General features: G+C 35.2%; 5 protein-coding genes and 1 non-coding gene across 12 annotated transcripts; 3 read left to right on the top strand and 3 right to left on the bottom strand.

Moving 5' to 3' along the window:
• Positions 1-29,378: 29,378 nt before the first annotated feature.
• LOC128921544 (probable cationic amino acid transporter) lies at positions 29,379-30,527 on the bottom strand. Its single transcript, XM_054229487.1, has one exon. The coding sequence runs from the start codon at positions 30,525-30,527 to the stop codon at positions 29,379-29,381; it is 1,149 nt and encodes a 382-aa protein (XP_054085462.1).
• Positions 30,528-30,758: 231 nt separating this feature from the next.
• Positions 30,759-31,923, bottom strand: LOC105210583 (cationic amino acid transporter 4). Its single transcript, XM_011181631.3, has 2 exons — positions 31,412-31,923; positions 30,759-31,267 (listed from the first exon to the last, which is right to left on the bottom strand). The coding sequence occupies exons 1-2, from the start codon at positions 31,551-31,553 to the stop codon at positions 30,759-30,761; spliced, it is 651 nt and encodes a 216-aa protein (XP_011179933.2). The 5' UTR covers positions 31,554-31,923.
• A 629-nt stretch (positions 31,924-32,552) lies between these two features.
• On the bottom strand, positions 32,553-36,698 carry LOC105220202 (lipoyl synthase, mitochondrial). The gene is made up of 6 exons (XM_011196659.3): positions 36,584-36,698; positions 34,328-34,465; positions 33,890-34,264; positions 33,518-33,674; positions 33,402-33,459; positions 32,553-33,334 (listed from the first exon to the last, which is right to left on the bottom strand). The coding sequence occupies exons 2-6, from the start codon at positions 34,364-34,366 to the stop codon at positions 32,791-32,793; spliced, it is 1,173 nt and encodes a 390-aa protein (XP_011194961.1). The 5' UTR covers positions 34,367-34,465; positions 36,584-36,698; the 3' UTR covers positions 32,553-32,790.
• Positions 36,699-37,503: 805 nt separating this feature from the next.
• Positions 37,504-37,575, top strand: Trnaw-cca (transfer RNA tryptophan (anticodon CCA)). The gene has a single exon. It is a non-coding gene; the product is annotated as a tRNA-Trp (tRNA).
• A 308-nt stretch (positions 37,576-37,883) lies between these two features.
• Positions 37,884-63,556, top strand: LOC105219898 (uncharacterized). 7 transcript variants are annotated; one of them, XR_003752439.2, is made up of 6 exons: positions 37,884-38,041; positions 40,231-41,817; positions 47,969-51,712; positions 51,806-51,953; positions 53,534-54,299; positions 57,137-58,261. XR_003752439.2 is itself a non-coding variant. In XM_029041199.2 (5 exons), the coding sequence occupies exons 2-5, from the start codon at positions 41,208-41,210 to the stop codon at positions 63,504-63,506; spliced, it is 4,656 nt and encodes a 1,551-aa protein (XP_028897032.2). In that variant the 5' UTR covers positions 37,884-38,041; positions 40,231-41,207; the 3' UTR covers positions 63,507-63,556. The 7 variants fall into 7 exon arrangements, 5 of the variants coding, with proteins under 5 accessions (XP_028897032.2, XP_011194579.2, XP_028897119.2 ...); XR_003752438.2 differs by having other exon boundaries at positions 53,534-54,344; XM_029041199.2 differs by lacking the exons at positions 53,534-54,299; positions 57,137-58,261 and adding an exon at positions 63,353-63,556.
• Positions 63,557-69,183: 5,627 nt separating this feature from the next.
• LOC105219667 (uncharacterized) lies at positions 69,184-71,332 on the top strand. Its single transcript, XM_011195993.3, has 4 exons — positions 69,184-69,369; positions 69,435-69,570; positions 69,640-69,793; positions 69,858-71,332. Exons 1-4 carry the CDS (start codon positions 69,367-69,369, stop codon positions 70,348-70,350), a joined length of 786 nt encoding a protein of 261 aa, XP_011194295.1. The 5' UTR covers positions 69,184-69,366; the 3' UTR covers positions 70,351-71,332.
• The last annotated feature ends 757 nt before the right edge of the window (positions 71,333-72,089 follow it).

Here is a 72,089-nt window from a genome sequence, read left to right as displayed (position 1 = left end):
AACATGACCTAGCCAGAGTAGCCGCTGAACTATGTCAATGTCGTCGTATAACTCGTACAGCCAAACCAATATTCTGAGGACCATAAATCTTGCGCAAAATTTTTCTCTCGAAAACTCCTAGTGTCGTCTCATCTGATGTTGACATCATCCACGCTTCTGCACCATAAATAATGACGTGAAAAATGAGCGACTTGTAGAGTTTGATTTTTGTTCGTCGAGAGAGGACTTTACTTTTCAATTGCCTACTCAGTCCAAAGTAGCACCTGTTGGCAAGAGTAATTCTGCGCTGGATTTCGAGGCTGACATTGTTCCCAGGTATACGAAATTATCCACGGCTTCGAAGTTATGACTATCAGCAGTGTCATGGGAGCCAAGACGCGAATGCGCTGACTGTTTGTTTGATGACAGAAGATATTTCGTCAAAGTAAGCAATAATACAGCTAAACAATTCATCGCACCTCAGGGCATGTAAATCAATATATTAAAAGATTTAAAAAATATTTACAATTTGACTTTTGGAGAATTTTGGAGAATTTTTTTTTTTTTGAAAATTCCCGTTATTTTTTGAACACACTTCGTATGTCTAATAATATTATAAATGTGTCTATTTCTAGCCTAGTTCCCATATAACGAAAATATCTATGTATCTAAAAATAAATATCTGTCCTTTCTAAAAATAAATTAACGAGATTTCTTAAAAAAATTACGCGAACAAATTTCGAATTTCGAAATATTTTATAAGTAATTTCAACAATTTTCGAAATTATTTATTTATTGCTCGGTTCCACCTGCCTTAATCCTGCCTTTTATTTATTTTATATCATTCAAAAAAATTTTAGCTACAATAAGTCTTCAAACACCCTAAAAAATTTTCGCATACATCATATTTCACATTTGTCTGTTGCTCCACGCAAATCCTATTAGCTCTGGGCGCAGAGTACAATGCAGAAAATTGCAGAAACGCACCCGCATTACGCAAAAATCCTTTCGAGATACAAAAATTTTCCTTTACAAAACTCAACTTGCTTGCGTTTCCAGAGCGTGAGAAAATCCGTAGCCAGCTAGAAAAATTGTAACAATTTTCGAAATATACATTACAATAACCAAAAATATACATATCCTTACATGCGGAATGCATACAAACACACAAGCCAACGCCAGCATTCAATCAACGTCAGCAATAACAAGCGAATACTTATGCATATGTGCCATTTCAAAACTATGTAACTCTAAGCATTTCCCATGGATTCTAAACATATGTAAAAATTTCGTAAAGAAAATTGAGGAAAAAAAACATTGCAGCAGATTGCATATCAAATTTTATATGATGAACGACTGCTTTGGTTGCGGCATCTGCTGCAACAACAACACAAAATGCCAGCATCCGAAGCACACACATTTTTATATGGTTGCATGCACCACCACCACCACAAATGCCGCCACTGCACTTCGAGTTGCACCTTAACATCCTGACAACAATGGTTAAATACCTTCCTTTCCTGCGGCCCACGTACAGCCACGATCACCATTCACACACATGTGTATCCCGCTCAAAGCAGTGCCTCTAATGCATCATTGTGTTATTGTTGTTATTGTTGTCTGTGGTACTTGGCGTAACAAATGTGCATATGGTGTAACCGAATCACATGTGTATAAACACCTTTGTCGAGGATCAGGATATAAAGTAGTGCGTTCTGCGTACATTTCTCTACATTTCTGCGTGTGTATGTGTATGTGTGAGTGTTTGTATGTATGTTCCATTGACATCTGCATTTTAATAGGAGTAGTTATGTCTTTGCTTGTATAAAATATTCGGCAGATACGCGTTTTATTGTCGATTTCAATGATGCTCAACCATTCAATGCAGCCTCTTTAACTATGCAAACGCTCGCAAACATTTGCAGCAGAGATTAGAAAAAATTGGATTTCCTTTGAAATCATATTTTGAATGCACGTATTTACAACAACACACTGACATGACACGCTTAAGTGGAGTGGGAAAGTCGGGGAAAAAACATCATTAAAATATTAAAGGAAACAATAAGTAATGAGCGAAAAGGAAATTGTTTTTGTGTCAGGCACGTCCTGCAGATGATTTGATAACTTGCATGCCCATAGATATGTATGTATGTATATATGTATACAATAGTGTTGTTGCTTTGTTAATTTCATCTGTAATCAAAAAGAAAATCTGAGTTACAATATATAAGTACATATGTATGTATTTCTTAAATGAGATAATTGTACATCAAAGTGGCGAAAAAGAGTTCCTGGACTCTGAGCTTCTAGCCCCTATATAATACATAACTTCTAGTATATAATTTTATTCTAAATTATTTTTTTTTATTACCAGAAATCGATTTTCAAAAAGATTTTCAACAAATCGGAGAAGTTTACGCCCATCCTGACCGACTTTTAGCGACCCTACGATAATTAATCGAAGCAATCTGAAAGTAATCGGACTTATATTCGAATATGGACTGTCTGTTCCAATCATGTTGAATCGACTATTAAGGATTGAAGAACTCTGATTTCGTTTTTAGGGCGATTGAAATCTGAAATAATGGGGAAGATATTTCACCAGAACATTTTTGAATACAAAATTAAGTTTTTGGCCTTCAATTTACCTTTTTTATTGGCACAACAGACCAATGAGTCATTGATCTAAATGGCCTTTAGTATTTTCAGCGAATTTCTTTCGAAAACCTCAATTGATTTATAGAGTGATCTCTGGAACATATATTTGAATCAAGAACGTGTAGAAGCCAAAGGAACAGTATCTAATGAATATTTTTTGAATTTTGTTTCTGTTTCTTTGGCAAGCAAAATTTTTGCGACTATTACTCAATTTTCGTTTTGCAAGTCCTTTGTTAGAAGTCTGTTTTTTATACTTTTCAACTCGAGATACATCCTGTCAAATAAGACCCGGAAATTCTAATTTTCAATTTTCAACTCTTTCTTCAATATTTTTATCCATTTAATTTGAGAATGTCCGGGTACTTATATGATATAGTGAAAATATTATGGACCTCCAAAATAACATTATCAATGTAACATTTTTGGCAATAGTCTTTTCTTGTAGTGAGTTCAGGCTGGAAACGAGCCGGGGCTTCGTTGTCCTCTTGCGTTTTGCGCTGAATCAATAGACCTCTCGCGAGTTCGTTAAACGATGGTAACAACCAGAACCCACTCGGTTTCGAGATCCTTTTGGACCATATCGTAATACAAGAGGTCGACTGAACTACCTGCTCTTGAAAAGGTTTACCTTGTCGCAATAGTGGGAGTACTCATTGAACACCACGGTATAGGTATAAATGTGATGAAGTTAGGAATTCAATCAGACGCAAACTCCCAGAGCTGTTTGGAGGAATGCAAGGTGGAAACACCAAGTTTTTTCCTCCTCTAATATCCGGCATTCGCAAGACCGAGAACATCTCGATACCAATACCTTTGGTGAACTAGCTGGAGTTGACATCCATGATAGCTTCAAAGCGCTTCTCCGATATATAAGTGTCATCTTTGCGTTCAATACTTCGAAGTCTTTCTGGCATCGCAATGGTCAGTCGACTTTATTGTCCAACTGTGGGTCAACTTCTGAACCTAACCTAACCTAGTATAAATAGGTAGTTCAAAGAGTTTATTTCAATATAAAACAAATTTTTTCATTTCCCTAAATTAATTTTCTGATTGCTAGCGTAATGTTCTTTCTATTTCGATCTCTTTACTAATACTTATGTATACACATATCAGAAATAGTAGAGCGGGTATCTTCCATACATTATGTTGTAGGTTCATATGTATGCCAGAACATCCATGAATGTATCACTAAGATACCCATATTTTAAGAAAAAAATAAGAAATTAAATCATCAGCTCTTCAAGGAGAAAAAGGATAAGATGCTCCATCAAAAGCAAATGATTTTACAGAATACAGATAAATTTCTCAAATATTTATTTATGTGAGACTAAGCGAGCCCCAATCTCGTTTATAAAATATCACAAATACAAACATTTCTCTAATTTATTTGCTTTCTAACGACCAGAATATGACATCCTCCAACTCTTTAGCTATAGACATGTGTAAATATACTGATGTAGATATGTATGAATGTATACAGAGTACAGTACTCAAGAGTCCTATAAATTAACAACTTGTTGCAACTGTACCCACGCTCATTGCCTTCAAACAAGCATCCTTTCGCCTTTGATCTTCAAGCAATATTTAAACAAATCTTAATACTCGAATTTTCACACAATCAATCGTACCACAAACACATGCATACATACACAGACATCTGAAATTCCCACTGGAATACGTGTATACAAATAATCAGTAAACCACAGCATAGCAAAATAGTAGAGACAGACAGTTTTCAAATCGATAAAATTGTCACAGTAACGGCGGCTTGTGGACTTTTATCTCATTACTTGGCGAAAATTAAAGCAATAGAGAGCACAAAACCCAATTGAAAGTAGCCGAGCAACCAGAAAATAAATAAACAATACAACAAAACATAGCCACAGCCACAGCGGCAATGGCAATGACATGGAAATGCCTATGGGAAAGGGAAAATGTACGCTTGCGAGCATGTCTAGCTGTGTGTGTATGTGTGTGTGTGTGTCTAGCGTGTTTCACGCATCACAGATTCCTTCACTTTGATGCTGATTGCTGTCGCTGCTGATTCTAAGCAATGTTGCTGGCGATCAAAGCGATTGTGTACTCCACTGCTCTGTATTGTTGCTGAGTAAAGATTTGGTTGCTAGCTGCCTTCCTCTGCAAGCACTAGCCTATGCGTGTATGTGTGTGTTTGAGCGGCGCGCTTAGTGGTGGAATTTTTGATTTATGCCGTTGCAAATAGACGACGCGATAGCCAACGCGCAGCACAGCACAGCAACGTGGAAATAGCGTGGCCCTGACCATGAGGACGCGCGGCGCACGCGATCCAATTTCATCGGAGAGCGAGTGAGCGGGGGTGCGAGAGCGGCTTCACAACAAGCAAGAGAGTCGAAGAGTGCTGAACCTGCATAAAAAATGCAGAAAAAACGTTGACCGATAATTTCAAACTGAAAGATACAAATTTAGGCGCATAGCAACACGCTGTGGCAACAAGGCAACATGCGAGTGAAGCAATGTTGCTGGCGACATGTTGATATGAGGAATTCCCTTGCTGAGTAACATACAAACGCGCAGTGGAATGTGGCGCAGCGAAGAAGGAAGGGTTAGAGTATGTGCAAAGTACGAAATTTGAACGCTTGTGTGTTCCTCTTTTGGTCGCTTTATACGCGCGAATATCTCCATATGTGCACACATGCATATGTATGTATGTATTTATAGAAAATTCATGTCTGTCCACATGGCAGATTCATTTAATGGGCAGTGAACTTCACAGCCATTTCAGCAAACAATGATGGGCCACTGCATTGGTATTTCCTTTATAGCTTAAACGATAATCATCACCATAATAATGATCATGAGGAACACATTGATGGTGGTGTTGCTGGCTGTGTGCTTTGTAGTTGTTATTGCCAAACGGGTTGTGCGTCGGTCGGTTTTGCATTCACATGCCAACACATCGAGCAGCTTTAAAAGCAATGAAATTAAAAATACGCACAGGCATACATACATCTGTTCTTAAGGTGATTCCAAAGGATGCAGGCTGCCACTGTAGATATACGAACATACAGCCTCTTATTTGTACTTCATTTAAGCGTAATGTGAAATAAAGTGGTTGTTTTTATGTTCTTTTAGTAGAAAATTTCCTAAAGTTGTTTTGCATCTTTTTTTTTCATCTCAACTTTTGCTGCCAATTCGCTTTGCTTTTATTGTTATTGCTCATAGATGCTGTGGCAGTGAAGTTGTGAAATTTTCGTACAGTTACGTCCGATAAGCGGATAACCAGGGCTGTGACGCATTTTCGAAGCATGTGCGTTAACATTTTTTTGATTTCGAAGTAGTACATCCACAGCTGGAAGAACTAAAACTCGAGCTTGTAAGATGAAGGGTCACAGCCCAGCTTAGGAGTGTAATATGGAGGTCACTTAAATTTATGAAGAAATCTCTGTAGACGTAATACTAATTTTGAAATATTTTAGCTACATATATTTCTGATGATTTGAGAATGTCAAGTAAAAATAGTGGAAATCCCAATATAACATGTAAATTTTCTAAATCTTTATCGAAGGTCTGCCATTTATTGGTTTACAAATATCTCCATTCCGCTTTTTTTCTCTTTATTCAATGCTTTATAAATGCGCTGTTTCGTTCGATAATCTGTTTCCATCTAGACGGCAACTACATAATACCCCCTCGTAGAAGCCCACCTCCTTATTTGCGAAGAACTCTTACAGCCACTTTTCACAAGCCTCTTTTGAGTTCAACTTTACACCACCAAGGGCGTTCGTCATGGACAGGAACATGTGGTAATCACTTGGCGCTATGTCCGGGCTATATGGTGGATGCGATAAAACCTCCCATGGCGTTGTCCTGGTGGAACACTACACCCTTCCTATTGGCCAATTCTGTACGCTTCTGGTCGCTCGCCTGATTCAAGCGGTGCAGTTGTTCGCAGTAGATGGTAGAATTAAGCGTCTGGATATATGGGAGCAGCTCAAAGTGGAGGATTCCCTTCCAATCCCACCAAACACACAGCAAAACTTTCCTGGCCGTCAATCCCGACTTGGCCACTGTTTGAGACGATTCACCGGACTTCGACACAACCGTTTTCGTTGATATTGTCGTCTGTGACCCATTTTTCGTCGCCAGTCACATTCCGCTTTTAAAATGGGTCGAGTTCGTTCCGTGTCAGCAGCATATCACAGGCGTTGATTCGGTCCAGAAGGTTTTTTTTTGCCTCAAATCATGCGGCACCCAATCATCAAGCTTTTTTGTATATCCAGCCTTCTGCGGATGGTTTAAAATGGTTTGGTGATTAACTCCCATCTCCTGAGCGATGTCACGAGATGCCACATGCCGGTCTACTTCGATGTTTTCCATGATTTGAGCGGTATTCGTCGTCGTCACAGGTCTTCCGCCGGCTGGCTTATCCGTGGTGTCGTTTTCATCCGCTCTAAATCGTCGAAACGATTCCTCCGCAGTTTCCAAGTGATAGAGTACTATCCCCCAAAACACCCATAATCTCACGGAACGTTTCTCTGGCGGATTTGCATTTAACGAAGGAAAACTTTAAAATAGCGCGAATTTCGGCGTTAGTGAACTCCATGTTTACACGTCTATAACTGTTGAACGCAATATCCAAACTAATCATGCATAGCGTCGTTTTGTAGGTTATGTCAAGACCTTTCAAATATGTATAGTATTGCCAGATACGAGCTCTGTAGCGCTTAATACATAGTCGAAATGGAGATATTTGACAGCCAATACTTTGGCGAACTATGGTCAAGTTCTTCAAGATCTGCGAAAGTCCGCTTGATATGTTTTAAATCTTAGAAGGACAGATGCTTCATAGACATACATATCTATCTACATACCGTTGAACTTCCATAACTCGAAGTTCACGATAACTCGAACTTTTGAATTGGCAATAGAAGTAAAATTTCATACAAATTATCTTCCCTAACTTGGAAGTCTTTCAACTCGAAATTTTTTGCTCAATTATGTCGTTTCGGCTTAGGGAAGTTCAAATGTATATATTTGCTTGAACAATATCAACAACATAGCACCAGGCTTCTGAGCAATATGTTTATGTAGAAATATTTTTATCTCAAGAAATAACTATGCCACAGAAAAATATTCAAAAGTTCCAAATTTTTTTTCTAAATTTGGTATTTCCAATAATGGTCACACTTACCGGAAGCTTAGTATACTTACAGGAAATATGCTTTGATAAACATGTCGTATGAACACCAATATACATATGTATGTCTATAAGTATGTCGACATATCCACAGCTTCACAATGGTCAAACCAACAACAAAGTGTACCAAATTTTAATTATGAGAACATAGACTTCAAACTACCGAGAATCGATTGTATGCGTAATAAACATAAAACACCCTCGGGAAATTTGAATAATATCAAGGGGACCATTTATATATACAATTGTATGTCTCGCATTGTTTAGCCGCTGATATAAATCAGCAAAACAGCTTCCGCTGATATCACAACAACAAAAATAAAGAAAAAAGGTGCAACCAGCTAACAGTATCAATAAGTGAACAATACAAACATACATATATATAGTAGATTTTTTTAACCACCAACAACTAAGCAAGCAGCCAAGTTATACCGACCGCATGCCATTGCACTGAAAAGTCCATGAAACGGAACGCGTGGCAGTTTGTTGGCTGCCACCAATAAAATCAACAACACGGCCATGGTCATTGGCTAGCACCGCTTCAGCGGTCACCCATGGGAAGTTAATAATGACTGTATGAGAGAGCTCGCACAGTTGGCTGCGATTTTCATTTTCATTTCATGGATGAGCGCCCCCAGCAAATAACACACGGCAACAGGAGCGCTGAGCAAAAACCAAACCAAGCACAACAATAATAATGCATTAGAGTAAGTGCCCCTAATTACTTTAGACGGCACGCTGTCACGCGTGTGAAAAATCAAATGCGAAAAAAACGAAATTCCTAAGCACACAATCAACCGCAAAAAACGCGTCTGCCAATAACGAAGAACACTTCATATGCATACAAAACATATTAATATTGGCTGCTCTTAAGTACGCGCTCGGTTAATCATATTTGAAATCGCAATGCAGTTGCCACAAATGCGCTGGCGTTGAAATTTTATAGATTTTGCTTCCGTTGGCAATTAATGGAAAGGAAAATCGTAGATCGAACGCGCTGTGCCGTTAATGCGCTGCTTCCGGTTGTTCGATTGCCAATTGACTTTTACTCCTCATTTTCGTCGTGCTCTCGTTTTCCTTAATTGTTGTAGGCAAGAAATTTTCTCAATTTCCACATTATCGTCTAAATGTTGGCATGAAATTTATGTGTCCTGCCGTCAAATGTTCACTCAACTTCAACCCCCACTTGTGCGACCAGTCTTCACTACACGACTTCTTATCAGTTGCAATTAGTTGAAAGAATTTAGTTGTTTTGGAATAATTTTTTGTGCTCTACATTCCTTTAGTTTTTTTTTGTACTCCATGGAATTCACTGCTTCTGATTCGTGCATCATTTGGTAGCAGATATGAAGACATGTGAATATACAAATATTTATATATTTATGGCTCCTCAGGGAGCTTCTTAGTTCAACTACAGTTCATATGTTGTCTTATGTGTCACTTGTTGTTATAAACCGTTAGTTTTACTGATTTATGAAAGCTGGATAATCTACTATATAACAAGCCTTCGCTAACTGACACTGCAAGACAAGACGCAAGACCCTAACAAGCATCAGTCCATAAAATCTGCTTACAAACGATATCTCGAATGCCCACTATGATTAACGGTACTTTCAGACACAGGTGCCAGTAACATATTCTTCGATATTTGTCCTCTTGAGACAATATTCGTCGTTACAAATTTCTCATGAGATCCTCTGTCACCTAACGGCGTTTTCCTTACCAATACCGAGCCGCATTCTAGGGAGCTTTAAGCATTATTGAAAATTGATTAATTTAAAAATATTTAATCTGATATCTGCCCAACTCTCTCTTAGAACAATCGACTCCTAGAATTCTTTATGAAAATTTAACGTTATTAGTTCTACGACAGCAAAGCGACAACACTAGCATTGAAATCGATGACAGTACGCTCTGGGCTAGTTAAGCAGTGTCTTAGATCCTTATCAATAGCTTCTAGCTATTTTGCTATCCGACTCTTGTGGCTACCCAGTTACCGCGGAATCGTTGCTAACTGTGAAGAGGACAAGCTTGAAAGAGAGGGTACTCTAGCAACATTGACGTCGTAATGGGTTGGTTGTCCATGGTTCACCTGCGCAAGAGCGCTGGACATGAGCTTGTCAAGCGCTGGCCAACAACCAGCACCAGTGCAGTGGCGAGGTCCTTGAGGCCCGCTGTTGAGCGTAAAAGGTCCTTTTAACTGCTTTCTATTGGCAAGATCCATCTTAACGCGCTCATTGGTGTGCTTACTGGACATTTGCCAATGGGTACCCATGCGTTGAGACTTGGAACCGTGGCAGATGCAAGTTGCCAAAGCTGTATGGAGGTAGGCGAGTTGATATCATCTAAGCATTTCCGCCACCACTGTCCAGCTTTTGCCAGACTACTTGAAACACCTCGGAAGGCCTATTTTCGGCGCTCCTAGCGAATTGGCTAGAATCGACATTAGCCGACTAAAGACAATCGTAACAGATTCCAAGCGTTTTGCTGAATCTTTGATCCATCGGGAGTTTACTGGTATCACAATGGACAGCGCTCTAAACTGTCTAAGTGTGATATTCTGTATTTGCAAAGATCTTCCTACGAACATAACCTAACCTAGTGGCGTTCTGGAACTTTTTTTTATTCTGGACATTTTAAAATATTTTTTTTTTTTGTAAATAGATTCTTGATAGTCACAAAGAGGCAGACTAGATCAAGTCACTAAAATAACGTGGTTTTCAATTTCACCTCTCCACCTGGTATCAAGATTTAAATACACAATTATTGATTGTCAAACACTCAGCTATTGTAGCTGAAGTATCTACAGTGTTTGTATATATATCTATCACTTTATTTATATTTTAGAAATTCTATTTTAAAATCATAAAACCGGAAATTAACCGTTATCGATCATTAGCGATCTTTCGAACAAAGTTGAAAATTGAAACAATTTCAAGAACTCATTGATACAGCCTTTTAGATAGGAACACAAAAGGTGTTTGAGTCGTATCGAGTGAAAGATATTTGAGTACACATTGCTACCGAAGAAAGCGATTATGCGTGTTATCAGCGCACGCGTTCCTGTGCGCTCAATTGTCTGCTTCCGTAGTGCCAAGTCAAACAATCAATCTTTGACAAACCGGTCACAAACGTGTTAACGCCACTGCAAATAAAGAAACGTGTGTACTCCTATATTATACCTTGCAAAAGAAAATATGGCACAGCAAATACAGTAGCAAAATCGTTGGGTTAGATAAAAATAAATCAATAGAGAAATATGCAGAAGTAGCGGCAAAGGATTGGTCAATAATAGCGGACACAGGGAAGCAGCTGTCCAGCGGATTATCATATACAGAATTATTGTTTGCGCTTTCTATATTTACATTTATCAAACGCTACACGGCTACTGGCAGTTGGTTTTGTTTGCCGAAAAGGTGCTACTGAGCATTGTGTCCGTGGCTATTACACAAATGGCAACGCGACGCGATTGCGGCTGCAATCCTTTTAGGGACACTTTTATATATTATACTGTCAATATATGTATATAACTACTTTTCTATAAAATCTTACCAATGACTTCTCCACATGTATTAGATCACAGTGACGCGTCCATAAGCTGAAAAGGAGCAATTTCACTTTTACGCTGGCGTGTAGAACTATCAATGAAACTATTGGTATTCTGAAATCCTAAATACTCATGCATAATGAAAAATCAGCTGGTCTGCCTTTATACACGATGACAATCGAAAAGCCAATATCCCCACGCCACTAATACACAGCATTTCCTTTTTTCTCACCAAATTACAGGCATCCAGTTGAGTTTGCTTTATTACACTTTTTGATTCATTGAATATTCATGCTGCTTTCTCCTGCAGCATGGCGGCATTGAAATTCAGTTAAATCCACCAAAAATTACGCCGCCTGCTTGATAGCGGAAGATCGAAACTACCCTTTTATCCCTTATGGTCCCTAATGACCAGCGCAATGCGGATTCCTGTGAACAGGAAACTTCTATTGATTCTAAAAGTGATTGATTAAATTTACCACCATCATCGTGTCTATTCTAATGCAAGCGATGTTGTGGACACTTTTTTCTATTTACATAAAGATAAATTGTTTCTTTATAGCAAAAGTGACTCAACTCAAGATTTGTGAAAGTGAAGCAAAAGCGAATATTTTAACTCAAATAATTCAGTATTCGGAAAAAATGAAATAAAATAGTAAAAGAAGCACAAAATATATCGTTATGACATTTTGGTTACAAGAAAAAGTAAAAAAAGCACAAAATATATCGTTATGACATTTTGGGTTACAAAAAAAATTTCAAAAATTCTATATTCTCGCATAATTTTAAAATTTTTGGCTTTTTGAGTTATGTCACTCTTCTTGTAAACAAGCGATATGCCTTTTTATACACCACACGTTTTGTAGACACATTGGAGCATCCTGTATTACGCACGCGGTCTGTCTGTGTAATCTAAACAGTATAAATATTTATTTATCATCTAAAAATAGTAGAGAAGAGCTGACGTCAAGCAGGAAGCATATTATCGTTGTATTTCTCATTCATTTCACTTTTTATTTGCTACACTTTTCTCCACAGGGACTCGATGAGCCAGCATTTTATGCGCTTATTCCTTTGTCTTCCAGCATTTTTTTCACCCGATTGGTGCTTGTCATCAAGTGTTGGCTAATATTTAATATTTATTAAATGTTGCGCTACGTGACTTTGAGGACTTAAGCACATAATGTGCTTATAATAGATTTGATTTGAAAAGCTATTAGTTACTTACTGTACTGTGTACTTGAACAATGAGTTATACGATGCATCGTGGGTGTGAAAGACAGATAAAGATTGATTGATAACTAACTGGTTATACAGAACCTTTCTAAATAACGACTGTGCGTGAGAAAATTGTTTTGACTTGTGTAAAAGGAGGTCCTAGAGAAATGTATTAGTTGGTATATGATATATGAGGCTTCATTGAATATGCCCCAATAATGAATATGTCCCAAATATCTTCCTTCCGCCTTTTTGTCCTTTGAATTTCGCGGCAATGTATAAAGCGCTACAGAGCTCGTATCTGCAAATACTATACATCTTTGAAAGGTCTTGACATAACCTACAAAACGACGCTATGCATGATTAGTTTGGATATTGCGTTCAACAGTTATAGACGTGTAAACATGGAGTTCACTAAAGCCGAAACTCGCGCTAGTTTTAAGTTTTCCTTCGTGCAAATCCGCTAGAGAAACGTTCCGTGAGATTAATGGTGTTTTGGGGAATGGTACTCTATCCAGCCGGCGGAAGACCTGTGACGACGAATACCGATCAAATCATGGAAAACATCGAATTAGATCGGCATGTGGCATCTCGTGACATCGCCCAGGAGATGGGAGTTAGTCACCAAACCATTTTAAACCATCTGAAGAAGGCTGGATATACCAAAAAGCTTTATGTTTGGGTGCCGCATGATTTGACGCAAAAAAACCTTTTGGACCGAATCAACGCCTGTGATATGCTGCTGAAACGGAACGAACTCAATCCATTTTTGAAGCGGATGGTGACCGGCGACGAAAAATGGATCACATACGACAATATCAAGCGAAAACGGTCGTGGTTGAAGGCCGGTGAATCTTCCCAAACAGTGGCCAAGCCGGGATTGACAGCCAGGAAGGTTTTGCTGTATGTTTGGTGGGATTGGAAGGGATTCATCCATTATGAGCTGCTCCCATATGGTCAGACGTTTAATTCTACCATCTACTGCGAACAACTGGACCGCTTGAAGCAGGTGATCGACCAGAAGCGTCCAGAATTGGCCAACAGGAAGGTTGTAGTGTTCCATCAGGACAACGGCAAACCACACACTTCGTTGATGACTCGTCACAAGTTACTGGAGCTCGGATCGGAGGTTTTATCGCATCCACCATATAGCCCGGACTTAGCGCCAAGTGATTAGCACCTGTTCCTGTCCATGGCGAACACCCTTGGTGGTGTAAAGTTTAACTCAAAAGAGGCTTGTGAAAAGTGGCTGTCCGAGTTCTTCGCAAATAAGGAGGGGGGCTTCTACGAGGGGTGTGTTATGAAGTTGCCATCTAGATGGTAGAAGAGAGATTTTTGCCAACCTAATATTTAGTAAGTTCTCAAACGAGCCTCGATATTGAAAAAAATAGTTTGCATATTTTGTATTGACACAAGTAATGTACTCAATGGTGTCACAGCTGAATGCTCGGTTGTTCATTATGAACTTTTCACTGAAGAAGAATTGTTTTTGGAGCTTTTGCTTTTGAAATCTAAAGAATCCAATTTCGTACGTTCTTCACAGCAGCGTCTATTGATCTGTCATATATTTTCGTCTTATTGCTCACGTCACGCGAAGAAAATGTATTTACCGATCGCACCGTTTCGAAAGTGAGTCTATAATATGTAAATATTCCGAGGCAATGAATATACCGTCCTAGAGCTAGTATTTTCACATATCCCCCATCACCACCAACATCACCTGTGATAGACCAAACACCTTCGGCCACCTACATCGCTGAAATTAAACAAATCCGCGCCACCAACGTCAACATCGTTAAAAAACGGTAAACAATACAAATCCACTATTGTTTTGCACTCTTAATCGGCATATCGAGGTGAGCATAGCAAATGAAATAATAAAACTTTCTACAGTTCGTTAACACGAGTAATTTATGGCAATCTCGGACCAAACCATAAGGACAATGGGTGACGAAACCCCGACTCGAATCCCGGCAGTTGACAAAAAGGAATTTAGTCATTGTGCGATTTGTGATGCTCCAAATCGAATACGGACGCACACAATAGCAAGAGAGAGTGGCAACAACAAACTGCAGATTGCAGCAACGGTACCTGTGTGCGGAACAATGCAATCGGTGCTAATGGAAAAGGGAAGAAGAACGAGCTGTGGCGTAACCACCCACCAAATCATCAAGACAAAACAAACAATGACACGGAGGCGAACAGAACGAGTGCAGGACGAGCAGTCTCTAGCAGCAGCAGTAGACAAAAAGAAGTGGAAGAAAGCAGTGAGTGAGTTGAACAGTGAATTTCGGCATTGAAGGGTGGGCAGTTACTTTCATAGTCTCTGCTTTGTTTGCTGGAAGATCCTATCGATCTTGGCGCAATTTTCAACTTACGCAATGCTGTATGGATTGATCGATTGCCGTGACAATTGCGAGCATGTCAAATGTAAATATTGCCGCCAGGCGCAGGACAATAGGGCGCGCATTGTCTACCTAGGACCTAGGCCGGCGGCGTAACCACTTAAAAGTGACAAAGTGCAGACCGGTGAATTTCAAGGATTTTTGGAGCATATTTTTTACGAAAGCAAATCGCGTTTTTTGTTGATTTTTTTTCTAATTTTCAAGCGTACAAGAAGGCATAGCATACAATTGACTGGGCAACAGAGTTGATTCTGGCACCTCAGTGAGTCTGTGTGTGTGTTTTTGTGATGCTTGCCGGCTGCTGCTGTCTCGCAAAGAATTTGATGTGCGTGCACATCTGTCGCAGGATGTACAACAAACAAATGAAAAAGTGTACAAAAACAATACAACAACAACTAGGCGCATCAGTACACCAAGCAAAAGGAAAAATAATGAAAAATACGTTTTTGAAGCAAGAAGAAGACGTGCAACCACCACTAACAGCGCTGATATGTGGTGCATGCAACGCAATGTGTATCCTTGATCCTGCTAGAGAGCGCAACAAATACACACCACCACATACATGGCTACCTTGAAGACGCACAGGCGCAACGCCAACGCCGCAAAAAACCTGTTTGGAAAAAAAAAGTAAATAAAAAGCAACGCAAAGACGAAGACGAAGACGCAGCAAAACAAAAATGAGCAGCATAAGAAGCAGAAAATCGAAAGAGAGAAAAAGAATAAGGCGAAGCGATCAACAGCAACAGCGTGTTGCACGCATGCGCGTTGCAAGCAACTGCAATTAGGAGACTAGGAGCATTCGCGTTCGACTGCGTGCATTGCACCGCATGGCCGTGTGTGACGACTGTACCACGCCGCCGTTGCGGGGAGCACAAATGCAACGCTTGTTGCTTGTATCCTTTTCATTTGTTGCGCATGTGCGCTTGCTGATCGTTGCTGCTATCGAGCGTGTGTACAGTTGTTGGGCCCCCACATTTCACTCGACTGCTTATCCTTTCGTTACTTTTTTCATTCACTGTATGTCTGTATGTCTGTATTCTTGCATTTAAATGTATGATTTTTATTTTATTTTATTCAATAGTATTTCTTGTGTGATCTTGCTTTACCTTCTCGTCCATACTTAAAATCGAGTGAACATCTGCTCCAACCGTTTTTCTTTCCGTCTTCTGCTTTGCGCCTTTTTTCTTTACAAAAATATTTTTGTGTTTTTTGTATTTTTGTATATGTATGCCTACACATGTTTGATTTCTTGTTGTTGTTGTTTTTTCACTTATTTGGCCGTCAGTTAATGTAGGATATATTATTAATTTTTATTATTAACGACTGCCGTTTCCCTTTCGTTGGCGTTCAATCGATTTCCTTAGTTTGTTCGGTTAGTGCTTCAAGTACTTGTGGACTTGTGGCAATAACGACTTGTAAGCATCCTTAAAGATCCTGCTGATTTAATGACTTCGACACTGCTGCACGTTTTTATGTTAGTTTCGCTTTGTAATTAGTTAGCAGCATGCTTGTGGAGCTCTATCGCTAGGGAATACTTGTGAGATTCTATGAAAATACCATACCATACCATAATCGAACATGTTTTTCGGGCTATAGTTGCTTTAAGAGTTTTTCTGCTGCAAATATCAGCTGTTCCATATCATATTTCATTAGAACAATCATTATTGAGGTGATTTATATAGAATCAACTTCACACTTTATGCCTCGACAGAAAATTAAATACTGGCATCTTCTTCTTGACTGATGTAGACAACGCTTACGCGGTTATAGCCGAGTGCACAACAGCGCGCCACGCATCTCTCTTTTTGGCAGTTTGGCGCCAATTGGTAAGACCAAGTGAAAACAGGTCCTTTTCCACTTGGTCTTTATATCGGAGTGGAGGCCTCCCTCTTCCTCGGCTTTCACGAGCTGGTACTGTATAGAAAACTTTCAGAGCTGAGGCACTTTCGTCCATTCGAACAACATGACCTAACCAGCGTAGCCGCTGTCTTTTTATTCGCTGGACTATGTCTATGTCGTCGAACAACACATACAGCTCATCATTTAATCTTCTGCGGTATTCGCCGTTGCCAATGTTTAAGGGACTATAAATCTTCCGCAAAACCTTTCTCTCGAAAACTCCTAGTGCCGTCTCATCGGATGTTGACATCGTCCACGCTTCTGCCCATAAAGTAGGACGGGAATGATGAGGGACTTGTAGAGTTTAGTTTTTGTTGGTCGAGAGAGGACTGGAATGCTTTAGCTTATTCTCAAATAGATGACAAATATAAGAAATGCTTTCTAAATATCGCTTTAGACTGGACTTTTAGCGTTTCGAAATATGACGCAATCAATATCGAAAAAAGGTTCCGCATAGCCATCTTTTAGAACTCTTGCAAAAAGAAACGAAAAACTTGTTCAATCTTATTTAGGCTCTTAGTCCCAGTAAATCATAGTATCGAATTCATACATACTTTTGTGGAGCATTTGACCTCTTCCTCTAAAACAGTATATATAGGTTGTAATTAAGAGAGTCCTTCATAATCAGAGTCCCACTCTGTAGATCTGATTAGTATAGATTATTGATATAAGTGATTCTTTATGGATAGTGGTTTTGGACTGGACCTTGAACTATTTGAAATACGAGGTAATCACTATCGAAAAGAGATTCCTACATAACCATCTTTTAAGTATTTTATAAAAGAAACTCAAACTAAAAACTTGTCCCATCTTATTCGAGCTCTGAGTCCCAGGAAATCCTGGTATCGAATTCCCAAACCCTTTTGTAAGGATTTGTCCCGTATATTTCTCTGACAGAAAGCCCGATTTCTCGTTATGACGACGATTCATTCAGAATCAGAGTCAATCTGTAGATCGGAATCATTAACGAACAAAGATTCTTACATAGCTATCTTTTAGGTCTCTTTCAAAAAGAATTTTAAACAAAAAGCTTACTCATGAGCTGAGCCTCAGAACATCGAAGATTCAAATCCTTTTGGGAAGCATTTGATTAATTTTCTTCTACCACAGAAAGCCTGGTTTCTCATTAAGAAGACGTGCCATTCAGAGTCAGAGTCAATCTGTAGATCTATTCAGCACAGATTCCTATTTAATTTCTATGCCACGATCCAAAAAAATAAACCTTAGATATCGGCAATTATTTATTGATTTCTTTTCCAAAAAATAGCAGCACCGCGTATAAAGTAAATTACTCCAAACAATTTGCACCTGGCGATTTTTCGGATGATAGCCGGTTGAATGTCTGCTCCAAAATTGTTTTTTTTTAATCATCTAATGGCAGTTGCAACTTGACTGCTCCTTCAAAATCAACATTGACTTGCCGCGGCAATCCTTGCCTTGTAGTAAATAAAAAACCAAACAAAAAAATCAAAATAACAAAAATTTCGAAATAAAAAGACATACAAACACCATGCATTGCATTATCGCATTGCGCATGCGCGCTACCCAACCAACTGCAGTAATAAGCACAAAAACAAAAAACCAAAATATCAACGTTCATGCAACAAACAATAAAATCATATCAAGGTGGATTGCACCTTGATTGTGACGCGACAAGGTACCGGCAAAACACCGACACCGTCCTCGTTACCATTCACCACCACCAACACTAACACCATAACAGCCACCAGCAACCGCTCGAAACTCATTCAAAAATTGCATCTGCTGCAACAACACGTAATTATTGTGCGCTGTTGTTGTTGTATTTATACCTTTTTTGATTTTGCTGTTGATGTTGTTGTTGTGTCTTTAGTAGTGCTGACTGGAAGGTTACTTGGCATTTTGTTGTTGTTTTTTTTTGCGCTTGCTCTTGTTTTGTTTGATTTTCGGCGTACACTGCATCTCAGTCTTTTAGAAATCATCTTTTTCGTTTATTGTTGTTGCTGGTGTTGTTGTTGTTGTTTTAATTTATATTTTGGTGCTTCTGTGGACAGTGACAAGCAAGCTGTCTGTCTCTTGATAGGGCAGACGAACTGCAGGGCTTGCAAGCTGCAAATATACGCTGAGGAAATATTATTATTTGTACAGTGGCGGCGAAATTGTTGAGAAGAGTATAATTATGTATTGTTATGGATTTAATAAAAATTATCGGAAGTATATCACTTGAATAAAAATAACCCAATTGGTTTTGACGAAATTTCAATATAGATATGAAACTAATATTCAACTTATCAGATAAATAGCCAGTTTGGGATAAAATATTAGTCAATTTGTGGTCGACAGCAACTACTAAAATGTGTGTGATCTTAGATCGATGAATACATTTTTATTTAATTTAATTTAATTTTATTTTATTTTATTTTATTTTATTTAATTATTATTATTTAATTTTATTTTAATTTTTTATTTTATTTTATTTTATTTTTTATTTTTTTTATTTCATTTATTTTATTTTATTTTATTTTATTTTATTTTATTTTAATTTATTTTATTTTATTTTATTTTATTTTATTTTATTTTATTTTATTTTATTTTATTTTATTTTATTTTATTTTATTTTATTTTATTTTATTTTATTTTATTTTATTTTATTTTATTTTATTTTATTTTATTTTATTTTATTTTATTTTATTTCATTTTATTTTATTTTATTTTATTTTATTTTATTTTATTTAATTATTATTATTTAATTTTATTTTATATTTTATATTTTTATTTTATTTTATTTTATTTTATTTTATTTTATTTTATTTTATTTTATTTTATTTTATTTTATTTTATTTTATTTTATTTCATTTTATTTAATTTTATTTCATTTTATTTTATTTTATTTTATTTTTTTATTTTATTTTATTTTATTTTATTTTATTTTTTATTTTTTTATTTCATTTATTTTATTTTATTTATTTTTTATTTTTTTTATTTTGTTTTATTTAATTTAATTTAATTTAATTTAATTTCATTTAATTTTATTTTATTTTATTTTATTTTATTTTATTTTTTTATTTTATTTTATTTATTTTTTATTTTTTTTATTTTGTTTTATTTAATTTAATTTAATTTAATTTAATTTAATTTAATTTTATTTTATTTATTTTTTTTTATTTTGTTTTATTTAATTTAATTTAATTTAATTTAATTTTATTTTATTTTATTTTATTATTATTATTTTTTTTAACATTTTCTGTCCCAATATAATGAACCACCACTGTACACTGTATAATGTCATGCTGTGCTGCACAGTAGCTCGAACACGTACAACAACAACAACGAAAGCGATACACCACGTACACCAACAACTTACCTGCCCAAAAGGGACGCACCTTAAATACACAACAAACACACACACAGAGAGACACACGTACATAAAATAACAGTTGAGTGAAAGAAGAAGGTGCCTGCTGCCCAGTAATCTGCTCAATTACGTATATTGCAACAGCCGAAAACGCAAACTTTTCGAAAAAACAACAACAAAATTTGCCAGCGGGCGCATCATTTATGAATGTCGTGCCACAGCAGACACAGAAGGACGTTGAACGTTTTGGAGTACGAAGTACCTTTTTGGCATCTTCTGACTGCATCTGTGCGCAGATAAGTTGCTGTGTGTGTGTGTGCGTGTGTTTGTTGCATCTCGGCTGTTGTTGTGCAAAGTTGCATCTGCTCTTTTTTGTGCAATTTTGCTGCATCCTTTTTTCATATAATTTGGGTTTTCATTATATATTTTTTATATTATTTTTTTTTACCTTTAAATTATATGCGTTGTTTTTTGGCATACATTGTGCAAATAGATTGTTGTTGTTGGTATCTTTCTTGTATATTTTTTATATGCTCATCTGTTCTCTTTTGCATGCGCAACATATTGAACGGCGACACCGAAGTCTTTAGGTGTAGGTAAATCTGATATCAGTCTGAGACTCTCATATGTTGTTTGTTTGCTGCCACGCGTCCATTGTTGCTGGACCTCATATTTTTTGCGTTTTAGTGGAGTCTGATCAGCAAAAAAACTTTGGAACCTGATCGGTAACACATTTGTTGTTGTGAAGAGCGCGTGTCCAAGGTATTTACATGCAATTGGGTAATCCTAAACCGGCCCTCAGTAACTCATCATTTCGGTTTATTTTTTTCAAATTTTTCTCAAGTTGAAAATAATGAGTCTCGCACACGCGCCGTCCTTCCATTGTCACCTCTTTAAATATGCGCCTAACAAACACAAGCCTTAAATAAGCAAATATATACTTCACTTACTACTCGTTTTAAGCGGATTTCGGGGGTTAGTCTGTGCTGAGTAAACTAATACCCGCCTCCTGATCACACGTACTTAGCCAGCGCTTAGCAACACCTAAGTACATTCTAGTACACAAACACGGAGCTGAGCTGAGTCGCAAACTCCTGCCTTCTGTCGCCACAATCCGAGGCACTTGAGCCGCTCAAGTGCCCACCGCTGGCTCTTGTGGCCCTTTTGTGCTTAAGTCCATTTTGGCAATTGTTGCAAACTGCAGCCAGCCGTCGTCAACATCCTCATAGTCGTCAATCAGCACGTTTGCCATTCAGCCGCTCAGTTAGCTCTTCAAGTGCTCGCACTTCTCCCCACTTCTCATGTTCTGGCGAACTCGAGCACTTGCCGAGCAGCAGGCAGATGTCAACAACAATTACTCCTACGCACACTCCCCATGCGCACAATATGCAGATTTTTAGCGCTTACAGCACTTCAAATGTTCTCAAATTCCAAGGCAGTTTGTAGTACTCTTAACCCTGGCTAGTATTGCTTCCTCATATTTCACATTCAAGTGCTGTTGGCTGGTTGATGGTGGTCCTGTTTAATATATTGTCCCTCCTTCGGCGTAGGGCTCTCGAAAAAGTATTACTAAAATATGCTCGTCATGCAAAATTCTACTTTTTTGTGCTCAGCACTTTTCAAGTATTAAATACATATTAACCTTTTGTCACATTTACTCGTCGTGTAAAAATATTTATTTTTCGATTTAGGTTAACTGTAGTGGCACTTACGGTTTATTATTTTAATTTATTGTATTTATTTTCTTTTTCTCTCTTTTTTATACAAACTTCCGTAGAGATTTAAGGAAATAGTTGCGGAAGTGTTAGAGGAAAAGGTTTTTATTTTAACTCTCCATTGTAAGGGTAGTTTATTGAATATTTTTTCGAGACTCAAGTTTGCTCCTATTCTTTGGATTCTTTGAAAACGTTTCAAAATAATATTAATAGAAGAACACCTTACATTTTTATAAAATATCTTTTTCGATTTCTGTGTTCGATTCATAATTTCTCTGCTCGCTAATATTTTTAATCAATTTAAGAGAGTATGCGAAAATCTCAATAGGATGTGTTATTGTTTCTAAATTTGTATACTAAAATATTTATTTAAGAACACTTCACACCTTTATATACAAATATTTCAGACTCTATTCACCACAAGCTCAGCAAAGCTCAATAAATTGGACTCATAAATATAAAAAAATCATATTTGAAAGCAAGACCACTTAAAATCAATCTAAGAGATTATGCGGATACCCTATTAGGGTGATATAACCTCTTTTTATTCTCAAACTAGATAATCATTCTAGCACTTGTTTTATCGAAAGCTTTTGTTCAATATCAATTTGAAAAGTTATACGAAGTGTATTCAAAAATTAACGGGAATTTTAAAATTTTGAATTTCACGGGTTTTGGAGAGTCGAATGGTCAAAATTTTTTATATTGATAATATCCACAATCGGCAAATATGAGTCCGTGTGATTCTTTACTATTTCCAAAAATAAAGAGAATCTTAAAGATCCGTTATTTTACAAGCTTGTGAGAAACCGCTGAAGGTTTGGCTCCAAAAATCGAGTTTGAGAAGTGTTGGAAGTAGAGGGACAACGTTAATTTAGACGAATGAATAAATATTTTTTTCAAAAAACGAAAATTCCCGTTATTTTTTGAACACACCTCAATTCTAAGGCTTTGTTGTGGCGTTTTTGACTATTCAAGAATCTTCATATTTAATTGCACTAATGAATTTTAAATTGTATTATTTAATAATTTCGAAATATAACTTAAAAATATTTTGAAAAAATAATATCCGAATTAAAAATTGTTTTGAATTAAAAAAGTAGTTTTCTTAAAGTAATTTCGAAATATAACTTAAAAAATATTTTGAAAACAAAGAATATTCAAATTAAATTTTTGTTTTAATTAAAAAAGTAGTTTTCTTAAAGTTGAAATGGTATCTGCTTGTAAAATTTAAATTTTCTATATAAAAATAAAAACTCCTGACGATGGTTTCGAAGACCTTTACATACTAAACCACCTCAACCTAACCTTATCTCATTATAGTTTCATCATTACTGCTTTGTTATCTGACTATACTGAGTTCCTTGAACTACATAACCTCAAACAATGTTTCGGTAAATCATTCGAATTTGAAGATTAGATTTCGAATGTTAATTTGTTTGCTTTTGATTTCGCCGCTCAGCACTGTTATTGCTCCATTTTCAACCATAATTTGATTTAATGCCTATTAAACTGTCGTCCGTTGTTGATAAGTGCAAAACCAAGATATCAGCCGTGCATACAAAGCATACCTCCAAAATCAGCAGTAAACGCCTACAAACGCCTCAAAATGTGATTTCACTTTAATCCTCAAGTCAATAAACAAATCATTAAACACCTTGCCATCTCGCTCAAAAGCAAATGTTTATTCCGAGTATTTTCCGCTTTTATTTTCATTGCGCCCAATACTCGTACACTAGCCGCACCGTAATATCCTTTATTTACTTGCCATATCCGAAACGATTACAGTGTCAATGGTGTTTGCTGCTCTTGATTTTTGTTGTTTTATTCTTAGAATTCAAAAGCAAAACAGCTGCCACTGTCCTCTCGGTCCTTTGACACACAAAGCGCAGTGAGCGCCGTGGCGCGCTGTGTCAAGCAGTCAAGCAGGGCGTCTTACTACATACTACAAGTAGAAGACAACACCGGTTGCTGCTATAAAATTAGATTTCAATTTGATTTTCATTTTGCCTGCCTAGGTGTGTGTGTGTGTTGTTGTTGTTGTTGCTGCTTTGCTCTAGTACTTGTTTTTTCAGTTATTTTTTCCTTTGTTCATGCTCATTTGTGTAGAGATTCCTTGATTGTGGCTGTGCGCCAAGCAACAGGAACCACCTGCTTCCTGGCGATGTCACTGGCGTAGGTTGCGGTGCACAGACGGCGAGCGGGCATGATTAAAGTGCGTGTTTCTGACACTTATCAAGCATATATACATATATAGTCCTGTTAAGTTACTTAGAGGTAAGCGTGCTGCAATCAACCGTTCAACAAACATTATTCTAACTACAACAACTACTAACAACCAACCAAGCGTCTAAATAATTTGTGCGCGGCAAAGTGTCAATGTCGCTGCCAGCAGGATATCGGGTGACCGTGGCCTTGTCACGGCAGGCGCGTTCCTCCAACATATGTACGAATTTTCTATGCAACATACTTTGTTGTTGTGATTTTTGTAAGGAAATTCCTACATCTGTTCAGTGCGAATGCAACTGTTTTGTTGGCATTTGTCGGAGTTGTCATTAAAGCAGTGGAAATGCCATCGAACCTTACTCTATATACATATAAGACAACAGACTATTCGCAAACACTGTAGCCACTTGCCATGCAAATCTTAGACCAACCCACTCTTTGTTCCACTTTTTGCATAAACTGTGCGAATTTCACTAGAAATCTTTGTCTTGAGAGAACTAATACTGGCGCTCCTGCTGTGTTATTCGAGCAAAACGAAATGTTCTTTTACCACAACTGTCCAAAGCCTGTGCTAGGATGCTACCCATCTGTAGGAATTTTCTTTACTCCTTGTAACACTTGTATTGATCCACCTAGCCTTGCAGGGATTGCCAAAAACTCGCAGTGTCATTGTGAAAATTTGCAAAAGAAAAGCTAATGTTGGTCGTAAAGAGACAATGCTTAAGTGTAGCGTAGAAATTTTCATTCATTGAGTGTATAAATGGAATAAATGGTATGTAAATAAATAAATAAATAAAGCAATTTTTAGAATTGGCGTGCTATTCACTTGTATGAGAGCTATAGATAATGCCTTTTTTTGCTTCGAGTTAAAGGTTCATTCATTAAAGTTTTTTGTTGAAGACTGTTTATCCAAATAGCAATTTCACGGGAATTTTTTTATTTTTTTGAATAAAGTAGCTTGTATTCTTCCATGTAGTGTTCCCTGGCGTGTTTTTGTTAAACAGTTCTTTTTATTTAAAACATCGTATGCTATTTGGCTTATTGAATTTAGAAAACCTCATTAAACCAAACTCGACCGATTCAAAGATAAAGATAAATTCACCTCCATGCATTTATCTTTAAATATCCATAAAAAATGTCACAACGTTCATTCATGGAGCTTTAAAACTATCGATACACGGGTTATACTATATTATCGTTCGTTTAAATCACGTTGTTATTGTTGTTGTAGCGGTTACTCAGGTCTGCCTGAAATGACAAGCCTAGCCTAGTTGCCATCGAAGTCATCTAACGGGAGGCCTAGGAAACGAGCTGTTTCGATGGGGTCGGATCAAAGGGAAAGTGTTAAGGCGGCATGCAAAGAGGTGGTTAGTGTCATGCGGGGACTCTTTGTATGCATGACATATGTTGAGTATGTCAGGGTCTAGTCTGGATAGGTAGGAGTTTAGTCTGCTACAGTATCCAGAACGAAGTTGCGCAAGGGTTCGTTTAAAGCATCTATCCCGAAGGCTGATGTTCCCAGATTGATACATTCATATACCTTTTCAAGAATTGTGAAATGGAAACACTTCATTGAGAGCTCTTAAATGTCTGTAGATACTTTCGAAAGCGTCTATCTATAAGGGAAAGAGAAATCACAAATCGATATATCCATAGTACTAAAGATAGTTTTGAAGATCTACTTATAAAACAAATATTTTATTTCAAAAGCAGTTCAAATAGTTTATTTAACTATTAAATAGTCCAATATTGTGTATAGTTAGTTCTCTAAACATATCAGGGTATTCGTCTCTATATAAACAATCATAAGTATTCTGTTCCCATCGGGATCTAAGGTTAAGCATCTTACCGAATGCTAGCAGTAGAAGTTGCCTGAATGTGGACGAAGTGAAATCATCTCATCACTTTCTTGTGGAATATCCCGTCTTTGAGAGATCCAGAAAAATATTTCTCGGAGCTCATTTTTTCGAAGAACCACGCGAAATAACGAATGTGGAAGTGAAAAATCTTTGCAGATTTCTAGTAGGTTCAATAGGTTTTGTCGAACCCTAATACCTAATCAAGGCAGGGATCTTGGTTTCACAAAGGACTGTCTTTCATAGTCTACGTGTGTTTCTGGGGAACAGCCTTACAAACTAACTTAATCTCACCTATTTTGTTTCTTCGGAATCTCTAAAGCAGAAGGTGTCTATTCAGAATCGACGAGGAAATACACTATAGAGACTCTGGCTTCTATGTCGTTTTCAAAAGACAAAGAAGGGAAGAGACCGGCTATATGACTCTGAGGCCCTTAATCCAAGCGCTGATGTTTCTGGAGGCCCTAAAAGGACTCTCGTATCTACAGATTAACTTTCCAAACTTAACTCTAACTTGCATTCTAAAAAGAAGAGAGGAAACTGAATATATGATCCTGAAGTCTTCAATTCAAGCGCCGATGTTTCTGGAGGCACTAAAAAGACTCACGTTTCACATATTTGACTACCAAATCTCAGGACAAATTTTCGAAATGTAACTCTAACATGCATTCTAAAAATTCTATATGATCCTGAAGTCTTTAATCCAAGCCCTAAAATCCGAGGAGAGATTAGAAACGAATTGTTAGTTACTCACCTCTATACAAGAAATCCACAGTATTCTGTCTCTTCGGTCTCTCTAAAGCGAAAGGTCTAACCAAATTCGACTGAGAAAGAATAACACAGAGACCTTCAGCATGAAGAACAACTCTATCCTTCTGTAGTCTTTCATTCAAGCCCTGGCGATTCAGGAGGCAGTTGAAGCTAAGCAAATCCAATGAATTATTTTAGGAAATGCTTCATTCTACAGTTTTCATAACAGTTCCTACTGCTTACCCACTTTAAAAGAATAGAAAAACACACAGTCCCACCTTCATTTCACTGCATATGTATTTATATATTATATATCAACATATCATACATGTATACATATATAAATGTATGTGCGTTTGTATTGTTTGTTATAATTTAATTCAATTTGATTTAATTTAATAATTGCTGTTGGTTACATTTGTTCTTGAATTACACAAAACAAGGAAACCAATTAATACTCTCTAACAATTATACATTTAGCTAAATATTTGTATGCATTTATTCATATAATATGTACTTGTATATATATGTATGTATGTATATATTTGCAGGTAATTTGGTATGTTTATATATATAATATTAACATTTCAATTGAATGTGCATAAATATATTTATATTATATGTATATATATAGTATGTTTGAGTTAATTGAATAATTATTTCAAGTTATTTACTCTTTATGCGTGTTAAGAGTGAAAAGAAATGGGTGAATTGACTGCAGCAAACGAAAATTGTGAAATATGCGTCACAACGCCTGGAAGTAGGCCACGAAATTTTAGGTTTCGCAGGGAAATTCGTATTTTTTATTTACTTTTAATTTATTTTTTTATTAGACTTATTGTTCGGTAGACTGAGAGCCAATCACGCAAATTTCTTTTCACTTAAGCACGCGTAAAGTATTTTTTCATTATAAATCAATAAACTTCTTAACTTCTTCATTCTTCTTATGTGCTGTAATACCGTTTATTCATAAAATATATTTGTATGCATGTATTACACATATTCTCTCTAGACATGGAATACTAATTGAGTTTCTCTTTAAAATCTTTGTTTATAGTTAGTTTGGCTGCACAAAATCTGTGGTTTTTTTATAATTTTTTTTTATACTTTTTGGGTGGGTAATAGAGGAGAGATAAATAGTATAAAGAAATTAATTTTTGTTATCTACAAATACAAATTTTAACACAAAGAAGCGATGCTAATTTTGTAATCTAAAATTAAAATTAAAAATTCAAATTCAAATTCAAATTCAAATTCAAATTCAAATTCAAATTCAAATTCAAATTCAAATTAAAATTAAAATTAAAATTAAAATTAAAATTAAAATTAAAATTAAAATTAAAATTAAAATTAAAATTAAAATTAAAATTAAAATAAAAATAAAAATAAAAATTAAAATTAAAATTAAAATTAAAATTAAAATTAAAATTAAAATTAAAATTAAAATTAAAATTAAAATTAAAATTAAAATTAAAATTAAAATTAAAATTAAAATTAAAATTAAAATTAAAATTAAAATTAAAATTAAAATTAAAATTAAAATTAAAATTAAAATTAAAATTAAAATTAAAATTAAAATTAAAATTAAAATTAAAATTAAAATTAAAATTAAAATTAAAATTAAAATTAAAATTAAAATTAAAATTAAAATTAAAATTAAAATTAAAATTAAAATTAAAATTAAAATTAAAATTAAAATTAAAATTAAAATTAAAATTAAAATTAAAATTAAAACTGAAATTAAAATTAAAATTAAAATTAAAAATAAAATTAAAATTAAAATTAAAATTAAAATTAAAATTAAAATTAAAAATAAAATTAAAATTAAAATTAAAATTAAAATTAAAATTAAAATTAAAATTAAAATTAAAATTAAAATTAAAATTAAAATAAAAATAAAATAAAAATAAAAATAAAAATAAAAATAAAATTAAAAATAAAAAATTAAATCAAAATAAAATTAAAATTAATTAATAAAAAATTAAAATTTAATTTTAGAAAATTTTTGTAATATTATTTTAATTATTCTACCACTTTAATAATACTTATATGAAATTTATAACAATTAAAATATTAATTAATCAGCAAATGGCATGCTTAATGCATAAAGCTCTAACTGGCTGGTCGCTAGAGTTTTATGCTTAAACATTTCAAAACAATTACAAAATATTATGTCACAAAGCCGCACGTTGACAACTGAAAAATAATGAAATAAATAATAAAGTCGAGTTTCGCGAATTGACTCTGTTTATCGCAGGCTTTTGTATCAGAACCGCAATTCAACACGTCTGTGCATGCATTGAGCCATGACTCATCTCACTGGGTATTTCGACACACTCTGGCTTGAGTAAGCAACAAAGAAAGCGTAAGATAAGCTTTTTATTCGACGCTACACATATAGAAATTCAGCGCTAAGACGCTTAAAAAATTCTAAGCATGTCTTCAAAAAAAACCAAAAAAAAAAAAATAATTTTTTGAATATTTGTGCGCCATATAAAATGCTATAATAAATGTTAAAAATAAATTCCATTCGAAGCTCAAATGTCAAACCAAAGTAAATCAAAACCTTCACACTCCCCACTTGTTGCTTTGCACTTCGCCCCCTCACTAGCCACTTACGTGTGTCCCTCTTCGTCCACCTCATCCACATCCACATCCACATCCTCCTCCTCCACAATCGGTTTCTTATCATCCATTTTCCTGCCAATGAAACGTTGCAAGACAGTGCGCTTCATTACACCGCCACCCCCACTGCCACTCAAACTGATGGTGAATCCGCCGCCCGTAGCACCCCAATGCGATTTGCACGCCTCCGTTGAAGTCATTAACATGGAATAGGAAGAGCACACCTCACCCTCTTTGCTGTGATGTATGCCGTAGAGGAAGTAGATCAGCATGCCGACGGCGACCCAGATGAAAAAGCGCAACCAGGTGAGCGCACTCAAATGCACCATGAGCACAATGTTGCAGAAGATGCTTAGCGCCGGCACGAAGGGCACCAGCGGCACTTTGAAGTTGAGTCCGCGCGTGTTCTGATGATGTACCGCAATCACGGCGACACAAGCGCCAGCTATAAATATCATAAAACCGTAGAGGAGGAGCGCCCACCAAGTGCCGGTGTAAAGTTCCGACCAGGATACCTCGAGTTGGAAGCAAATCGCAAAGCTGAGCACTGAGAAGAGCAGCACCGCAGCGGATACAGCTGCGCCGGGTTCAAAGCGACCGAGTAGTGGTTCGAGCCAACGGAATTGTGGTTTGAGTCGGCCAGCGAGTGCGCCCTCTATCAAATCACTTGTAGGTGAAGCGGTGTCGATGCTAGATTGCGAGGTGTTGTCATCATCATCCTCGTCGGGTGTATCTGGGGCGTAGATAGCATGCTCCTGACTGGCCAGTGGGCGATAGCGCAGTATTATGACACTGGCGGAGACGATGGTGTAGGCGAGTAGCGTACCAATTGACATGAACTCCACGAGCTTCTCCAAATCGAAGAGCAGCGCCAGTATTGCGCTTAACAGGCCGGAAACCACCAGATTGAGCACGGGAACTTGTGTGGTGGTGTTGATGCGTCCAAAGCAGCTGAAGAGCAGTCCATCCGAGGCCATAGCGTACATGCAACGCGGCAGGGCAAATAACGAACCCAGTAGTGTGGTCGTCATGCCACAGAGTGCGCCAATCGAGATCACATACTTGGCCCAATAGAGATTCATTTGTCCGAAGGCTTCAGGCAGCGATGCAGCGGGGTTGATTTCACGTATCGGTATCATAAGCGTGAGCGCTGCAGAGACCAATATGTAACCAACTGTAACGGCGCTGAGTGAAAGCAAAGTGGCTATTGGTATAGACACTGACGGATTCTTGGCTTCCTCCGATGACGTGGCTATGGAGTCGAAACCCACAAAAGCATAGAAACAAGTGGCGGCACCAGCAATAACACCACCCACACCATAAGGTAGGAAACCACCCTCTGCCTCTGACCAGTTCTTAGTATCCGCGTATCAGAAACCCACACCGATGACCAAAATCATAACGGCAATATTCACAGTAGTCAACAAGCTATTGAAAACGGCCGTGGCTTTAACGCCAATCCCCAAAGCAGCAGCATAAACCAGACACACCAGAAAGGCCAACACATCGGGATAACGTGCGAACAATTGCTCATGCAGCTCACCGGTGATGGCGAGCGTCGTATTACCAATCCAACCGTCCAACATCGAGTCCACATAACCACTCCAGGCACGCGCCACCGAGGCAGCACCCAACATATGCTCCAGCAGTATATTCCAACCGATGACAAAAGCCCAGAACTCGCCAATCGAGATGTAGGTGTAGACATAGGCCGAGCCCGCTTTGGGCACACGTGTGCCGAACTCCGCATAGCAGAGCGCGGCCAACAGTGAAACGAAACTGGCCAAGATGAAGGAGAGTATTATGCCCGGACCGGCCATATCCTTCGCCACCGTGCCGGTGAGCACATAAATGCCGGCGCCAACCATGTGCCCGATGCCTGAAAACCGTAAAGGATTGAGAGAAATTTCAATGAGGTGCGGCGGTGAAAAGAAAGATACTATTTTTTTAAGAATTTTCAATGATAAAGCCACTTCTCACACCTTTTCCCACTTACTCACTTCCTGGTGATCTCTGTACTCACCCAACAGCGTGATGTCAAAGGTGTTGAGGCAGCGCTTCAGTGGCGTCTCCATGACATCCGCTGGCACGGGCTTCGTGCGGTTCATCTTGGAGCACAAACCGGACATAACATGTCCAAGTATAATGCGTCGTGAACTGGGCATATTGACGGCGAAGACAGCAGTTTGAAACTCACTAACAAGCGACTTCTAAGGCGTACATACGCTGGAAGCGTTGTTCAAAAACAGTGGCAAGTGTTGCAAGTTGAGTGCGTTTGCACCGGAACTCCTCTATGCCTTTGGGTTATGCAAAAGTGCGCTGTTACTCTTTAACATATGTCGCAGTAACGTTGCATACTTTTAGGCTTGCCTAACTCACTACACCTATACGTTGTCTTTTCAGCAAATCTTCGCTGTTTTTCACTTTCAAATATTTTTTCACAATTTATTTAGAATATTTTTAGTTATTTTCTACTATTTTAAGGAATATTACACTTTCCACTGCAAGGCTGCAGCAGCTGCAGCAATTTTCACAACTGACAATTGACTCACAAATGTCAATGGTGCTGTGAGAAAATTTCGTACGAAGGAAAATGCGATTAAATGTGTTTGACTGCGGCGCATGCGCGAAAAATCCATTAACAGTTGCAACAGCAGTTAAAAGGGAAGCGGTAAGGGGCTTGTGGTGGCCATGTAAAACGAAACTTTGTTTACTTCTGCTGACGTGTATGCACTACTGAAAGTGTTTCGTGTTGTTTGTTGCTGTAAAAACGGACACTTGTTGAGGTGACGCGGCCACCTTGGCAATCACATCAACAAAGACGCCTACCCACACAGGCGGAAGTGTGGAAATGAGACTGTGTGGCAAAGCAATCGCTTTTGTGGTTATTTCTATTGCAGTTTGTTGTTGTTGTTGTATGAACTTGAACTTCATAAGTGCACTAATACAACAACATTTGCTAGTTGATAGGTGACCACAGAAATTAATGCAAGTTGATTGTGCTTGTCGTTGCATTCTCATTGGTTTTAAACTCTCTGGCTTTAATGCGATTATGAGTTGTGCTCTATATGTATATTACACACACAGTCACATTTACTTAAAACAGTTATGATTTCAATACATTGCACGACTATTTTTAGCTTTTTAATTAATTGAAAACTAAATTTGAATTTTTCTTAACAAGCGTATATTTTACTACATATCGGTTGTGTAAGCACATACTATATCACTTTAACAATTGATTATTTGCACAAAATAATATTTTTACATCAAAAAATATGAATCACAATTCCAAACTAATTAATTTGTTTATGCATAATCAGCTTGCATTCGTCAATTTTATAGATTTTTATTTGTGTCACAAGCTTATAATTATTTTTTAACCGCTTCAAACATAACAATTCACTTCTCCTGTGTGGCTTGAGTTTCCCCCGCTTGCATTGGCGGCGCTTGACGATTCTTTAGTATGCTTGTTATGAAGAATTCACCTGCCTTGTATGAGCTACGCACCAGCGGTCCACTGGCCGTGTACAAGAAACCCAATTCGTTGCCGCGTGTCTCCCAGTGTTTGAATTTCTCAGGCGTTACATACTCGATCACTTTTAAATGCTTATTTGTGGGTTGCATGTATTGCCCCAGCGTGAGGCATTCCACTCCAGCTTCACGCAGATCCAGCAGAGTTTGTTCGATTTCGGCATCTGTTTCACCCAAGCCGAGCATGATAGAGCTCTTTGTAATGAGTTTTGGATTAAACTGTTTGGCTTGCTGTAGCACCGCGAGTGTTTGACGATAATGTGCGCGACGATCACGCACAAATGGTGTTAACTTCTCGACAGTTTCAATATTGTGCGCATACACGTCTAGACCGCTGTTGGCTATAGTCTCGACGCAAGACAAATCGCCACGGAAATCAGGCACCAAGCATTCGACGAAAATGTTTGGGTTACTAAAAGACAAAATAAGCCATATAATAATGAAAAAAAAAAACATGGAAAAAAGTTTGAGAGACTTACCGTTGTTTGATTTCACGCACCGTCTCTGCGATATGATTTGAACCACCATCGGGTAAATCTAGAAGTAAATATATATAAAATCTCTTAAAATATAACTCTAAAATAGCACAATATACCATCTCGATCCACCGAAGTGAGCACAATATAATCTAGTCCCCAGGAGGCAATAGCTTTAGCTGTATTCACAGGCTCAGCGGGATCCAGTGGTGGTGGTTTGCGGGCAGTTTTAACAGAGCAGAAACGACAACCACGCGTACATGTGTCACCCATCAGCTGTGACAAGCAAAAGATAAGAATGTTTGAGTATACATATGTAAGTAAATAGTGAAAACATACACAAATACAAAAAAATACGTCGGAGAGGTTATCAGTTAAGGTCAGAATAGCACTATTGTCGTGTTATAAAAAGATAACTGAATTTAGAGCTTACTCTGTTAATGTAATATTTAATTATTTAAGATATACACATAATTTTTGTTTTGTCTTACCATAATAGTTGCTGTTTGTGTGCCATGTTCTCCGCCACCCCAACATTCGCCGATATTCGGACAACGCGCTTCTTCACACACTGTAGCCAATTTCAATTCTCGCAACTGCGTCTTGATCTTGGCAAAATTTTTACCCATCGGTATGGTAGTCTTCAACCAAGGTGGTAAACGCAAACGTTCGTTCTCGCCCTTCTCACGACGCAATTTGCCTTCGTAGGCGGTCCATTCTTCGCGCGTATACTCCGGATTTTGTACGAAATCTTGGAAATTTGGTCCTTTCGCCAGTCGCCCACGTATTTCCTCGAGTTTCTCGTTGGCTTCTGTGGCTGGCGCATTCGTTGCAGCTCCTCTGAGTAAACACCGTGCGCTGGTGTGCTGTGCATGATGAAATTGTGTGAACAAATTTTTCAACTGATTTAATGATTTTATTTTACTTACCACCCTTACTGGTGATTTAGGCACGCATTGTCGCAGCATTTTGCCATCAACTATTTATTTGATTATGTGCCTTGAGCTGCGTGTATAATTTTCCAAAATTTATGCGTACGAATTAAATAACAATCAGCGGGGACGACTCAGAGAACGTTAAATATAGAGAAGGTCCAATTGCGGACCAGCGTGTGAATTGTCAAAATCTAACAAAACACGATGAGCGTGTTTCACCTCAGCCAGCTCGGAAGGAGAAATTTTAACAGCGTCACGTTAACATTGCTGAGCATTAAATGAAAAATATGCTCAGAGATTTACATTTCTATTATATCGGAATGTTAGCCCGTTTGCTTATATATTGATACATTTATATGCAATCTTATGTGCTAATATGATATTTATTTATGACTGCTTGCAAAATTTATTCAATTCAAATAAATTATGCGATTTCAGAGGCATATTTGTCGGCATGTTTAAGCGGACCTACATATGAATGTAATGTTTTAAAATAATATACCTACTTTCATAAAAAATGCTTTTATTTTTATATTAAATGCATTTCTTACAATACTAAAATTAACTACATATTTCATTATATGAGACTTGTATATACATACATGTGTATACCTAGATATATACAAAAGCGCTTACGTACATACATACATATGTAGATGCATATGTATGGACATCTTCCAAAATTCGTATTGTCTCGTTATCACTTATCAGTGAAGGTCATATGCACACATTGTTACATATGCATTTACATAAATATGTTTGTATGTCATTGACGAACAAGTAATGCATACACAAACTTACATTCGCATACGCGTACACGTAAGTTTGTCACCATCACAAAAAATCAAAAGTATTTTCTACAAAAACAACAAGCGCCTCAAACGCATAAGCAGCATCACAAGTCAATATGGCAGCCAATCAACGAAGCCAAATTTTGTGGTACATACAACAAAACCATTTTCATTCATGAACGCAAGCGCACATTCACTTGGCAAAGTTGCTTCATTCATAAAAACAACGCCATACACACCTCCCTGCGCATGCCATGTCTACAAACGGCTTTTCGCGACGATGACAAAAATCATAAATTGAAGATTTTTCTAATGTTCCCTCCAGAAGGAAAATTTACAACATCGCAAAAACCTAGGTACAAAAATGCCAACATAGCCCTTGAGTCGATTTAAAATATTTTTCAGCAAAAATTCTGATTTGAGGATCGCAAAAATTTATGTCGATATGTTTGCATGCTCATACATATTCATACATATTTACGACAAGCCGATTTTCTACCAACAACGCAATGTTGTGTCGTTTTGACGTCGCGCAGGCGGCCATCAAACCTTCGACACATCGAGCTTTACAGAGGCGTTTCAAGTGATCCCTCCCTAATTATAAATGCGCTAATTATGTATTGTATAGTATTGACCTACAATTAGCAAATACAAATAATTAAATGTATTTAAATATTCTACCAATGTATTATGCCATATTTCAATGTACTACGACTGATTTCTGTAAGAATCAAGACATAAAAATTCAAACGATAACATGAGTTGGGGACCTGGACCCCTTCCCTTCGAACGTGCGACACTGCTTTGACTTGAGAACAAAAAATCACAATTTGCGGCCATTCGTTGTCCGTGGCAACGAAGATTTTACAACAAACCATGAGGCTCATATTTACGCACATATGCATGTAAACAAATTTACAAACATTATGCGTATGGTTCTTTCGATTTTGTTTACATGCACACATAATTACAAATTATGCGCCAACTTTTATTCTTTTGGTATATTATCGAAACTTTTAATAACCAAAGAAAATAAATATTCATATGTATGCAGTATATAATTATATTATATTTTAACATAAGTATATAAAATAATTATTTCATTATATACTTCAAAGCATTTTCTGGAATAAATCATAAAGTTTTGCATATATACGTATGTATTTTGATATTAAATGTAAATGAAATTATATAGCGAGTCGTTTGCGCACTGTATATAAGCGAATCTGTAAGCGTACAGTTATTAACATTCAAATTAACACAATTTTTCTCATTTAACACTGAAACCGCTCAATTCTGCTATTTTCGAGTGCGCTGATGTTAAACCTGTGGTGAAACACGCTAATAATTTTCTGTGGTGAAACACGCTCATCTTGGCGAGTACCCCTGCGAAAAGAGGACCACTTTGACAATCGGCACACCATGAACCTTCTCTATATTATACGTTCTCTGGACGACTACATTTAACAGCTGATTTTGACAACGACGATATTGAGCTGGGAACGTACGGTCTTGCATGTTTTGGCAAACACCATAGCTTTCAAACTGTTAGAATGAATGACAATTTGCTATGAACCACCAGATGTCGCCACGACTTAATGTTTTCCACAATTGTTGTTTATAAACAAAAAGAAGTATTCATAAAAAATAAATTTGTTTATTGAATGCGTATCAGAATTCATAATTATTATCATTCATGTTTTAAAACAAATTAAATCGTTTATTAAATATTTAATTTTGGTACGTTGAACAGCATTCACTCTTTGTATAGCAAAAGTCTCAGGTTCGAATCCTCAAAGTTTTTATGGAAAATATCACTTTTTTCTTTTTTATTTATTTTATTATATTTATTTTTTGCAATGTTTAACTCTTAAGAAATTCAAATCTATAAGTGGCAGTTTTCGGAATGATTCTGTGATTTTCATACAACATTTTTAATATAAAAAAATATAAAATAAAAAAATATGTATATATATTTTTGAATTCGAAAATGCTTATAGAACAAAAATGTAATTTCAGTATAGATTAAATTACGAGTAGTATAAATTTACATACTTTGTTTGGGTTATTATATGTTGTATTGCCAATAATTTTGCTTAATTATTTTCAGAATATTCGAAATTTGTATATCGAACACTAATCTCAATATCTTATCTGTTTAGAATAAGGTGGTAATTAATAAAACGTGCTACAATTACAGTGACCTTAAGGATATCTAAGAATTTTATTGCAAATTATGGTGCGATAAGGTTTGATAAGATATAAAAATCAGAAAATAAAAAAAAAAACTTAAAGACATTTACTTAGAACCTTTGAATTAAAGTTTAACGCATTAAAACTACATTAATGTACAGCTATGTGAGCCGCATTATTTAATAAGACTCCGTGGCGCAACGGTAGCGCGTCTGACTCCAGATCAGAAGGTTGCGTGTTCAAATCACGTCGGGGTCATATCACAAGTTGATCCTATTTTATTATTAATTTTATTTTTATTTTTTAATTGTATATTTAATAAAACTATTTAATATTTGAGAACAATCTACAATTATATAGCTAGCTAGCTTATGATTTGTATGATATTTATATAGTACATTTTTTGCATAATATGCTATGCAAATTATTGCTTCAAGACATTTACAAATTTTTTTAAATATTTAATATATTTTACGCTCTAAAAAAGGCTTTTTCATGTCAATTTCATAATACAGAATTAAAATGTTTATAAATAATATTAAAATTAATAAAATCAATTTAATATAATATGTTTTCAACTATTCCTAAATTCTTCTCACTCGCATGCAACCCTGTGCTCTGCGCGCTCGTTCATATGACACATTCACTCTCTTTGGTATGTCAGAACAGTCTAATTGGAAGTTTTTTGTGCGAACAACGGCATATAACATCGCTTTTCCTCACGGTGGGTTTTCTTGTGTAAATAATCACGAAATATACACAAAATATTTGCATTAAATAGTAAACAATTCAAACAACAATTAGTGTAACGAAAAATGCAACTAAAATACGCAGTGCTGCCACAAAAAATAAGTGTAAATTTGTGCGTTCGATAAAGCAGAAAAAAAATGAAAGCAAAATGCCAATACAGCGCCCGCCGTAGGTGCAGCGCTGCTGAGTGAGCGCACGAGTAGAGATTGTGCGTTGTTTTGTTGTTAGTGTGAAGAGTGAAAAATTAAGTTCTGTACAAAGGAATAACTACATAATTGACCATACGGCGGCGTAACAAATTCGCATTTAACACAAATGTGCTTTTCCAATTTTCTGAATATCCATACAGTGTAGAATACTAAAAAGATCTACAAAGAAATATACATATATGTACGCTTTGTATACCGTTTGGTATTCGCCTAAAATTCTAATAGGAGAGCGCAATTGGTCTGGCTGTTCGTCAGGGTGTGACCGCAAATTGGCTGCCATATGAGGTGTTCACTGGTGTGTAAAATGCACCTGCAGTGCGCTATGTCGTAGTTGAAAACTCCTACCCACCTGTTCTTCTGAAACGTGCAATGATATTTTACCATTTAAAGTGCTTCATGCATCAGAAGAAAGAGTGAATGTGAAGAAACGGTGCAATCAAAGTTGAAAGTAGTAAATGCAGTGACAATTTGCACCCACAAACCATTCATTGGTTGGCATAAGCACAATGTACCATATGTAAATAATTGACAATTTGGTAATTAGCTGTAGATGACGGCAAATTGGTTGGACTTGTACACTCTGATTGGAATTTGTATTATAAAGAGAAGTGAGCTCGAGAGAGCGCTTATGTGTGTTACTCAAATTGGTGTTGGAGATTTCAGTGGTTTCTGTGAACAGTGGTGATTACTTAAGCTGTTTTGAGCGGAAGAATAACCCTTTATAATGGTTGAATATGTGATTTTATAAAAAATATATATACTGAATGCTTTCTAGTAAAGTAATAACTATTTCGTAATAAAAAGTGTCTTTTGAGTTCTTTCTGAAACTTTATTTCAAATGGTTACCCGCCAGTAAATCTCCAACCTACTCGGTTACTCTACTCGCTCTTATCCGCATCACTACTGCTCTTTTCTCTTCGTGTCATTTACTCAGTGCCATATTGACACTCACTTGGCCAAAACAATTCAAGCGGCTATGACCACTAGTATGTAGGCAGTGTATACCAATTGGATTCAGTGTTTTTGCTAATAGAGACGATTGGACATCATAAAAGTCTAGTGTGCGGACAGTTGTATTTTACCGTAAACTATATTAACTTAATTCTATAATTCACAAAGAAAAAATGAGAAACTAGAAATGCAAATATCGAAGACTTGGGAATGAATAGAGACAATAAAGCATAAAGCGCTTAGAATAGAGTTCATTAGCGTGATAAATTGTATTGCCAGAAAACGGAGATGAAAAAAGTCAAATAATAAAGCAAAAAGGTGAAAAATAAAGGTGGCAATAATCTTAGCAACTCACAGTCTAATGAAGAAGTTTCGAAATTTTGTGCTGTCGCTAACTGTTTGTGTGTGTGTTTTGTTGCTGTCGTTTTGTGTAACACAAATAGACCGAGGCAGTGAATTGTCGCCCTTGGTCGTTGAACGTTTCTTTCTACATGTGCATGAATAAAGTGGACGCGCTGCTGACACAGCTGATACTCGTGTCTTAGCTGTAAGGGAGTGCTTTTTTTCGTGTAATGTCTCCCAATTTAGTTTTTCAATGCCATTGACGCACAGTTGTCTGTTTGGAATTGCAATAAAAAAGCGTACAAGTGTAAAGGTACTTGAATAAAATCGAAAGCACGAAATTTGCTTACAAGTGCCTCAGTGCGATAAAAAGGAAAACCTTGAAAATTTTCAATTTAAATGTCGATTTTCTATTTTCAACGAACGCAAAAGAGTGTTTGAGAAGTGTTTTGTATAAAAATGTTGGCTAAAATTGGAAACTACACAGTATACAATATACATAATTACGTACATGCAACCATACAAGTGTATATCGATAATTTGGCACACACGAAACTCGCACAACAAATAAGAACACACGCGCTACCTTGTAACTTGTGTTGTTGTTATATTATTAATTATTTTCTTTGGATTTATTAATTTCGCTTTATTGTTTTTACAGTTGCTGATGCGTGGTTAATCAACCAATCGACCAACTAACAAAACCGGATAGTACCAAACAAACGCCCAACCAACCATCACCAACACCACCACCAAAGCATACTCCACGTCAAACAGTGTGTGTTTTATATGTTAAGTTCTACTGGATTTTACGCCAATCAAACTGTCAAACTAAGTGATAGAATTTGGCAATAATGTTGCCGCTAGAAAGTTGAAAACGGCCGATGTCAGACGTGTCGCTTTTGAATGCTCAAATCAAATTCAATGCAAAATAAGCACGTCTGATGACAAATCTCTTCGCAGCAGCAGCGCAAAAAGCTAACGAACTTTGCGACAACGTTCGTCCGACAACAACAGGAACGGGAATTTAGCATATAGCAGAGCGTAAAATATAAACAGCATATATAGTACACGGAGAGGTAACACCCACGGGCACCTGCACACACACACACACACCAGCGCACATAAAAATCCATAAGTGAGCGTACAGCTACGAAAACACCGACGCATAGTACCCACACGCACGTCCACCTATCCTTCATATCGACACGCACGCACGCACGCTTGCATCCTAAAGGCCAACAAATCAGCTATATTGTTGCTATTGTAACTACTAGTGATAAGAAAGAACGCACAAAGTGGCAGAGACCGAAAACGTAAGAAGTGAAATAGTCAAAGCAGCAGGAAGAGTCAGTCAGTCGGAGAGCACGTATTAGTATAAATAAGCCTAGCGTATAAGGCAGCGTCACACACACCTAGTTGATTAATTAATTTATTGTACGACATATATTTAGTAAGCGTGAACACTTTTGCATACTTTGCCACACGTAGTAGGTGTGCGAGATAGGTACCTGTACATTTTCTCTCAGCTTGCCAAAAAGAATAATAACAACAAGAAAAAAAATATCAAAAAACGACAACCAGATTCCCTGCGTGTGTTTTGCGGGTTGCCTGTCAGTGAATATTTAAGCAAATATCATGACATCATACGCAACCGTCAATGATTCTAACAACGCGGCAACAGCAACAACAACAAGCACAATGGACAATACAAATGTGGCCAACGCCGCAACAACGTTAGCAGCGTCAGACACAATGGCAGGTGGTGCGGAGAATGTCGATGGCACGCGCAACTTTCACACAACTATCGACCGTTGCGCGCCTTATGAAAGTCCAACAACACCAACTACATACGATTGCGATGTACCGCGGAAATTGGGCGAGCAACAACAACAACAACAGCAGTTGCAAGATCAACAATTGCTATTGTTGGATACACCGACAAGCAATTGTTGCACCGACTATGAGTGTGATTCGTTTTCGGATGGGCATGAGAAGACCGATACAACACCGGAAAATTTGAAGAAGATTGATGATGTCATTGAGCAGCAAGCGCAGCTGCAACAGTTAAAAAACCGCTCATCCTCCTCGCATTATCTTAGTAATACACAACAAGCAGCGGCAACTAATGCTGCTAACGCTTACGATCGCGATATTGTTGGTGCTGGTTATGGTGTGGGGCTGGCTGTGGCGGTTGATGACTCAAATGCAAAATTTTGCTTTGGCAAACCGCTTTGCAATGAAAAAGGTGAGTGAAAAAATGGTAAAAAACAAAAACAAAAAAATATGTGAACAATAGCGCTAGTGTTTAGCCAGCGCAAGCAGTTAGTGTGACAGTGGGACGATATTGAATTGAAATTGCGCTCGTGCATATGGTTGACAGTGAATATATATAGTTTTTTGATTTAAGCGAGAAACTAAAATATGTATCTTTGCTAACTTTTTAGTTAGTAATGTGAGGTTATGTTTTGAAGGCGCTGTGTTATAGATATCTCAATCATGATTGTAACGCATTCATATTCACTTATGCAACACAGAACCGGATTTATAACCGCCCAAGTACGCTCACCTCAACCTTTTGCGTTATGCAGCAACAACAATTGCAACAACTATGAGTCATACCGATAGGTTAGGTGCGTTCTAGTGCTTGTAAAAAAATATTTGGAATGTGGCTAAGAAATTTACTGTTCTAAGCTCACGTCTCTGATCACTGTATTATTATATAAGTAAGTACCATATACATACATACGTGCGTTTTTGCAAAATATTTTTTGTATCAGTGGTTTCGATCCGAGCAGCCGCAGTTTCACATCATTCACGCCAAGCAGTTTTATCTTATGGAACTGCTTTTTATTAGCGTTTTATTGCCATACATATGCACATATGCGCATATTTGTGAATGTCCATATGTAGATTTTGCTTTTATTTCCATGCATTTTCAACATACAACCGCTTACGATCATTGTTAACTGCATTGTTGTTGGTTGTTGTGTTGTATGTTTTTGCGGTGGCTTATGCCTTTATGGTGATTGTTGTTCCTGCTGTTGATTGCATTGGCTATGCTGAAAATGTTAATTGTCATTCAAATTGCGTGCACGTCGTACTTGTCGCTTTGGACACACACACACACACAGTCAAACAGTCGCGTATTACCTAATTCGGTTTGTTGACTTTTTTCGTTCATTCATTGTACATTTTAATAAAGAAATAAAAAACTTTTTTTCATTTTAAACTTAAAATGCTTTACATATGTCTGTGGTTGTCCACATTTTGAAATATTATTTTGCAAGCGCTTGATTAGCCCACTTTTTCGCATGACATTTTTTTTGCAAAAATTTTATTCCCTCATCAGTGCATAGCTGACCGATAGACCTCAATTAGCTGAAAATTCTAACTAGCGCTTCACGCTAGCATGTAGTACCTGTAGCACAAATGACAAAATGTGTTTATGATAATCATAAAAAATGCCATATTTTGCATATGCGCACAGAAAACAGCAGTCTTACTGCCCTGTAATTTCTCCATACAACTGCTGTTTGTTTACTTTTTAATAACTTCTGTTTACTTACCTCAACGCTACAATGTGTGTTAGTATTTACATACGAGCCCATAGCTGTGCTCTTACACACACCTACAAATGTAGATATCTATGCCTGCATGCGTGTACTCCATTGCGTTGTGCTTAGCTGACAGTGCACGCTAAGTGCTTACGACATGAATCACCATCATAGCGCACAGGCAGCAATCACTTTTTTTATTTTGGACACATTTGCGCTTACAGCTGAGCTAATCCGTATATCTGTCGGCGTTTATCACACCGCAACCAAAGGCGACTTGACGGAATTTTTCGAGAAACCATTTCTGGTTGTGGTGGCTTGTCGCACCCTAACACATGACTCAACTTGTCATTGTGTTAAAATTAAAAATTAAAAAATAAGAAATTACAACAACAAAAGTTCGTTTAAAGAATATATATAAACATAAATACAATATAAAGAACATATTTATCTATATTTGGTTAGCGAGACGACAACCTGCGCGTGTGCTCATCTGCATATGAATTTCATATTTTTTAACAATTCATATGCCAACCCACGTACGATTTGTTTAAAAAATATTTTTTTCTATACTTTTGCGATTTTTTTTAAGCATTTGTTTGCATGAATCTTTTAGAATAATGATTTTTTATGAATATATTTGGCAATAAAAAATTAAATAATTTTATTTTGAATTAAATTCAATTTTAAATTAAATTCTGTGGAAGTAACTGTCTTTTAAATTATATTAAAATTGAAGTTTCTACGATTATTTTGCTAAAATTGCCATTTTACTTCCTAAGTTATGCCATCAAGCACTCTAAATGACTCAATTTTCATTATTTATCTCTAATTTACGATTTCTACTTCTTGTTAACAAAATACTATGGCTAATAATCAGCTAAATAGTTTGTTATTAAGTTTTGTTTCACTGTGGCGTCATGAATTTAAAGGTGAATTGATGCGAAGGTCGTACTAATTTTGTTGTATACGTCAGTTCATTATATAAAAATACAATTTATTAAAAAAAAAAATAAAAAACAAGTAAGGAAAGGCTAAGTTCGTGTGCAGCCGAACATTTTATACTCTCGCTATTTATTGCTGTATTTTTATCAATATAACACATAACTTGACCCATATATTCGGCATAAAGTCTAATAGAAAATCGAAAATCATCATATAAGGCTGAGGTAGTTCCTGAATCGATTTCACTAATTTTCAGCAGCAAGGTATACTATTTCCAGGACTATACGCTCACTTAATTTTGCTAAGATATCTCACATATTAACCAATATATTCGTAGGTTTTGAAAACCCTATAATTATGTACATGGGAGCTAGCAGAAGTTATGAACCGATTTTAATAATTTTTGGAACAGAGACACACTATTAGAAGAAAAACATTTCCTCTGAATTACATTAAATTATCAGAGAGATTTACTGATATTTTCTGTTAAAAATTACCATTAGGCGCTGAGTTCTTCATGTTCGATATCTGGCGCCTTGAAAACTTATAGTCCGTTTCGACCATTTTTTCACAAATGAAGGCAGAGATGATATTCACTATTTGTGTAAAGTTTTATTCCGCTCTCTTTATTGGTTCCAAATGTATGCATTATAAAGTGAAGGAATCGGATGGACTTCAAAATTGAGTTACATGGGAAGTTGTCGTGGTTGTGAACCGATTTCGCCCATTTTTTTATCCGTGTTATTAGGGTGTCAAGAAAATATTATATACCGAATTTCATTGAAATCTGTCGAGTAGTTGCTGAGATATGGTTTCTGACCCATAAGTAGGTGATGCCACGCCCATTTTTCATTTTGTAAAAAAATCTGAGTGCAGCTTCCTTCTGCTATTTCTTCTATAAAATTTAGTGTTTCTCTCGTTTTTCGTTAGTGAGTTAACGCACTTTTAGTAATTTTCAACCTAACCTTTGTATGGGAGGTGAGCGTGGTTATTATCCGATTTCAACTATTTTCATGGCATGTGATGGGGTACGTAAGGGAACCGACTGTATAGAGTTTGGTTGATATAGCTTTAGTGGTTTGCATGATATATACAAAAAACATATTTGGGGGCAAGGCCACGGTCCCGAGGAACATGTGTACCAAGTTTCGTCTCAATTTTACTCAAGTTATACGTTGCCCGGACGGAGGGACAGACAGACATTCGGATTTTGACTCGTCTCTTCACCCTGATCATTTTGATATAAATAATCCTATATCTAACTCTTTTAGTTTTATGACTTCTAAACAACCGTTATGTGAACAAAACTATAATACTCTCTTAGCAACTTTTGGTGCGATAGTATAAAAAAAGCAGATTAATTTCATGATAAAATTCAATATGCGAAGTACACACTAAAAATTAATTAGTTAAAATTTATAAAAAAAAATTAAATATAAAAAAGTAATTTGATAATTTAAATAATTTTACTTATTTAAAGGTGTTTAAAAAAATATAATAAATAAAATTAAAACTGTTAAATAAAAAAATAAAGAAAAAATTATAAAGAAAAAATTATTTTATTTAACAGATTATTATTATTTTTTTAACACTTTTAAATAATTAATTTGATAATAAAAACATTTTTTCTTATTTAAAAATTAAAAAAAAAAATTAATAAATGAGAATAAAATTAATTTTTCTTATATATTTAGAAATTTAGAAATTTATTCAAATCAAAAACAGGAAAAGAAAAATATTTTTTTTTTTATTTAAAATATAAAAAAAATTAAATAAGGTTAATGTAATTTATTAAAATATAAATATTTTTTTGTATTTAAAAATTTTAAATAAAAAAATTAAATAAGAATTTAAGTCATTTTTCGTAGATATTTATAATTTATTCAAATCAAATACTGGAAATGTTATTTGTTCAATGAAATATTAAAGAAAAATATTTTTTTTTATTAAAAATTGATTTAAAAAAAAATTAAATAGTGAATATTGAATTTATTAAATGAAAATTCAAAAAATTAATAATAAAAATATTTTTTCTTATTTAAAAATGTAAAAAAAATTAATAAATGAGAAAAATTAAGAAATGAGAAAAATTAAGAAATGAGAATAGAAATTTAGAAATTTATTCAAATCAAAAACTGGAAAAGAAAAATATTTTTTCTTATTTAAAACATAAAAAAATACAAAAATTAAATCAGGAAAATGTAATTTATTAAATTAAAAATAAAAATATTTTTTCATATTTAAAAATTTTAAATAAAAAAATTAAATAAGAATTTAAGTCATTTTTCTTAGATATTTATAATTTATTCAAATCAAATACTGGAAATGTTATTTGTTCAATGAAATATTAAAGAAAAATATTTTTTTTTATTAAAAATTGATTTAAAAAAATAAATAGTGAACATTTAATTTATTAAATGAAAATTCCAAAAATAAAAAATAATTTTTCCTACACATTTACAAATTTATTCATGCATATTAGCACCAACTGCTACGTGCAACAACTGCATTTCTAGTATTTTCCATATCAGTTTTCAAATTTACATATTTACAAGCAACAAGAAGTACACACATATGTACAAAAGTAAATCTAACTAATAAATAAATCAATAAATAAATACAATATACTCGATGGCCAACAACAACCAACAGCACAACAACAGAAAACACTGAATTATGCATGTACTTATGTATCTACAAATCTCCACTTTTGGTATTTTCTTATAATTGTAATTTACTTAGTAACGGTACTCGTCCATACTTGAACAACACTGTCTGCTTAATTAAAATGTATAAATAATTACCGCTATTTGGCATTTCAATTAATTGTTTATGTTCTAAAAAGAATACTAAACGTAGAAACAGCAAGATTATGGCTTACCCCAGAGAGAGATATGGACGTACATACAAGATTCTTTGTCTGATCACTGTTGATATTTATATAAAAGTGTCTGTATGTATGTCTGGAGATAAACAATGATGCGTGGGCTACGCTGAATTGTTTAGTATTTCTTTCTTACGTACATACATACACACATACTTATATAGTAATTGTTTGAGTGTTGGAAAAGTTGTTATCTGCGCGTTTCTGCTATTATTAGCAAAATGCAGGAAAAAAATAGAGTAAAATAGTGTAAAATAGTGAAAAAGCTAAAATAAGAGAAATTTCAAAGTGAAACGTAGAAATTCTGCGCAAAATGCTACCATAAATTCACCGTTTGCCGACGCGCGGCGTTTAGTTGGCAGTCGCGCGTATTGCGCTTGCGTAGCCGAGTTCAATAGTGAAGTCAGGCGGCGAAATGTGAGTTTCATACGAACTTTGGCCTTCACTTGCTACACCATGGCGTCATGGTTGTGCAACGAATGGCAAGAAAATCGTGTAGAAAAGTGTGAAATTTCAGTGGGGCGAATTGCTAGTTAGTGCGTTGAAAAAATGTGGAAATTTCATTGACAACGCTGCTACACATACGCTCGTCTGTTATGCTGTAATAACGCAGCGTTGCATGAACTGACATTTTTTACAAGTTTAACTTGCATTTGGGGAGTGCTCAAAAGCTAAGTAAGTTCGCGTATTGCTCCACTGTGCCACAACGGTAATTGTACAATGTGCAATAGCAACAATAAGCGTACGCATTGGCAGCTCGAAAGCAATCAAACACAATCTCTAAGCCGCACGGAACAAATTTTTTACGTTTGCTACACTTTGCCTACACCGCCAGCCCACCCCTCTCGCTCTCTATCTGTCACTCTCCAAAGCACTTCCACTGCACAAATCTTGAGCTCCATCATTTTCATGTTTTTTTCACCATTTTTTATTTTCGTTTTCACTTAATAATTGTAATATGCACGCTTAATATAATTGTATATTTTTCTCTCTCAATTCCGACATTTTCGCAGATATGTTGAGCAAAAGCGAACGCATAGAAAGCCACAGCCACATCCATGGCCACAGCATCGACTGTTCGACAGTCGATTTGGGCAAAAGTAGACGCGTTGCCGACGGTAACGGCAGTGACAGCGGTTGCGTTACACCGTCCACTATGTCGGAGCTGAATGCGGCGACGCTGCTCGCCAGCGGTGCAGACAATAGCGAGTCGTTGCCGCATGACGATGATTCATCCGCATCTAACGCAACAAATACTACCACAACAGCTACAGCTAATAAGCAATCGTATGCTTTTACAATTGACAATTTTAACGATAGTGGTTGTGATCCTGAAGCAGCTAAGGCGCGCTACAAGAGCATGATGGAACGTTTTCAGAGTCGCCATCGACGCGGTGCATCCATGTCGAAGCTGGAGGCTGGCGATGTGGCGGCCAACAAGGAAACCACAATGACTAGTTCCGTGTCAGCCACACCGTTGAGTGGCAGCGCCAGCGCCAACACACGTCACGCGCGCCAAAGTGGTGGCGCAGCTGATAACTCCTTCGATAGTGGCGGCGGCGGCGCTGATGTGCCGAAGGTGAAGCTGCGTGTGCGCGATCGCAGCACATCACGCGTACGCGACGCCAGCAAGCGGCACAGTTGGTCACCGCGTTCCAGCACACAGGAGTCACAATTGCACGCGCACGCTGGTCAGCATGCCGTCGCGCAAACGCCAACAGCGCCGCGCACCAACCACCACGGAGCAAATGAGCGCGCGCATGCGGCGCAGAAGCCCTTACCGCCGACGCGCAAGAACGTCAGCAAGCAGAAACCACCGCCGCTGCAGCTGCCCAAAGGTGCTGCCAACCTAGTCGCGAATCGTACGCAATTCACGCCGCGCTCGACGGCTATGCAGTTGGCGTTGCAGAAAGTGGACTTTCTGTGCGCGCAACCACCGCTCGCCGAGCTGAAGAATTACAATTTGGAGGCGGATAATATCAGTGAAACCGGCACCTACACGCTGGATGGCGATAACTACACGGAGGAGCAGAAGGATCTTATGAACATCGACAAGAGCGCACAGCAAGCGTTGAAAGCACAGCAACAACGCCCGAAGAATTTGCAATTGAGCAGCAGTGTGGTGGATGTGGACGCACAGCTGAGCAATACGAAAATCCCAGTGCATGTGAACAATCGCTCGAATGTGCTCGAGGTGAATTACTATCACGACGCCGAAGCGGATCCGCAGTGTCCGCAATCGCCGCGCGCTTACAACGAGCGCGATCTCATTTTGGGTACGCATGAGTCGGCGGGCGCATATTTGGAGAAGATAAAGTCTCGCGTGCTGCGCAATGCCTCCGCGACAAAGTCGGCGCCACCGCAGGTTGAAATCGCGGAGAAGACACCCACTGAGGATGACGGCGATTTGGGTTGCTTCACGAGCGTGACAACCAGTGGCGTGCTCGCCAAGAAGAGCGCACTAGATCCACGTCCGCGTTTGACGCGTAAATCCGGCTTGTCCACGTCACAAATTGACTCATCCGAGTATGTGAGCAATGAGATGAAGTTGAAGGCGAATACCGCGAGCGCGTACTCGGGTGGTGGTTTCACTGATCATCAGAAAGCTGAATACCGTTTGAATCTGTTCACCAATCAGAAGGACAGCAACAGAGAGAAATTTGCGGCGACACGCAGTTACATAGAATCACCACCGGACACGCCCACACACCAGAAACTGTCCGATGCAGCGGTGTTGAAGACGGCACAAACGAAAAACGATTGGATACAGGAGTGGGCACGCAATGCACGAGCACGCAGCCTCGCCTCAGACACGTCCAAAACGCGCATTCACCCGGATGCGTCGCAATCGGCGTTGATGACGCGCAGCTACACGTGCGCTTCCGATACAGCTGCCGGTGGTGATTCGCTCACCGACGATAGCATTTACAATAGCAAACAGTGCATCAGCGCTGCCAAGCTGAATCGCAGTCTTGCCGAGCGTTATCGCTTGTCGGGCGAATGTGACTACTCGAGCGACCCGACGTTGTCGAGCGGCGCGTACAGCAGCGGTGGACAGCCGGCCGAGGGCATTTGCAAGCCACCAAAGAGTCCTTCGAAAATACCCTCACCGCTGCATTCAATTGGACGTGCGCGCAGTGCAAGTCGTACGCGTGCGCCGCTGCAGAATGTGATGTTACAGGGTGGTGTTGTTGGCGACGAAGAGGCGGATATCTATTTGCAGAAGACAGCGGCTGCTATTAACAATCTACAGCAGTCGCTCTCGCGCAAGAATTCCCTAAAATCGCCGCCAACCACACATTCTTCAGCGTCGCCACGTGCGCACTCGGCACGCTCGCATGCTCATTCCGCGGCGTTGTACTCGCCGCCAGACGACTGCGGCAGTCCACAGCACGGTTTGGGCTCGCCCACCTCTGCGGCCAGCGGCAGCGCTTACCATCACTCACCGTTGCATCGGCGCGTTGCCACGTCGCAAGAACCCTATGGCAGCCGCAATGCACAGCATTTGCAGCTGATGACGAGCAGCTTCAATGAGCAGCAATTGAAGTTGCTCACCAGCGGCGAATACTTGGCGCGGCAAATGCGTGCGCGCAAGAACTCCTTCGATGGCAACATCAGCAATTCGCCAGCACGTCGCGCCGCCGTAGCAGCGGCCAATGCGCAAGCGCAGGCTGCGCAAAGCGGTCAGGAGTCGCCATTACGTCGTTCCAGTTCATTATCGGCGAAAATAGCGACAACTCAGCGCGCGGCGCGTCCACAATTCTCCAATATCTACACACCACCGGCTGCGCGACACAATTATTCGCTGGTTGGTGGCGGTGATGGGCAGTCCGCAGCGGCGGCAGGGCATAAAAATGCTAGCATAATCAAAAAGTCGGCGAGCAGCAATAATTTCCGCCACGCGATCGGTGATTACGACGAAAATTTCCAATATTATATAAACGATGAGGATGACATGGGCGAAGAGTATTATTCGAGTGGTGCTGAGGAGGTCGAGGAAGAGGAGGAAGACGACAATGACCACTACTATCACCAGCACGACGATGACGTGCAAGCGGAAGTGGAGAACACCGCTGCAGTGCCGCTGTCCAATACGCGTTTGAATAAGGCGCTACTCATGCGTATCGAACGCAGCAAGCAACGTGTAAGCGGCACTTCCGGCACGGCCAAGCCGTCGTCGGCGCCTGTGACGAAATTGCAACAACAACAGCAAGCTGCCGGCTCTTGTGGCGTTATGGCATGCCCTAACACGCCCGAATTGCCGCGTCGCGGCATACGCAGCGCACCACGTTCGGGCGGCGCCACAACAACGCGACAATCAGTGCCGCGTGACACCAGTCTCAGCCGTTTGGCATCGCAGGTACCCAACTCGCTGGCCTCGGCCAAGAAGCAGCTACTGCAAACCGCCGCCGCTGTGCCATCCACAACAACAAAGCTTGCGACAGGTCAGCGTGTGCAACCGAAGTATTTGGACATATCGAAGTACAAGCCGGCGCAGGGCAATAATTTTCTACGCAAGAACGATTCCAAGAGCACACTGAAAACGTCAGCACTGAGCGGTGACATGATGAAACGCAGTCCGAGCAGCTCATCCATGGGGCTGACGCGTGCGGATCCGACACGCACCAGCAATCGCAGTGTACGCTCGGTGGCCTCGTGCATGACCACAAGCGGCACTACGCTTGGCGGTGGTGGTGGCGGTGGCGGCTACGGCATGAGCGGTCGTGCCTCATCAGCGGTGCGTAGAGACCAGTCGGGTGAGTAGTGAGCCAATTGCATTTGTATGCAAAATGCGTTGCGCTTGAAGCGTGTCTTTGTTTTTGGTGTGTTAATTACCTTGCATTTTCCAGTGACTAAACAAAAAGAGGCAGAAATGGCCATGTGGAAGCGACGCTCCACGTACGATCCGATGAAGGCGGCCGCCGAAGATCGCCGCAAGAAAGAGGAAGCCAAACGTTTGGCGCTCGCCAAGAATATGGGCGAAATGCCGTGCGAGAGGTAAGGCAGTTGCATGCATTTTGTTGCTTTTATTTTAATTACCCACTTTGATAATAAACTGTGTCTGAGCGAGGTATTGTTACTAAAATGTATATGTATGTGTATTGTATATGTTGACACAAACAAGGTTTAGAATACTTAAGGCGCGATTGTTGTTAAGGTAATTTTACAAACTTCTCGATTTAACTGTATTTGCCGTAAAACTACATTTTATGTTAATACTTGGCAGTTATTGTAGGTAGCAGCCACATACATACGTACATACATACATGCATACTATGTCTACGGAATGCCAGTTGACTCAGTTAGCCAGGTATAGCGTGCCTTACAGTTAACTAGCTACGCACCAATGCAATGTTAAAGCCAAATTATCACAATTGAGGAATTGAGGAAAAGTAGTGTAGAATGCAATGAAAGCACGCACACACACACACACGAGCAATACACGAGTATTAGCAGAATTAGATTTGGAAATCAAAATGAGAGATTTAGATACTAAATTCCGCTGCACTCCATTAAGTTTAGTGTATTTGTTACAAAAATAAAAATAAAAAAAATTCTATAAATATTCAATTTATAGCGCGCACATAAGCAAGCGATTGGTTCCAAAAATAGATAATATAGTGTAGACTGAAAGATTAATTTTGCCTTTTCGACAAATCTGCTATAAATCAAGTTAAAATTAGTTACTTATATATGCATTAATAGCATTAATTATTATTAAAATGATTTTTAATAATCCAAACCACATTTTTTAAAGCACTTTATTATCAATTTAATTATAAAAAAATAATATTGGTTGTGGTAGCAACTTAAAATACTAAAATTATTTTCAACTTATATACACAATATTAATAATAACTCATGATTTTTATTGTAAACATATATTTTTATATTGAAAAATATTAATTTAGCTTAGACCAGGTGAATGGTAATATACTGCAAATCATATAAGCTCATATTGGGTTGCAGTTTTGTGAATTGAAATGTGACTAAAATAGATTAAAGCAGGCGTTTGAAGGTGTCTAACAGCAGCATTGGTGAAAAAAAATTATTTCCTAATTATCATTGGTTTTAGAGGCATGTACTTTAACAAAAATAAATTTTCGCAAAAAAAAAAAACACAAAAAATTTTCTAAAAATAAATTTTCACTTTTCTATAATCTAAAAAAATCTATTTCTGAACTATAAAATCAATGCACTCATAGTACAGTTCTCTATAATCTAAAAAAATCTATTTCTAAACTATAAAAAATCTTATCTGATCGCCTACTCTAATCTAAAAATTTATTTTCAAAATTCTGTTTTCCAAGCACCACATATACTATTATATATATGTACTACATATATCTGATTCCATATACTACTATATTTTTGTACGCTTACTGCAATATAATTCGATTTGCTTTGATTTACTTATTTACTTTACACTATGATTTCTTCTAATTTATACACCACAACACACACTCTACGTAAAAATGTACACAATTTGATTTTTATGAAACAAAAACACACACACATTTCCCCACCAACAATCGAACACACTGCGTCCACCACATTACCACTTGCAACAACACTAGGCCATCTAGATCTCCCTACCGTCGTGGACAATTATGACCGGAAGGGTTGCTCATAACCGATCTCTAAGCGTAACTACTGCAAATATGAGAAGAAGAAGAAGGGAAAAATAAAACAAATTTTTAATATTCCTATTTGCCATTGTTACCACCAACAACAACACAAATTCCATCCAAGTCAGTAATCATGAACACCAAAGCGACACCGACTCCTTGCAAATTGTTGGCGTCGCGCATGGCAAAAAAAAAACACCCGCAAGTGTTTAACGCTGATTATAACAATTGATTGAGTAATTAGCGTCGCTAATTAAACCAGTTAACGTTGAGTTGTGCGAGGTGCTAAATGCAAGGAGTTTAGTGTGTCTTGAAGTGCATGCAACGAATTGAAAAAGAAAACAAAAACGATAAAGTACACCCCAACACGCGAGGAATGAAGCGTTGGGGGAAGCAACTACGCCTAACAAATGTAATATTTAAATGCAAAAATAAAAATAAAAATAAACCAAAATAAACTAAAAATGCGACAATACGAAAAATAATTAAAAATAAACAACAACAAATTATCGAATAAGCGAAGCGAGCCAGCGAATCCAGCGAACGAGCGAATTCGAAAACTAAGAACGTCAATGCAGAGAGTGAGAGTGATGTAGTGAAGGAGAAGAAGAAATGAGAGTGAGAACGCGCGCATTTGAGGATAAGAAAACAGTTGCAGCATACTTTTAGGCGCTTGCCAAATAAATTCACAAATTTCGTGCACATCAACGAACGAGTAATTCCAAACAAATCAATCTACAAACTCAATGCAACGGCATGCGTTAGTCTAGCTTGAATTATTGCATTCATTGTTGTTGTTGTTTTTCACTTTGTGCAAGTTTTTGTATGTTGCATTTGCTGTTTGTTGCTATTGGCGCGAAGCCAGTGTAGCAATCATCATGCGCGTCAGTCAGCATCGTTCGCCTCATTTCGCAGCGTTTACGATTTGCTGTTGTTCTGCATTGTCGTTGCTGCATTGTTATTGTCGTTGCATTACATTAACATGAAGCTCGTAATTTCGCATTTCGTTGTAAGAATGACAGTAAGCATCTGAATTGCATACTCACACACACATACATACATACATATCTACATGCATAGATTTGTTGTAAAAAGGCGCTGAATTCGTTCACTTCGTACTTTTTTGCTGTAGTTAGTACTCTGTTGTTTCAAAATATTTTTGTAATTTTACTAATAATTCGTAAAAATTTTAACAAAATTTTTTTATGAAATTTTCGATTTGTTAAAATTTAGCATAATTGTTTATGAAAATTTCGTAGAAATATAAAAATTTTCAAAAAGTATACGCGCTTTTGTCACACAAACCATGTACTAATGGACAGCTAATACGAAATTGTCTCCAGCATACGCATCTTCATACATAGTATGTGCTCTTGGAATTCGAAAATGACTAACGAAACACATTTATTTGTTCTGTTTTCATTCATTTTCATTAATTTGCATGCTTTGTTTTGCCTCATTTATGTAATGCATATAAAACACTATTTTATAAAATTTAATTATGAAATTGAAATTAAATACAAACGCACATTTTTATACCCAGTGCATACATTTAGGCGCTAGAAGCTTGTTTGGTTTATGTATATATAATTTTAACACTTTTTGTATTGAAAATTATAATTTTTGAATGAAAAGAAATTGTGAATAACATATTTATGTACGAAAAAATTAATTTTATATTTTTATTTTTTATATTTTTATTTTTTATATATTATTATTTTTTAATATTTAATTTTAATTTTTTTTTATATTGATATTTTTATTTATTTTTATGTTATATTTTTATTTTTTATATTTATATTTTTATATTTTTATTTATTATTTTTTTATTAAAGAAGTGGTTTTTGTATTTATATTTTTAGTTTTTATGTATTTTTATTTTTATATTTTTTAATTTTTTTTTGTTTTTTACATTTATATTTTTATTTATTTTATTTATATTATTATATTTTTATATTTATAAATTTATTTTTTTAATATTTTTTTATATTTTTATTTTTTGTATTTTTATTTTTAATATATTATTATTTTTATTTTTTTATTATAAAATTTTTATATTGATATATTTTTATATTTTTATGTTGTTATATTTTTATTTTTTATTTTTTATATTTCTATTTTATATTTATATTTTTATTTATTTTATTTATACTATTATATTTTTATATTTATAATTTTATTTTTTTAATATTTTTTTTATGTTATTATTTTTTATATATTTTATTTTTCAATATTTTTATTTTTAATATATTATTATTTTTATTTTTTTATTATAATTTTTTTATATTGATATTTTTTTATATTTTTATTTATTTTTATGTTGTTATATTTTTATTTTTTATTTTTTATATTTCTATTTTATATTTATATTTTTATTTATTTTATTTATACTATTATATTTTTATATTTATAATTTTACTTTTTTAATATTTTTTTTATGTTATTATTTTTTATATATTTTATTTTTCAATATTTTTATTTTTAATATATTATTATTTTTATTTTTTTATTATAATTTTTTTATATTGATATTTTTTTATATTTTTATTTATTTTTATGTTGTTATATTTTTATTTTTTATTTTTTATATTTCTATTTTATATTTATATTTTTATTTATTTTATTTATACTATTATATTTTTATATTTATAATTTTACTTTTTTAATATTTTTTTTATGTTATTATTTTTTATATATTTTATTTTTCAATATTTTTATTTTTTGTATTTTTATTTTTTTTTTTATTTTTTATATATTATTATTTTTTATTTTTTTATTATAATTTTTTTATATTGATATTTTTTTATATTTTTATTTATTTTTATGTTGTTATATTTTTATTTTTATATTTTATTTTTCTTTTAATATTTATATGTTTTATATTGTTATTTTATATAGTTTAATTTTAGTTATATATATTTTTTTTTAATTTTTTCATATTTTTATTTTTTTATATTTTATTTTTATATTTTTAGTTTTTTATATATTTTTTTTATATTTATATTTATATTTTTTTTTGAATATTTCTTTTTTTATATTCACATTTTTTTTATTTATTTATTTTTTATTTATTTTTTTTAATTAATTTTTTTTATTTTTTTATATTTTTATATTTTTATTTTTTTATATTTTATTTTATTTTTTTATTTTTATATTTTATTTTTGTATATTTTTTTTATTATTTTTTTATTTAATTTTTTTTCTATATTTTTGTGGATTTCTCACGCTCTTTATGTTAATATTAATTTTTTAACACGGTGTCAGTTATTTATTATTAAGCCTTCAAACATTGGGTATACGAAAAAAATTAAAATTGACATACATAACCTCACAAATTTTTTACAAAATTATTTTTTCTGTTAAACTAACTCATCACATAAACACATATAATTAACAAAACAAAAATTGCATTATATATTTTTTTATGTTAAATTGCATTTTAACTGCATTTGATTTGCATTTTTTCGAGCGCATTTGTTTGGCCAAAAACTAATAAATAAGAATGAAGCTACACATATCACTGATATTGGCAACTGATTTTATTCCAAACAGTGCAACACGTACGCCACCGCCATTCAAACAACAACTATCGCTGGACGAACAATGGACCGAGTATGGTGAGGAAGAATGCGTCTAAAGCGCAGTGGAGAGTAGAGGAGAGGAGCGGAGTTAGGGACCAGCGGACCAGCGTTCATCAGTGAAGAGCAGCTAATTTTATGAGCGACGAACAAATGCGTTTAGAAAGCTTTTGAAAAGTGATACATAGGAACTACTATTAAAAAGAAATTATATAATTACAATTTATAAAAAAAACTAAAAACTATTATTAATTATTGTTAAACAAAACGAGAACAACTATTGCTAATAGTACTATAAACTATATAATTATGCGAATTGAATGCGATAACTAGTTGTTGCTGTGAATTGAAGTGAAGTGAAGTTTGGCTGGCATAAATATATATTCTATAATATATGTATGTGCGCCTTCTGCGTTTATGGTTAGTTAAAAAAATACTGTATTGACGGCATAAAAATGAAAATGATTTAATTATATATTTAATAATAACTTGTATACATACATACTTATACATATATTATATGCAACTATTTTGTGAATGGCATACACCAACAGATGTTGTGTGTGTATGCGTGATAGTAATATAAACACACAAAAAGCAAATTTAAAACTAATTAATTTAAAAAAATAAAAATTATATATTTATATATATAGATTTCATTGCAGTATATCGATGTAAACTGCAATTTTTGTTTTTGTATACTGAAAACTAGCAAAGCGTACATAAGAAACATGAAAATGAATGAAACACAGAACACTATTGAAAATACTCGGATCAAAATATTGATTTTGCATTAAGTTACGACGCTGCTTTTAACTGTAAACTAATATTATACGAAAAACACACAAACTATGTGCAGTCGTGTTTTTGTTTGATAAATATAAATATAAACATATATTGACTTGATGTAATGATGCATGCGCATGCGCAAATGTGCGCATATGCGCTTAAAGCAATTTATAAACCTACTATGTATTTTTTACATTACTGTATAGGCGCTGTAATAATTTTGATAAGTCGTTGCTTTAGTATTTAAAAAACTATAAATGTATATATATATACATAAATATATATGAATGAATGAATAAATAAATAAATATTATAGATGTGTACATGTAGCGCAAACAAATGGAATGTAGTCACTTTTTCCAAGGCAAGTGTGCAGCGTGTTTGCGGGAGTGATGGTGGGGGTTGTACAAAATTCATAAATACAAAATTTGTTGGTTTAGGATTATAAATTTAGAGTTACAACCTCATAGAAAACGGAATTGAAGCTGTTTTGTCTTAATAAATTTCGGGGATTGCTTATGATAGTTAAATTTATCAAAAAATATTATAAATATTAGAAAGAAAAGGTTTTAAGACTAAAAAGCTTTAAAGAATATATTTTAAAAACAATTATTTAGAAAATTCTAAAAACTTAAAACCTAACCTAAAAATTATTAAAATTAAAATTATTAATTCGTAATTCGCAGAATCATATTTTCATATTTTTGGTTTAAAGAATGGTAGCAAAAAGTTTGCAATTTGGCTGTTTGTTTTATTTTTTAGATATATTACATTTAACTTTTTATTTTTTTTAATATTCTTAAAATTTTATTTTTTTTAATATTCTTAAAATTTTTTATTTTTTTATACCTTACAGTTTTTTAAATTCTTTTTTTAATTCTTAATTATTTTATTATATTTTTTCTATCGTTTTTTATTTTTTTACTTTTCAAAATATTTTAATTTTTTTATTTGTATTTTTTTGGATTTTATTTATTTATTTTTATTTTTACATTTTTCAAAGTTTCTAAAATATACTTTTTTTCAATTCTGTTTTGAATTTTTATTTTTTTATTTATTATTTTTTTATTTGCATGTTTTTTGTATTTTTTAATTTAATTTTATATATACGCTTACATTTTTAAATGTTTCTTAAAATCTTTTTTTATACTCTTTAAATATTTTTTTTTATAATTTTTAAAATATTTTTTTTTTAATTTTTTAAATATTTTTGGTTTTTTATATATTTTTAATTTTTTAAATATTTTTGGTTTTTTATATTTTTTTAATTTTTTAAATTTTTTTATATATTTTTAAATATTTTTTTTATATTTGTTTTATAATTTTAAATATATTTTTTATTATTTTATAATTTTTTTAAATATTTTTTTATAATTTTTCAAATATTTTTTGTTTTATAATTTTTTAAATATCTTTTTATTTCTTTTTTTAATATTTTTTTTATAATAATATTTGTTTTTATAATTTTTTCAATATTTATTTTTTAATTTTTTTTCAATAATTTTTTTTATAATTTTTAAAATATTTTTTTTTTATAATTTAAATTTTTTTTTATTTTTTTAATAATTTTTTAAATATTTTAATATAAAAAAAAATTTTTTTTTTTAATAATTTGTAATTTTTTTTGATATTTTTAAATATTTTTTAGATAAATTTTTAAATTTTTTTTAAATATTTTTTGTTTTTATAATTCTTAACAACCCCAGAAACGTTCCTCCCGCATATGCTCTGTACATGATTAGGAATTTTTTACAAAATCAGTCATTTTAAACTTGAATTTATTAAAAATAAATACATATTTTTACAACAACAGTATAAATATATTTAAGTCCATGTAAGCAGCTTTAAATTTAAAACTACGAATTCAAGAAAAAAAACTATTACAACTTTGGAATTTACCGTTGTTGGTAAGGCGTTGTTTTGTGGGGCAAGCATACAATCGACTTCTGCCACATGCAATATACTACTCGTCCTTTGCTGTCGCGCAGCGCATACAAAATACAGTCTACAATTTTGCCGAAACCATCGTTGGTTGATCTCTTGCTGCAGACTGCATTTGCTTGGACCGCCCTAATGCCGCCACAAACTCAACGCGTTGTTATTTAAAAAGTTTGAGTTTATTATTATGTAATAACGGTATACCAACAATATAAATAATAATATACCAACAACAACAACAATAAACACATCCAAAAAATTGCCGTGCAAGTCACAGTTGAAGTCAGCAAAAAGTCTAGTTTTACATGTTTTTAAGCGTACACTTTTTGAATTGCATATTTTTTAAGTTCTTTTACACAACGACAACGACTAAATAACCAACCAGTAACCAATGAACTCGTCAAACAGTATATAAACAAATAAATATTAAAGAAAAAAACAAAAAACACTTTGCATGTTTTAAGAAAACTCATATATTTTGCTAGCATTCTGCTTTGGAATGCCAACTACTCATAAATGTTTGACTTTGGAAAGCTGCATAACAGTATATCATAAGCCGTTATATATAAAATACCTTGAAATCAAATGTACATGAATTGTCAAATGCCAAATGAACTACAAAATATTTGTGAAATTTAATTGCAAAAGTGAAATAAATGAAAAAAAAAGCTGAATCAAGTTTTGTTGTTAGAATTTTATAATCACATAATATACATACATATTAGCATGCGTAGGTAAAGTAAAAATATCATTTTAAATTGAAAGTAATGGAAATAAAAAAAACATCAAATTAATGAATTAGGAAAAAATGTTTTTTGTTTGATTCGCTTTGGATATTCTACAGGCAGGTTTTGCACGCCGAGTGAAATTGAAAATTAAAAAAAAATGTGGAAATTGAAATTCGGTTCACCAAATATCGGATTGGAAGTACAGAATCTGCCTGATGAACTCGTTTTTTAAGTTGAAAACAGTTTTTTGCCTGATATTCTCTGGAACGTGATGCCAAAAAGCTGATTTTTGCTTTAAAATGACTTCTAATTTGATTTAGTTTACATAACTTAAATAATATAATAAAAAAAAATATTTTTTTAATAATGAAATATGTTTATATTTTAGGAATTTCGAAAAGTTTTTTAAACCATTTTTCGATTCTCCTTGAATTTTTGAATCAAAATACTTGTGTTTATATATTAAAAATTTCGAAAACCATTTCGAAAAATTTTCGAAAATAAATTTTAAACTATTTTCGATTTCAATTCTTGATTTTTCTTGTATTAAAATACATACTTATGTTTATATTTTAGGAATTTCGAAAAATTTTTTAAACTATTTTTCAATTAATATTCTTGATTTTTTTGTATTAAAATACTTGTGTTTATATTTTAGAAATTTCGAAAAACAATTCCAAACTATTTCTCTATTTCAATTCTTGATTTTTTTAGTATTAAAATACATACTTATGTTTATATTTTAGAAATTTCGAAAACAATTTCGAAAAATTTTTTGAACCATTTTTCGATTTTTCTTGATTTTTTTGAATCAAAATACTTGTGTTTATATTTTAGAAATTTCGAAAACTATTTCTAAAAATTTTCGAAAACAAATTTTAAACTATTTTCGATTTCAATTCCTAATTTTTTTTTGTGTTACAATACTTGTGTTTATATTTTAGAAATTTCGAAAACAATTTCGAAAAAATATTTTTCGATTTCAATTCTTAATTTTTTTTTTTTATTAAAATACTTAAGTTTATATTTTAGAAATTTCGAAAACACAAATCTTGATGATAATATTAAAAAAAAATAAGTCTTTCAATATACAAAAATTCGAGTCTTTAATAAAGTAAAATTAATTAATTTCGAAGCGAATCAAAAATCGAAACAAATTTTTTCTTGCAATAATTGGTAATGCAAAAATTTTTATAAAACATCACACATTCTGTAGCGAACTAGTTAAAAACAAAAATTTTAAATATTTACATAAACAAATTAAAGCATTAACTAATCAAAACATATGACTTGGAAACGGCCAAATGGAGAAAACTTGCCTACGAACATATGAAACATTTAAAAATCGAACATTTGAAAAAGCATACATTTTGAAAAGCCAAGTAACTGAACATAATATGAAATATCATTTTGGAAAGAAAAAAATAAAATAAACAACAAACAACGATATCGATATCAAGCAAACATTATTGTGAAAAATAAATTATTAAAAAATAATCAAATATTGTTTTTTATTGTGAACTAGATATTCATGTTTTTATATTGTATGTTAAAAAAATTATAAAATTATTATTTAAACCCATTATTTAATTTATTTTTTTAAAATAATTTTTTTTTTTGAAAAATAATTTTTTTTGGAATTTTTTTTAAATTTTTTTTTTTAATTTTTTTTAATTAATTTTTTTTTTTTTTAAAATAATTATTTAATTTTTTTTTAATTTTTTTTTTGGAAATTTTTTTTTTTGAAAAAAATTGTTTTTTTTGTGAAAAATTATTATTTTTTGAATTTTTCATTACAAATCAAACTTGATAATTTAAAAAAAAAATTCATATTTTTCTCATTTTAACATTTGATGTATGTATGTACATATGTATGCATTTATATTTGTATACATGTGTGTATGTGTGTGTGTATTTGATGCCCATAAAATGCCACCTCTGATTAGCGTAGTGTGAAATAAGTTCACTCTAAGCCCATTAGGCTCACAATTGCATGCGATTCGTCATTAGGCGACTAAATGTTCGTTGAAAATATGAAATGGTATTTCATCAGCCACACACCGACAGTATGACACAATGACAAAGACTACTCGTTACAAGTTTGGGGATAAAAACGTTAAACACAAGCTGCGATATACACATTCACGAAGCCTTAACAGAAGAAAAAAAATATAAGAAAAAAAAATCGAAGTAAATTATAGTTGCACACAGATTGCTGGCTTATGCGCCCGCCTCTTTGCAGTTGCACAAGAATAGCAATTCGGAAAAGGAGGCGCTCCAAACTTGCCACATAGCGACACAGCGAAACATGCAACGCGCTGCTAGCTAGTGCTAGAGGGGTAAGGAGGGTGCGGCAAGGCAAAGCAACAGCGAAATATTACGAATGCTGACGTAAAATCAAGGAAACAAATCTCATTTCGAAATGGCAATTTATTCATGACCTTTGTTGCACGCATCTCACAGCAATTACAGTGCCGTCGAGCAATCAAAAGTACCTGTGAATATGTGTGTTATGTAGGTGGCATACACAAAAACTCATATGTAGTAACCTTTAGCTGTATATATGTTTGTGTGTGGCATGAAAAATGTACAACATGCAATAAATGTAAAGCTCGACACTTGTACCCACATCTGTATGTAGTTGTTGTTGTAGTCATGTATGTAGTTATGTATGTCTGGAATTTTTGTTTAATATTTCTCATTATTTTCTGTCATTTCATTTGTTCGTGTGTAAGAATGCCCAAAAACTTTACGAACTCCTCGCGGTGCACTTGTATTGATAAATCGTCTGCAATCAGCTTATCGCACAGTTACATCACAACAGCAACGAAAAACACGAAATTACTGTGCCAACTGGTGGGAGTGTTAACAATTTGCAAGCAATATTGAACTCGGAGAGCATAAATTTTGCACTGCATACTGCCGAAACACCCAACGTTCATTAACATAACCTCAAATTTAAGCTGAAAAATCAAATATTGCAACGATATGGGTTTGATTTTCACTTTTCACCCAACTATTTTCTAAAAACTCATCATGCAACTTTGGTTTTGGAAACTGAATATATTTTAAAGTCAGTCAAACAAGTTTTGGATCATCAGAGATTTCAAAAACCATAAATAAGGTAAGTGCGGCTTTCAAAAGTATATATGATGAAGTTATAGATTTTGTTGTAGAATATTTCAATTAATATTTTTTAACGGACCACTTAAAAATCATCAAATTCAAGCAAAAATTTCTTCTAATCCGAAAGTAACAGTTAGGTTATTCCAGGTTTTCAAGAGATTTTAAAAGTTAAAAAATGTGTGTTTCGAATCGGTGAACATCTAAAATTCACTACCTACTGAACCAGCCATCAAAAAACCACATATGACAGGTGTTCAAAAAATAACGGGAATTTTGAAATTTCGAGAGATTGTAGATTTTTTCATTATGTTGATGTACAAGTCCCTACAGCCGCTTCTAAAAAAAATAAAAATTCCCGTTATTTTTTGAACACACCTCGTACATACATATGTTATTAAAAGTTGATCATAAAAGGTCGTTAGTGTTCGGAATGAGTATCTATGTTACTCCTTTAGAGTTTACCGAATGGCATCAGTTTATTTCAAAAATCTATGCTTTCAGCATACAAAATTAATACAAAACAAGAAAAAACGTCAACTTCGGCTGTACCGAAGCTAATATACCCTTCACAGATGCATTTCTTTTAGTAACTATGTGTTTAAGCAAATCTAAAGACGTAAGATAAAGTAAGTAAGAAAAATTTCGTGAAGATATGTAGCAAAATGCGGAAGTTTTCCATACAAGCCCTTGATTCCGATCGTTCAGTTTGTATGGCAGCTATATGCTATAGTGAACCTATCTGAACAATTTTTTCGGAGATTAAATTATTTCTATGAACAATAACTCACACCCAATTTCGTGAAGATATGTAGTAAAATGCGGAAGTTTTCCATACAAGCCCTTGATTCCGATCGTTCAGTTTGTATGGCAGCTATATGCTAAAGTGAACCTATCTGAACAATTTTTTCGGAGATTAACTTATTTCTATGAACAATAACTCACACCAAATTTCGTGAAGAAATGTAGTAAAATGCGGAAGTTTTCCATACAAGCGCTTCATTCCCATCGTTCAGTTTGTATGGCAGCTATATGATATAGTGGTCCGATATCGGCAGTTCCGATAAATGAGCAGCTTCTTGAAGAGAAAATAACATCTGCAAAATTTCAAAACGATATCTTAAAAACTGAAGTACTAGTTCGTATACATATATACAGACAGACAGACGGACATGGCTAAATCGACTCAGTTCAACATACTGTTCATTTATATATGCACTTTATAGGGCCTCCGACACTTCCTCCTGGGTGTTACAAACTTCGTGTCACACTTAATATACCCTGTTCAGGGTATAAAAATAAATTTAATTTAGTTTCGAATGTAAAAATAATATTGCATCCAGATTTCCCACCACCAAGCTAGAGCTTTGCTCTTCTAAGAGACGATTAGCCGTACTAAAGCAACGCTCGCTTGCCGTGCTCGTGGCTGGTATGCATAGATATGTTCGTGCCAACTTCGCCAGCAATGGAAACTCATCGCCATGACACTTCCACCAATGCAGTACATTACTTTCCGTATAACAAGCATTTTGATACATTTCAATCTGTGCAGTTAACTGGCTTTGTGGCTGATTGTGCGCCGTAAAGTGCACATCTTCATATTTCGAGAGTATGTCATCATCCAACGATGACCGCATCTTACCACCTATAGCGGGTGTATCAATGGAAGGCGCTGTCTGCGTGTTCTCTGTCATTTCGTTGAGCGCTCTGTTAATCAATTCATAAACTTCCGCACGCTGCGTTTCGTTTAGATAACGCATTTGCTTATATTTCGGCCATAAGAAGGCGGCAATCTTGTGTATCGTATGTGGCATATATTCTGCATCGAATATGTTTTCCAAACAGTTGGCGATTATGTAGCGCATTTCATGATTACTCTCTTCATTGCGCAATTTCATTAATTTTTCTTTGAGCACGTGCATATGTAATAGCACCAGCTGTATAGTGGGGACTTTCTCCACTTCTAGCAGTGTTGTTAGGGTCTTAAATGGTTCCAAAAAGTTAATTATACGCTCGAGTAAGTTTCTTTCTATACTGTTCAAATCTTGTGTTACGCCCGTTTCTTCCAGATTATCTTTAATCGCGCTAAAACTCTCGCACATGCGGTGCAACGTGTCGAACATTTCGCGCCAGTCCGTAGTGCATTCTTCTACAGTAAAGATTCCTGAAAGGTTTTGACACTTCCTTAACAAATCCAAAACGTGCGGCGCATAAATCTGTAGTGTTTCTTTGTCGAAGGCATGCTGCAGTATAGTGTTTAACAGTTGTGTATTACAGTTTGTTTTACGATTTAGTAAAGCTCTAGTCATGTTCGAACCCTGATCCGTCGCAAAGCTAATTTTCTCTAGCAAATCTCTTTCCAAGTTAAGTTCGTCAAATTTTGCTTCTATGGCAGCAATAATATGCTCTGCGGTACGCTGCATTACAGCCGCGCTCTCTTCGCAGTATTCCACTTCTGTGGTGCATAAAATTTGACTGAAAATTTAAATAATTATATTATATTTGAAAGAATATAACAGTTGGAAATCAGTACTTACCGCTGAAGTTGCCACTCCGCATCGATGTAATGTACTGTTAAAATAGCAAAACTTCTTTGCTGTTTGTGATTCGTCCATATGTTCAGAGTACCGGCACACATACCTTAAAAAATATTTGAAATTACGGTTAAAGTTTCAGTCACAGTTCAACTGTCTTTAACACAATATTAACTGTAATCTATAATCTACAAACCTCTTTCGATAATTGGCCGCAAACTGTCCACAAACGTTTCACGCTCACTCACATGTAAACTCTGTAATCGGCTAGCGATTGTGTCGGCTTGTGGTAGTATATGCTCAATTGTAAAGTTGACAGTGCCGAGTTTGACACCAACTTCGACCAAGCAACGCGCCAACTCTTTGAAGCCGCTACCATTCACGGCAGCCGGTGATTGCAGATCTCGGCAAATGTAACGCACACAGTGCTCTAAAACGTCTTCGTGCATTTGTTCGCTGACGCTAACAAGCGACAGCTTCATCATCGGCTCTGCATCGTTTTCTGCGGATAAACGCCGTTTATAGCGTTTACGTTTCTTCGGAATTGTTGTGCTGCTAGCGCTTTTTTCAGATATTTGCCGTTTATAGCAGACATGTTTCTTTAGATTTGAGGAGCTAGCACCTTTGCCAAATTTAAATATTTTATCACAATTACTACAGATCACATACGGTACGCTTTCCTGTGTGCTGGTGTCAACGATTTTCCTAAAGTAACCCCAGATATCGCTTTTACCCGCTATATCAATGGCTTGGTAAACGCCACTCTTAATCTTTTGTAAAACTTGCATTTGCATTGCAATGCAAGTCTGAGTAAATTAGAAAGAACACCGCGTGAAATTCCTTACACACAATATGCCCAAGTAACCATCACTTACTCACTGAACTATTGAACACATAAAATTTAGCGCGTGAGCACTCTCCGGCATCGTACTCGTACTTTGTTGCGCTGACGATTAATAAATGAGTATAACGAAGTTCTACCGACGATGCGGATATGCAAGGGGTATAATTGTCGTTGCGAAACTCGTACTCGCGCAGCAGTGTACTCGGCGAGTATTGGCGCTCTGCTCTTTTACTCATCGCTTACACGAGACAATTTTGTGAAGACAATGGCAATATGCGAGTACTATACAATTGGAGAATATATAAAAACAAGTAAGGAAAGGCTAAGTTCGCGTGCAACCGAACATTTTATACTCTCGCAATTTATTTAGAGACTTACCTCTATTTTCGGTGAAAAATTACCCTTAGGCACTGAGTTCTTCATGTTTGATATCAGGGGCCTTGAAAAGTTATGGTCCGATTTTGACAATTTTTCCACAAGTGATGTCACAGCTCAAATACGGTATTTTTGTAAAGTATTATTTCGCTATCTTCATTAGTTCCTTATGTATATCTTATAAAGTGAAGAAATCAGATAAAATTCTAAATTGAGTTATATGGGAAGTAGGTGTAGTTGTGAACCGATTTCGCCCATATTCCACCAGTGTCATCAGGGTGTCAAGAAAATATTATATACCGAATTTCATTGACATCTGTCGAGTAGTTCTTGAGATATGGTTTTTGACCCATAAGTGGGCGATGCCACGCCCATTTTACATTTTGTAAAAAAATCTCAGTGCAGCTTCCTTCTGCCATTTTTTATGTCAAATGTGTTGTTTCTGACGCTTCTCGTTAGTGAGTTAACGCACTTTTAGTCATTTTCAACCTAACCTTTGTATGGGAGGTGGGCGTGGTTATTATCCGATTTCTTTCATTTTTGCACTGTATAAGGAAACGGCTAAACGAAACGAATTCAGAAAGTTTGGTTTATATAGGTTTATTGGTTTGCAAGATATATACAAAAAAAACCTATTTGGGGGCGGGGTCACGCCCACTTTTCCAAAAAAAATTACATCCAAATGTGCCCCTTACTAATGCATGATCATATGTTCCAAATTTTATTTTCAGAACTTTATTTATGGCTTAGTTATAGCTCTTTATGTGTTTTCGGTTTTCGCCATTTTGTGGGTGTGGCAGTGGTCCGATTCCGCTTCGAACTTAACCTTCTTATGGTGCCAAGGAATACGTGTTCCAAGTTTCATTAAGATATCTCAATTTTTACTCAAGTTACAGCTTGCACGGACGGACAGACGGACAGACAGACATCCGGATTTGAACTTTTCTCGTCACCCTGATCATTTTGATATATATAACCCTATATATAACTCATTTAGTTTTAGGACTTACAACCAACCGTTATGTGGACAAAACTATAATACTCTCGTAGCAAATTTGTTGCGAGAGTATAAAAATTGAAATTACAACTCTACTTCAAAAACCTGTTTAATGTGGACAAACATTTTTTTGAATCAAAAAATAAATTTTCTAAAATTTAACTCCTGAAAATCTAATCAAATTGAGTTCCTTTCTTCATCTACCAAAAAACCATGCTATTCTCCCTTCTTTTTTAATCAAAACCGAGACTTAAGGCATTTCATTCAAGCATCATTCGTTAAAAAAGCTTGTTTCACACGTTCGTTCGCAGCTTTCCGCAAGAAAAAATTAAGAGCGTGCCCACACAAGGGTTAAAGATTGCGTCAGAAGTAAAAGAGAGAGTATCAGCTGGGTAGTAATGAAATTGATAAACATATTTATGTATATGCCCTTGAATTAGTGCACTAATTTTGAATTCAAACGCGATTTTGAGATAAGTGACTTGATTACTTTTACTGCTACAAACAATTACTTGAATGATTACTTTATAAATTACAATATTATCGAAGAAAGAAACACTCATACGTATACCATTTTATGTCAACGTGACAAAGAGCGCGCCATTACTGAGAGCGTATGACGCACGCAGAGAGGGAGAGAGAGAGAGCGTTCCTTATGCAAACGTTACAAGCAGCTGAGCGCGTTTCAATGCGACGCTGCTACGCTGGTTGTTGCGATTATTTTGTACGCTCTCCGTTCGTGTGCTACTGAAACGTGCGCTTTCGTAAGTGAAACGCATGAAAACGGAAACAATCTAGTTGTTTCTGAAGCGTTGCTACGACAAAACGTGTGCCCCTTGTTCTATAAGTGTGTAAAAGTGGAGAGAGTTTTCCAAAATGGTGAGTGGAAGTCATTGTTTATATAGTAAAATGATGATTTTATACATAATGATCATGAATTGCAGGTTATAGACGATTTCAAATTGATACAAGAGGTGAAAATTCGTCCATATTTCTATGTGAAGGACTTAACTGGCTATCGAAATACGTCGTTACGCAAGAAAGGTTGGGATCAGGTCGCCGCTATTTTCGAAACAACGGGTAAATAAAACAAATTTTTGAAATTACATATATATTCAGAATATATAATAATTATAATATTATGCACAGCCGAAGAATGTGCCGCCCGCTGGCGTGCGATAAGGGATCGTTATGTGAAATTGATTGCCAAAATAGGCGCGAATAAACCACTGACGGGTTATGATAAGAACTGGACACTACACGCATACTTAAAGTTTCTAAAACCACATATTAAACCTAGAATGTGAGACACTAAAAAAATATATCTCACTAAGTGCAATATCTAATATTCATGCTACATTTTCCAGTTACAAGTTGAAGAAGAACGATGCCAACACTAATGAAGCTGACGAACACGATTTCATACAAAACATTTCCTATGAAGACACCTACGACGCGAAACTACCCAAATATGAGTCCAGCGAAGAGGCTGAGGAATCGCTCATGTCCATGCCAGATATGGATTGTAATGATGATGGCGAAGTACCGTTTGAAGTCACCACCGCCGAATCTTTCGTGCCACCGAAGTTACAAGTACCGGATGTGCCAACGCAATTTGGCGATTTGCAAGAAAAATTCGCAACTTTTACGAAGCGTGTGGAATTCTTGCTCAAGCAGCGGTCGACAAATGCGTCGGATGATAAAAACGAAGCTTTCTATCGCATGATCGGTATTAAGCTGGCCGAATTGCCGGAAGATGAACAGGAAGACGCGAAGTTGCACATTATCTCGCATGTGTTCGAACGGGTTAAGGCGTATAAACAAAAGACGCGGTGCTCGCTTAATAGTAGTACGTCGTAGTCATAATTAGCTGATAAAATGTAATGTAGGAATTTAAGTTTTTTTTTGTTGCTTTCTACTTGCAAGTAATAACTTTTATATGTTAAAATAAAGGCTGTGTGGAGAAGTGAAAAAGTACATGGTAGATATATAACTGTCCTGCTAGTTTAATACATATATTATATATATGTATATACACTTCTATACCTGTTTTGCCAGTCTGCAATTTGCGCTCTATATTCTCTTCAATTTTGTGTATGCAGAAAAGGGGCCTGTTACTGCTGGTCGCTCAGTGCACAAACAGCTGTTCGTACCGCAGTCGCAGGCCGGTTCTGAACAGTCAATTTCTGCTTTATATACTTACTTTTGTATATAAAAGGTGTGTGTATATAATGTAGTAAATATGTGCGAAGACTGCACCGAAACTCGTTCCATAAACACTACGCACTTTGAGTTTGGTTGAGTGAGAAAAACGCTTGCAGAGTGCACAGCCAAAATCGGGTGCCAATAAAATAAAGAAGAGCGTACTCTTTGCTCATTGCCAACATTTGCTCGAAGAACGAAAGCACATACATAGATTTCAAAAATGACTACTTGCACTAAATACTATACTACACACACCTTCGGCTTCAACTGCCACACTAATTATGAGTATTTTCTACATTGAGTGTGTGCTGAGTGCAAGTCATAGTCTTGTGACTGAGCATGAGTGAGTTTCGGTTCAAAAAGCAAATAAAATGTGGATATTTTTAATGCTATAGCTGTAGAAAAGTGTGCGAATAGGAACCTCCACTATAAAAATACAATATTTATGAGTAGCTGTGGAAATTTTGTACACTTTTGGGTTTAGTCGATATAAAGCACCGTAACAGTGTACAACGAAAATAGGGAAAAAGTGAATAGCCACTGGATTGTTCAGTCATGAGCAATTCGGTTGGAGGAAATTTACGTAAATTTTTCGTATAGAACAGCTAGAGGGAAAATTGCGTAAATTCTATTTTAGAGTACTACAGCGAACGAAAACGAATTAACAAAAATACAAAAAACATGTCGAAAATGATTGTATGTCATAAACATAAATAAGTCGATCGAAATTTTTTTCGTGCAAATCGCTACGAAATAGCTGTGATATTTTATTTTTTGAATTACCAACTTATACGGTTGGTTGAGATTTTCCTAAAAATTTTCAATGATTTATGATTTATGTCGCTAAGCACAAGTTGTGTCCGTCGTTAGTGCTGTGAGCGGAAGAGCTGCGCTGAGCTTATGGAAAAAATTGCAAAGCTGCACAGTAACGGAGCTGGTCAATGTGCACAGTTAGGCAACGGCCAAGTTACACAGACGGTAAGCTACACAATTAACTATTATTTATTATTTCTGAGTGTGTGCGAAATGATTGTAATGGAAATTTGTGAAAATTGCAAAAACATGAGGGAATTGAAAGGAAATTATTAAATATATAAATTTATTAAAAATAAAAATGATTTATATTAAATTTATAATAAATTTATTGTGGATAAAAATCAAAATTGATAAAATAGATTAAAAAAAAAAAAAAACAAATAAAATTGGAAAATTAAAATAAATTCTATAAAATTTGTAATAAATTTATTGAAGAAAAAATTACAAATTATACAACAAAATAAAAGAAATATTATAATATAATATTAATACGATAAATATGAAATATTAAATTGAAATATGAAAATATTAATTTGAGGAAATGAATTTAAATAATTTTTAAAAATTATTTCAAAATG

The sequence above is a fragment of the Zeugodacus cucurbitae genome, chromosome 4 (assembly GCF_028554725.1).
Source record: "Zeugodacus cucurbitae isolate PBARC_wt_2022May chromosome 4, idZeuCucr1.2, whole genome shotgun sequence".
Lineage (NCBI taxonomy): Eukaryota > Metazoa > Arthropoda > Insecta > Diptera > Tephritidae > Zeugodacus > Zeugodacus cucurbitae.
This window is presented reverse-complemented; position numbering and strand designations above follow the sequence as displayed.

Coding starts and splice junctions, on each gene's coding strand:
- LOC128921544 (XM_054229487.1), bottom strand. CDS start 30,527: ATGATACCGATACGTGAAATCAACCCCGCTGCATCGCTGCCTGAAGCC.
- LOC105210583 (XM_011181631.3), bottom strand. CDS start 31,553: ATGCCCAGTTCACGACGCATTATACTTGGACATGTTATGTCCGGTTTG. Junction 31,268..31,411: donor CTTTGACATCACGCTGTTGG/GTGAGTACAGAG, acceptor TACGGTTTTCAG/GCATCGGGCACATGGTTGGC.
- LOC105220202 (XM_011196659.3), bottom strand. CDS start 34,366: ATGCTGCGACAATGCGTGCCTAAATCACCAGTAAGGGTG. Junction 34,265..34,327: donor CTAAATCACCAGTAAGGGTG/GTAAGTAAAATA, acceptor CATCATGCACAG/CACACCAGCGCACGGTGTTT. Junction 33,335..33,401: donor GTGCGTGAAATCAAACAACG/GTAAGTCTCTCA, acceptor TTTGTCTTTTAG/TAACCCAAACATTTTCGTCG.
- LOC105219898 (XM_029041199.2), top strand. CDS start 41,208: ATGACATCATACGCAACCGTCAATGATTCTAACAACGCGGCAACAGCA. Junction 41,818..47,968: donor ACCGCTTTGCAATGAAAAAG/GTGAGTGAAAAA, acceptor ACATTTTCGCAG/ATATGTTGAGCAAAAGCGAA. Junction 51,713..51,805: donor GGTGCGTAGAGACCAGTCGG/GTGAGTAGTGAG, acceptor TGCATTTTCCAG/TGACTAAACAAAAAGAGGCA.
- LOC105219667 (XM_011195993.3), top strand. Junction 69,571..69,639: donor CGCTATTTTCGAAACAACGG/GTAAATAAAACA, acceptor TATTATGCACAG/CCGAAGAATGTGCCGCCCGC. Junction 69,794..69,857: donor CCACATATTAAACCTAGAAT/GTGAGACACTAA, acceptor TACATTTTCCAG/TTACAAGTTGAAGAAGAACG.